The following is a 60,948-nucleotide window of genomic DNA, read 5'->3' on the forward strand; positions in this document are numbered from 1 at the left end:
GCCACCACCAAGACCTCTCCAACTTTGAGGCTAGAGAAGGACTCATGTTTTCGTTCTTTCATCCCTCTTCTAAATAACACTGAGAATTGCTGCCACCATGTATTCGACCATTGAGTAAATTTCTTCTCAGGTAGTTTCTCCGCGACCTGATGAATGTCAGATTCTTGCAATTGCTCCTTCATGTTCTCCATTAGATTGGTTTTGAAAGCAGTTACCAAAGTTTTCTTGATTGAAGCTGGATCTTCTATAGGAGTATCTACTAATACTCGAGGATCATCCGATAGTATACCTAACATATTAAATCACACTAGTTTATTAGTCATCATAACGTCTCAGCACAACAAGATTGGATACTGTTAGTGGCAGAGTGGTCTTGCTGTTATGATCCATGATATTCAGCCCTTTGTCACTCTGATTCGTAAAAGAAAAGCAAGAGTCTTCATACATGAAATTACTATACATATATAGATGAAACATACCATTTGAAAGATCCAACAAGAAGTCTGAGGGATTCATGGCAACTAACGGGGAAAATCCGATGCCTGAAAAATATCCCATAGCATCTTCTCCTCTGCCAAAATACAGGGGATTTCCTTCGGATAACAACAACACTTTCTTGAACATGTAAAACAGCCTACTCGAAGGTTGATGTATCGTTAGCACAACCGTCCTTCCACCCTTTGCTAAATCCCTTAAAGACGACACAATCCTTAACGCTGTAGTAGAATCAAGCCCTGATGTTGGTTCATCCAAGAACAACAAACTCGGGTTAATAAGCATTTCTTGTCCAATACTTACTCTTTTCCTCTCCCCACCCGATATCCCTCTCAGAAACGGACCTCCAACGATGATATCCTTGCACTTTGTCAATCCAAGTTGAGTCATAATCGCTTCAGCATGTGCGGTTTTCTCCTCAACTGTAAATGTTTTAGGCAAACGAAGGAGAGCAGTGAACACAAGTGTTTCGGACACTGTAAGGTGAGGGTAAAGGACATCATCTTGAGTAACAAAGCCGGTGCTACGATTCATGGCATTGGTAAATGGCTTGTTATTATACGTTATAACGCCTTTGAGATGTCCATTAACGAGCCTGCCTCCGAGTCCTGTTAGCAGAGTTGTTTTTCCACTTCCTGAAGGCCCTAATATCGCCAGCATTTCACCTGGAGAAACGATCCCCGAGACACCCTTCAAGATTCTCTTCTCTTCATTTGATTTCGGTGAATTCTTGAAACACCCTTCTTTCGCCAGATTGATCTTGTAAACAACATTCTCAAACTGCAAGATCACTCAAGCCATTACACTTTTAGCAATATCATAAAAGAGAAACTATTCATAAGGGCTGAGCTAGTAAGGACTAAGGGATAAGGCGCGGAGCTAGTAAGCACACAGGGATAAGGGACGGAGCTAGTAAGGACATAGGGATAACGGGCGGAGCTATTAAGGATACAGGGATAAGGGGCAGAGCTAGTAAGGACTCAGAGATAAGGGCGGAGCTAGTAAGGATACATAGATAAGAGGCGGAGCTAGTAAGGACACAGGGATAAGGGGTGGAGTTAGTAAGGATTTAGGGATAAGTAGTGGAGCTAGTAAGGATTCAGGGATAAGGGGCGGAGCTAGTAAGGATTCAGGGATAAGAGTCGGAGCTAGCAAGGACACAGGAATAAGGGCGGAGCTAGTCACATCTTAAAATTCAAGTAATAAGTATTTCTTAGATCTCATCGAGCACAAGTCACATTTGTTATAAAGCACTCTACTTCCTAATGTGAAACTTTCCGAACAACACGAAGCGAAAAACAAAAACAAAAAATCACATGATATATTTGAAGAATTACCTTAAGAGTGACAGGACGATTAATGTTGTTGAAAATAACTTCAATTTTAGAATGATCAGTGTATTGATTTTGTTGTTGGGACAATATATTTTCCATCTTTAATCATCCCATGTTTAAAAACTCTTGGGGCTCTCTATTTAAAAGAATTTAAAATCAAGACTTCTTTGATGATTTCTTTTTTCTCTCCTAAATTCTTGGAAATACATATGGACTGATTAATATGTAGAGGCGATCAAAAGTAATTCAGTTGATTGATTATCTGAAATTTCACGTTTTCAAACAAACAAACAAATTTTTTTTTAATGAGGAAATGGAGAGAAAGAATTTTATTGATTAGGTTGTCAAAATTTGATCATTTGCAAAAGCATAATTATTTATAAAGATAATTTAGCTAAACAAACCCCTAATAAATATTTCATTCGTCTCATTTTATGTTATTTAAGAACAAAGAACTCGTCACAAAATAATTATTACTTTAGAATTTCAAGAATAAAGTTCATGACAATTGTTTTCAACTACTCAAGTTAAACATTAAAGAAGTGTGCACAACATTTTAAAGGGTTATTAGTAGAATAATAACCACTTTTTATCTATTTTTTACTCATATAAACAAGAGTTAAAAACCTTGCTCCATCCAAGTGAGTTAGTTTTTATTTTATGTTCTCCTTCGTCCTAATTTACGTGACATTATTTTATTTTTAGTTAAATTTAGAAAAAAAATGGCATCTTTTTTATATTAACTATACGGAAAAGGGTCTTATATACCCCTCAACTTTGTCATTTAGAGCTGATATACCCCTCGTTATAAAAGTGGCACATATATGCCTTTACCGTTATACAAACGGCTCACATATACCCTTGCCGTTACAAAATGGCTCACATATACTCTTCATTTAACGAAAATTAAAAAATTAGTTTTAAATTTATATTTGTTACTTCTAATTTTTTTTTAAAAATTATTTAGGGGTATATATGATTCTTTTATCAAAGTTCAAGGTATATTTTAATTTTTTTCATACATAAATTATTTTTTGACTTCTTTTATTATAATTATTTGAGTTTCTTATTCTTATTTTGTTTTTTCTTTCATTCCTTAGTTTAAAGAAAAAAATTTAAACTACTTTTTTTTTGTGTGTATTGTAATTTAATTTCGTATTCGAAGAAAAAATTTGGTCATCTATAATAAGTTTTACAAGAATATTAGTGAAACATAAATAAATTTGATTATCAAAATAATAATTATAAATTAGTTATTAAAACAAAAAAAAGTCAAAAAAATATGTTTAACAAGGATTAAATTTACTCATATGGGATTATATTTTTTAGAAAAAAATAATAAAAATTTAGATTAAAATTATAATTTTTTTCATTTCCATTAGAGGAAAAGGGTATATGTGAGCTATTTGTTTACAAGTAGGATATATTCGAGCCACTTTTATAACGAGGGGTATATCAACTCTAAATGACAAAGTTGAGGGGTATATCAGACCCTTTTCCTTTAACTATATATACTAACCTTGACCTCCAGGGTTTTCACCCTTATCTCAATTGTCAAAATTTTACCATTTCATTGATTATTAGGCCACAATTGGAATGTCTGCATTTACTTTGGATAATTAAAACAAAAGAGACTAACAATGTAGCTCGTTTCACGCCTAGTGCGGGTGACTTTTCCTATGTTTGCGAGCTATTGCATAGAAACAAAGATTTTATTATGTGCATGCCCAAAGGATAGCGATTGCAGAATACCCTTGTTATAAAACCGAAGTCTAGAAACCAAATAGAGTTAACACACTAAAACAAATTAAGGATTTTGCCACAATTATATAATTGTCGATATATTTTATTTAGCGGTAATAATAAATATGAGTAATTATACCCAGTACTTTGTATAAATGTTACGAAAGACTTTAACAAGTATTAGTACAATGACATTAACTCAATTGCCGCTAAATATTTTTGCGGCAATAAAGTCACACCACTAAAGTTACAAATGGAAATACTTCCTACAAAATCTATTTCTTTGTCACACCAATCCTCTTAAGGGCAATATAAGCCAAGAACCTATAACCCAAAAGCATAATAGCCAATGCAACTATTGAGATGACTTTACCTCCAAGCCCTATAGTTTTTATGGAAGGAAAATCTTCAACCAGACACGTCGCGTTTATGCCACATGAATACGTTTCCCCCGGACTATATTGAGACCCCAACAAGAGCTTGTACGCGTACTGAGTTATTGATACGTGCTTTATCCAGGCAATGAACTTCGGGACATGATGAACATAGAACCCTCCAGCTAAGGTAAACGATATCAAGATGACTAAAGCGAATACAGTAGCTGACTGTTCGTCCATGACCATTGCACCAATAGCAAGTCCAAGGCTTTGGGAGACTAATACATTGTAGAGGAGGCTGAATAAAGTAGAAAAGAACCTCCACGCGGATGGTTTTAGACCAGCCATCCAGTATGTTATAAGAGTGGAAATAGTCGGAAGGACTAGCTCCATCGGAAGATCACCTACTGTCATAGCCACAAAGTACGCGGAGAGCCTATACATGCCAGATGATCTTTCTTTCTCCAACATCATCCTTTCTTGTGGGAACGTAAAAATACCTTGGAACACAGAATAGAACTCCCAGAAACTAGTGTAGAAGAACAGAAGGCCTGTCTGCAACAGTTAACAAATGACATTAATATAACTTCGATGAAATGTACCAATTACATCGTAAAAAGGAGTTTTTTACACTACCAGATCACCTAATTATAAGATACGTGTAGCCGTTAATAACAACCTGGTTAACAAGGTAAATTACACTGTTTAGCTTAGTTCTTTATAGTACCAATTTTATTATAACAACAACAAACACTGGTGAGTGTAAGTAGACCTTACCAGTATCTCGTGAAGGTAGAGTATACAATATACATACCAATTTTATATCAGTTCAACGGCTTATTTCATGTAAAATTAATAATTACCTGATCTTGAATGTTGTTAGATTTCCACCATAACAATCCAGCGAAGAAAGACATCACCAAGACTTCTGTAACCTTGAGGGTAGAGAAGGACTCGTGTTTTCGTTCTTTCATCCCTCTTCTCAATAACACTGTGAATTGCTGCCACCATGTATTCGCCCATTGACTGAATTTCTTGTCAGGTAATTTTTCAGTAGCCTGTTGATCAATAGATTCTTGCAACTGTTCGTTCAAGTTCTCCGCTAGATTGGTTTTGAAAGCAAGTACCAAAGTTTTCTTGATTGATGCTGGATCTTCTTTAGGAGCATCAGATAATACGCGAGGATCATCGGATAGTATACCTAAGAAATTAAAATCACACAAGTTTACTAGCTAGTCATTCATACCATTTACCTAAATGAGAACGTATATTATGAGTTAGAACTTAGAAATATACAATCGTGAACATAATTAACCACACATGACGATGGATATTGTTAATAGTAGAGTGGCTTTGCTGACATGATCCACGGAGATTCAGCCCCTTGTCTAACTACATGAAATTACTATCTATAACAAAGAAGGATAGATTAACATACCGCTTGATAGATCCAATAAGAAGTCCGATGGATTCATAGCAACTAACGGGGGAAATCCGATGCCTGAAAAATATCCCATTGCATCTTCTCCTCTGCCAAAATACAGAGGATTTCCTTCGGATAACAGCAACACTTTGTCGAACATGTAATATAACCTACTAGAAGGCTGATGTATCGTCATTGCAACTGTCCTGACACCGTTTGCTAAACCTTTTAACGTAGACACAATCCTTAAAGCTGTAGTAGAATCAAGCCCCGATGTTGGTTCATCCAAGAGCAATAAACTCGGATTGATAAGCATTTCTTGCCCAATGCTTACTCTTTTCCTCTCCCCACCGGATATCCCTCTCAAAAGCGAATCTCCAATGATGCTATCCTTGCACTTTGTTAATCCAAGTTGAGGTATAATTGCATCAGCATGCACGATTTTTTCCTCAATGGAATAAGTTTTAGGCAAACGGAGGAGGGCAGTGAACACAAGCGTTTCGTAGACTGTAAGGTGAGGATAAAGAACATCATCTTGAGTAACAAAACCAATGCTACGCTTCATGGAACTAGAAAAGGGGTTATTATTGTACGTTATAGCGCCATCTAGGTGGCCGTTAACGAGCCTGCCCCCGAGTCCTGTTAGCAGAGTTGTTTTTCCACATCCTGAAGGGCCTAATATCGCCAGCATTTCACCCGGTGACACGATCCCCGAGACACCCTTCAAGATTATTTTATCTTCCTCTGATTTTGATGAATTCTTCAAACACCCTTCTTTTACAAGCTTAATCTTGTAAGCAACATTCTCAAACTGCAAAAACACCCAATGTATGATAAATAACTTGAAGAGCTTAACTTGTATACATTCAATAAATTTTACACTATCATCTAAACTTTGTACAAATCATAAAAAATGGAATGATTCTGATACCATTTGTAACGGCCTAGCCTGCTAATGATATTGTTCGCTTTGAACCTATATCTGCATGATTTTAAAATTGTGTTACTAGTATGTCAGATCTGCTTACTTATATATATAGAGCTGTCATAAAGGGCCGGCCTAGCCCCACCCGGACCAAGCTTCGCGGGCCAAGGAATTTGAAGCCCAACATCTATTTTGTGTTTTGCCAATATGGGGTAACACACTCCTTCTAGTAGCTAATTTATTATACAAATTCATTGTATATTTGTAGTCATGATTACCGACCAGATATACAAATCAATTGTATATCTCTCCTAGATCTCGCTGGTCTCTCTCCCTTCTAACGTATAGCTACGAATCCTTATTATACAAACATTAGCTAAGAATCCTTATAACGAATTCTGATAAATAAAAGCCTTATTTGGATCGTCCCACTTTTGTCCATACTGAACATATGCAAGACCTTTTTAGGTCCTATTTTAAATACACAAGAGAATCAAATCATCAGCGATACAGAGAGAGAAAAGTGAGTGAGTGAACATTTCCACACATAATTTTCAGCCCTAAAAGTCAACTTCAAATTGTGATTCCCGCTTTGTTCCCCAAACGTTACTAGTTACTAGTAAAAGCCATGCATCTTAATTTACAATATATCATCTTGTCTAAAAAAAAAATAAAAAAAATAATGTGGAACTTCTAGAGTAACACCAAGAAAAACACAAAACAAAACAAAGCAAAAAAAAAAAACATATGAAATATTTAAAGAATTCATTACCTTAAGAGTGATGGGACGATTAGTGTTGTCAAAAATAACTTCACTTTTAGAATGATCAATGTGTATATGATTCTCTATATTCTCCATGATCTCTTGTTCCATATTAATACTGATATATTTCAAAATCAAGAAGCAATTGAAGATGAATGTGATGAGTTTCACATTTCTATAATAAATTCTTGGGAATATATATATATAGACTAATGTACAAAGGCTACAAACGTTACAAAAAAATAAAAAATTAGAGAGTCATGGTCAAAGATTCATTGTATTCCTTCACTTTCTTTTTTAGTTGTTTTTCCAAGAGTTAGTTTGACTAAGTTTTAAAAAATATATTAAATTATATTAGTTTCTTATTTTGAAAAAAAAAATATTTAAAAACTATATAAAAGGTAATACTATAAGTTGTAATTTTGTATTACAATTTTATAGAAGTATGAATAATAATATTGGTTGACCAAAATATTCTTTGAATGATTTATATGCCTTTTTAGTCTAATTCTATCATATTTTGGTTGGTAATTTGGAAAACTAAAAAATATCACATAATGAAAATAGAGTAACAAATATTACTTCCAAATGACACATAAGATTAAAAAAAAGAAGAAGAGAATGATGGACACATAAATTTATTTTAACAATTTCTAATGTGTTTGAATGTTAGAAATCAAGGAGGACTCAAATTTACCATTTTTTTAATAATGGCAAAGACTAAAAGTAGTATTATGTGTCGGCGAAATGGTATAATGAACCCTTCTATTTGTATGTATTTGTATTCTAAACTTTTCTACTTGATTATTTGTCAATTGAACCCTTAAATTCAATGTAACTCTATGTTTCAAGCCCTTCTGAGTATTGACCAAGCTTATGTGACAACTTAATTATTTAACACAAATGTGTGATGTCACGCATAGAAGAAGCGTAAAAGATCAAATTTTTAAACTAAAAATAATTAATTTCTTTTTAAAAATAGAATAAAAGATCAAAATAAGAAAATTAACTGTTTTTTTGCCAGTTCTTTTGTCTTATCACCACACCCATCCCCATTTCTTTTTTTCTTTCTACTCTCGAAACCCCATTTCTCTGCTTTATCCCCTTTCCGGCCCTTTTCAATTTCTTTTTTCTCTTCACATTTTCTTCCTCCGGGGAATAGAAACGAAATTGTATTGTTATTGTAGATTTATATTAATTTTCTTTTATTTTGGGGGTAATTTATAACTCATCTTGTGATAAAGATTCAACAATCATAAAATATGAAAAGTGATTGTTGAATGTCTTTGTAAAATTAGATGAAACATATTACATAAAATTGTGTAGAAATATTAGAGTATATTGTGTACTTTAATGGCTATTCGTTAATATCAATTGGGAAAAGAGACTTATGATGGTTCAAGTGGTAGATATAAATGTTGATAAAAGAAATACAATTAAAAGTTAGAAATGAAAGAAATTTGAAAAAAAAAGTGAATGATAATTATTAGTTATTTGGGAATGTAATGATACTAGTGCGAATGGAAGGTTGTGATGGTATCTCTAATGTAAAAAAATGGAGAGAGATGAAGAGATGGAGTAATGAACTGAAAAAGAAAGAAAAAATAGATTATTTTAAGAAAAATAATAATAAGGGATGTGTCATTTTTTTAATAAACAAATTTACCACTAGTCAGAGCGTCTAGCGATTTTTTTTTTTTTGAAAATAAAAAGATATCAATAGAGATAAGTACAAGCAAGGGGGACTAGACCTTATCTTACTATTCGTAATGAGATAACAAGTCTCTACAAATTAACAAGCATGGAGAAAATAAGAACTAGAAAAACTAGGTATTCTATGATCATCATCGAGTTTATAATCCTCACTGATGATATTACAAATTGTTAGAACAAATGAACAAGAATGATAAAAATTATAAGGAATACAAAATAAAACTTGCTTGGCTTAGAGGCACGTTAATACGTTTCTTGAAGATAGTTAGAGTCTCTCCCACGAGCAATCGGAAGAATAAATAACAACTCTATCTTCGGGATTCAACTAAGCCACAAAACAAGTAGCATTCAAGAATGTTGCTCTTCTATTCTTGAATTGGTGATTTCACCTTTTGATCAATGTCTCACAAGTGTTTTCAAGGGAATGTACTTTTGTTTGAATGCTTCTCTTTTTCAACCAAAGGAAACTCAATTTATAGGATAAAAAGTTTTGCAAGAAAAAGATTTTTAATTAATAGAATTTATTAGGTTCATGAATTGGAAACAAAAAATTTGTCTTTCAAAAATTCATAACGTAGAATTAAAAAAAACTTATTGCAAAAGTTTATAACAAAGAATAAAAATCAATGAATGTTACAACTCACATTCATGAATTCGTTATTTCAAAACGGAGGAATTTGTTTCAAAATTAATTGAAACACTAACTCTTACAATCCCCCACTTGTTTCAAGAAATTTTATCTTTAAAAAATCCAAAAAATATTTTGAGACATTAATCTAGCAACATGCATCAATAATGGTGTCTTTTGGACTTGAACCATTAGCTAGTGAAGGTTTTTCTAAATCATTGACTACTTAGTGAACAAATCTTGAACTTAGTGCATCATTGAATGAAGTTAGAAAAATACGCCATGCATATCACTATGTTCCGGTGAAAATCGAAATCCTTTGACACCTTATGGCCATTTGTCCTAAGTTCTTTTTAGCCAAGTGCTTTAAGATTTTTTCTGTTAAAATCTTATTGAAGCGGCCTCCACTTCGCACTTAGTGCGGTGAATTCATTAAGAGTAACTTTGCATACTCCGACCAAATAGTCTATGAACTTCATTAAGAGAAATTAATCTTATCCTCCTTTACACAAAGTATCGGTAAATCTATCAAGGGTATTCCTACACACTCCAATCGAAATCGATATATAGACTTATTAAGAGAATATAATCTCATCCTTCTCTTCAGCAGGAATATGGAGAAAAAATTTTTTATCAAGAGTTTTGTTACTAACTCCAACCGAGATCGGCCTTATAAATTTATGAAGAGAAAAGTATCTCAATCATGCACATCCACTTATTTCATTTTATTTTGAAAATGAGAATTTTATTGACACAATTGTAACTTTACTTGTTTTTCCCTTTGAACCCAAGATTACATCATTAGGTAGGGTTACCATAAAATACAATTAATTAAAACGGACTTTATTCCCATCCCATTACAAGTTTCCACCACTAAATCTTTGCCTAATCCTTTAGACAAAGGAACCGCTAAATTAAATCTGAACTTCACATACTGAAGTGATATCACGCCTTCCTCCAATAATCTCCTGACATGATTATGTTTAAGACGAACTTGTCTCGACTTGCCATTACAGCAGTCACTTGAAGCCCGAAATATAGCAGCTTGATTATCACAATAGATAGTTAAAGGTGGTATTGGCTTACTCCATAAAGGAATATCTATCATCATTGATCGCAACCAATCAACTTCTTCTCTAACAGAAGACATAGCTATAAATTTTGACTCCATGGTTGAATGAGTAATACATGTTTGCTTCTTTGATTTCCAAGAGATCGCTGCTCCAGCCAAAGTGAAAATCCAAACAGTAATAGATTTAGAGTCATTCGGATCAGAATTCCAAGTAGCATCACTATAGCCTTCAAGAACAATGGGAAATGTAGAATAATGCAGACCAACATTAATTGTACCCTTCAAGTATCTTAAAACACGAATTAAGGCATTCCAATGTTCAACTCTGGGATTACTAGTAAACTTGCTCAAAGTTCCTACTGTGTAACAAATATCCGTCCTGGTAAAATGCATGGCATACATAAGACTCCCAACAATATGAGAATATGTCAGCTGGTCGAGAACATCACTAGAGTTCCGCATTAGTTTGATGCTAGGATCAAATGGTGTAGGAGCAGGTTTGTCATCAAAGTGGCCAAACCTCTTTAGAACTTTCTCAATATAACTTGATTGAGTAAGAGTCAAGCCATTCGTTGATCTTATAATTTTAATACCCAGAATTACATTAGCTTCTCCAAGATCTTTCATTTCAAATTGAGAAGCTAGAAAATTTTTTGTTTCTTTGACTCTTTCAATATCAGTTCCAAAGATCAACATTTCATCTACATAAAGACATATTATAACACCAGATTTTTCTTGAAATTTTGCTAAATATACAAATATCACCACCATTGATTGAGTAGCCATTAGAAAGAATTACTCTTCTAAATTTCTCATTCCATTGTTTTGGAGCTTGTTTTAATCTATAAAGAGATTTAAGAAGCTTACAAACTTTGTGTTCTTGACCAGGAACGACAAATCCTTCTGGTTGTTTCATGTAAACCTCTTCATCTAGATCTCCATTCAGAAATGCAGTCTTCACACCCATTTGCTGTATTACCAGGCTATGAATTGCGGCTAAAGCAATCAAGAGTCGAATAGAAGTCATTCGAGCTACAGGTGCAAATGTATCAAAATAATCAATATCTTTTAATTGAGTAAAACCTTTTGCCACCAAACGAGCTTTGTACTTATCTAAGGTTCCATCAGATTTTAATTTCTTTCTTGTTGAATGTCTTGAATCGGACCCTCTACAAACAGAAAGGACGGGGGTCTCGCTGCCCGGTCAGCGAGTCGGGGGGTCCAGGGGGGCGACGCGCCCCCTGGCCTGGGGGTCCGCCCCCGGCCCGACGGTATACAATGTTGTTGTATTGGGCCCTTAATTTTCTGTTGATTCTGTATGTTGGGCCCAAGCCTGTTAGGGCGTAGCTTAGCACTATATATAGACGCTATGGGAAACCCTATTCTGTAATTCTGTTTTTGCCTCTCCATAATAAAACTGCTCCCTCTCTTCCCGTGGACGTAGCCAATTTATTGGTGAACCACGTAAATCTGTTGTCTTGTTTTTCGCATTTATATTTTCTCGTATTATCTCAAATTCCGCACAACATTTCTAAAGATCCATCTACAACCAATAGACTTACATCCAGGAGGGAGGTTTTATAAAATCCATGTATTGTTTGACATAATGGAGTGCATTTCATCATCAATAGCTTCACGCCAGAAAGGAGCATCATGTGAAGCCATTGCTTCAGCATAACTTTCAGGATCCCTTTCAACTAAATAGATTTGAAAATTTGGTCTAAAGTCTATTGGTTTGGCTGATCTTGCACTACGTCTTGGTTGACTTTCTTCCAAAGGTTCAACTATTTTTCTTTTAAGAGTAAATATAGAAGAACTTGTATTTTGTTCCAAAGACTCTTTTTTCTTAGAAAATATATGCTCAAAAAAGTTAGCATGCAACGATTCAATAATTGTGTGAGGGCTTGGAGTCTCAAGATTCAAAAATCTATAAGCCTTACTGGTTTGTGAATAACCAATAAATACACAATCTACTCCTCTATATCCAATCTTAGTCAATTGTTGATCTGGTAATCTAACATGAGCCAAACAACCCCATACTTTAAAATAATTTATATTTGGATTTCGATTCTTCCAAAGTTCATATGGAGATGAATCATGTTTCTTGGAATGAATTCGATTCAAAATATGACATGCAGAAAATAAGGCTTCAGTTCACAAATTTTCAGTGATACCAGATCCATAAAGCATAGAGTTAACCATTTCAATGAGAGTTCTATTTTTTCTTTCTGCTACACCATTTTGTTGTGGTGTATAAGACATAGTCAATTGTTTCTCAATGCCTTCTTTTTTCACAAAAATCAATAAAATTTGATTTTAAATATTCTCCACCTCTATCAGATCTAATTGATTTAATCTTCAAACTCAATTTATTTTCAACTTCTGCTTTATATGTTTTAAAAGTCTCAAATGCCTCATCTTTTGTTTTTAATGGAAAGACATATGTATACCTTGAGTAATCGTCAATGAAAGTGATAAAATATCTCTTTCCATGACGTGATAAACAATCCATCTCACAAATATCAGTGTGAATTAATTCCAAAAGTGTGGATATCCTTTCAACAGACTTAAAAGGTTCTTTGTTATTTTCCATTTACTACAAGTAATACACTTAGCAACGTGATCCTTTCCACAGTCTTTAATTAATCGATTTTTCATCATAAGTTGAATGGATCTAAAATTCACATGACCAAGACGTTCATGCCATAAATCTAAAGACTCCACAATATAAGCAGAAATATTTTTATTTTCAATATTGAGTTTGAACATGCCATTTGTAGCATAACCTTTTCCAATAAACATGCCTTGTTTAGACAAAATAAATTTATCTGCCTCAAAAATCATTTTAAAATCATGCTTTGAAAGAAGCGTACCTGACACCAAGTTCTTTCGAATATCAAGAACATGCAATACGTCTATCAATGTGATCATCTTTCCGGAAGTGAATTTTAGTTCAACAGTTCCCTTTCCCACAACCTTAGCAGAGGATGAGTTTCCCATATGCAAAATTTTATCGCCCCCCACTAATTCATATGTTGTGAAAGAATTTCGACTACCTAATATATGACGAGTTGCACCAGTGTCTATCCATCATTCCACTTGATCTCCCGCTACAAATGCTTCCGTGACCATTGCCACCAGTTCATTTTTTATATTGTTATTTGCCTTTTCTTTCTTCTTTTCAGCTTTAAGAATTTTATAATCTTGTGCATAATGACCAATTTTATGACAATGATAACATTCAATCGACTTAGAATTAGAATTAATACGCTTGAAATTTTTACTCTTCTTTGCCTTCAAAAATTTATTATTGCCAGGTTCCTTCTTGATCTTTTCTTCAACAACATGAGCTTTCATGATGAGCTCCCTCAAGATGTTATTGTCGCGGTATCGTGTCTCTTGTTCAATTTGCTAGTGTTGCAATAATTGTTCAAGAGTCAAATCTTCCTTCTTGTGTAAGAGTTTGCTTCTGTACTCTTTCCAAGATGGAGGAAGTTTTGAGACAATCCCACCAACATGAAAGTTTTCATCAAGAGCAATTCCATTTATAACAATTTTATTAGCTATAAGTTGAAATTCTTGTACTTGTTCAGTGATTGACTTGTCATCAACCATTTTAAACTCCATATAATTTGAAACAAGAAATTTCTTTGAACTCGCCTCTTCTGCTAAATGAATAGCTTTAAGAGTATCCCAAATCTCCTTAGAAAATTTACACTTAATATAATATTGATCATAATATTGGACATTCCTCCAAGAATATAATTCTTGCATAAGTAATCATCATCTTGCCATTTGGCAATTTGTTCTTTAATTAAAGTAGCATCGTCCGTTGCTACCTCAGAACTAGGAGCCTCAGGACAAGGCATCTCAAGAGCATACGCTAACTTTAATCATCTTAAAAAGAATTTCATCTTTCCACGCCATCTAGAAAAGTCTTTTCCATCAAATATTTCAAAATTAGAATTAGGCAAAGAAGGAACATTGTTCGTTATTGATGTGAATGCCATAGAGACAACTATCTTCAAATTGTTAGAACAAATGAACAAGAATGATAAAAATTATAAGGAATACAAAATAAAACTTGCTTGGCTTAGAGGCACGTTAATACGTTTCTTGAAGATAGTTGGAGTCTCTCTCACGAGCAATCGGAAGAATAAATAACAACTCTATCTTCGGGATTCAACTAAGCCACAAAACAAGTGGCATTCAAAAATGTTGCTCTTCTATTCTTGAATTGGTGATTTCACTTTTTGATCAATGTCTCACAAGTGTTTTTAAGGGAATGTACTTTTGTTTGAATGCTTCTCTTTTTCAACCAAAGGAAACTCAATTTATAGGATAAAAAGTTTTGCAAGAAAAAGATTTTTAATTAATAGAATTTATTAGGTTCATGAATTGGAAACAAAAAATTTGTCTTTCAAAAACCCATAACGTAGAATTAAAAAAAAACTTATTGCAAAAGTTTATAACAAAGAATAAAAATGAGGATTCTTAAGGAATGCAAGAATATAAAAGCCAGGGAGAAAGATGTGTTGTCCAACTAAAACTTCATCTGATATATGTATTGAACTAAAAAAGTATATTCTTCTTATCTTCTTCTCCAAATTTGTCTAAAAATGATTGATAGTTCATCTTTTCTTGTTGGATTTGTTGGATCTTGATAAAGTTATTGTCACTGTCATATGATTTTTCTTTGTCAGTCGTATCGGAGGTGCCTTGGAACAAATTCCTTACTCAACTTACCATCGCAACAATGTTGTCTTCCATATGTCTTATTTTTGCATTTGGTGCTTCTACTTCTTTGTTGTCTAGGTGAAAGATCCTCATCCTTAGCCACCTTATCAAAGCATATATCCAACATATCATGTTCATCATCCCCATCAGATGTGCCACAGCCTAAGTCAGGAAGGAAATCCCTATTATCCAACTTAACTTTTGTAGCACTTAGATTAGATGAAGTATCTAAGAATGCTGTTATGCTGAATTCGAGATAATACGAGAAAATATAAATGCGAAATCAAAACAACAGATTTACGTGGTTCACCAATAAATTAGCTACGTCCACGGGAAGAGGGGGAGCAGTTTTATTATGGAGAGGCAAAAACAGAATTACAGAATAAGGTTTGCTATAGCGCTAAGCTACGCCATATAGAATTACAGAATAGGATTTACAGAATTACGTCCTTTTCGGTTGTAACGGATTCGATTCAAGGCATTCAACAACTGCCATAGATGCATTTGTCTTACTTGTAGGCATAAATTCGAGTGATTGAGGGCTTAACTTACTCCTACTAGAGTATGATTCTCTACCTCAACTAAATCTTCCCATCTTGAAGCACTCGTTTTCCCTTAGTTTCATTTAAATCGGTTGTAGCCATCTCTTAATTCAAAATAAACACGATAGATGCATTTGGATTGATTTCTTTGCCACTTATCTTCTCCTTTTCATGTGTCACAAGAGTTTGTTGATCATCATGGCAGCGTTCTTTCAAACTTCTCCATTCGCTCAATCGACTTTTCTGAGTCTAAACTACTCATAGATTCAATAGATAATTTAGTCGTACCATGTAGCCCTTCATATTCTTCAAAATTCTTATCAAGCTCAATGTATATATAATTAATGCATTAATTATTATTTTTGTAATATGACTCAATTTTAAATACACTCTCTATATTTCAAATTTAAACATTTACACTTGTGTACTACAAGAAATATACAGTTACACCTCCAACTAATAAGTTTATCTATAACTAATTATATTAAAATATAATTATTAAATAATAAACTAAAAATATATATATAAAAAAATGTTTTTTGTGACATTATTCTTACAAAAGTAATTAGGGTCGATACTTATAAGTAATAAAAATTTTATGATTTCTGTTATGTTTTGATGTTTACCAAATATAAAGTGTTTTGAGTTCTGCTTGACTTTATTGAAATATTTTCATATTATACTTATAAAATTATTGAAATATGTATTTTAAATTTATTTGAACGCAACTTCATAAACTTATTTAGTTAGAACTCATATTAATAATAATAAATAAGTAATAGTTCACATATTATCAACATAATATCACGGTGCAAAACTATCACATTTTTAATATGATTGTTGTTAAATAGGATCGACACTGATGAAATATATGATTTTTATAATATTGTGATATTTATCATCTCTAAAGTGTTTCGAGTTTTGATTGTCATTATTAGTAGAGTTATGTTAAAATATTCAAATAAATAGCCTAATTTATTTAAACATAATAATTTATAAAATTATATACTTTTCATATTAATAACAAATATGAGTAATGATTTATAAATTATCAAATTGACGTAATATAGGGCAGATACAAGATTATAATTAACATTAACACGTTACTCTCAAGGATTCTCAGTAATATGCAATATTAGTAAAATAAATATGGATTCTGAAATTTACAATTGAATGATAATGATTAATACGATTCTTCACTAATTAATTAAATGTTTATACATCGTGCGTGCTTTTCTTTTAGAAAAATAATAATATAATTTTGGGACTTAGATATTTTAAATAACTATTAATAATGCAATTTCGTAGTGATGTCTTGAATTAAGAAAGTTTTTCTTTTATTATATAATTGTCTTAATATCAAGGTTGACTACTCTCTTTTTAATATAATACAAACATTAATATATATATATATATATATATATATATATATATATATATATAAAGAGAGAGAGAGAGACAAAGAATAATCAAATAAGATATAGAATATTTTTTACATTGATCTTCATAATAATAATTGTGTAGATTATGTTGAATTATTATTAGGAGAAAAAGATTTGATACACTCCTTAATTTTGTGATATAGAGATAATATATATTCCGTAAAGAAAAGGTTACATATACATTTATTGTTACATGAGCAAATTAAATAACTCATATATCCTCTTTTGACTAACGAAAGTTAAATTTTAGATTTTTAATTTATTTATTTTAGTTATTTAACCAAATAATATTTTTGAGCTTTTTAATTCAACGGTTAATTTGGGTCTTAATTATCTCCCTTATGAATATATTTTTTTAATCATTATTTGAATATGTTGTTCATGTTTAATTTTTCGTATTGTAGAAAACATGAAAACTAAAAAGAAATTTTTAAAAAATGGTGAACAAAATTAAAAAAAAACAAACTAACTAAAATTAATCATTTTTTGCGGTTATATTGAATTTTATTTTGTAGTTGTAAAAATGTTGATGCATCTATAATAGACTTTGCAAGAAGATCAGTGAAAAATTAAATTTGATCATCAATATAGTATATCAAAATTAGTCATGGAATTAAAGAAGATAAAAAATAAAAATAAAAAGACAAAAATTCTTGTGTGAAGAAGATCAAACATAACTCAAAATATTTCGAAAAGTGTCAAATATACCTTATATATTTTTATTTTGTTAAAATAAATTAATAAGTTTTTCACTTCTATTAGCGAAAAATGATCTTTGCTCTTCAAACATACCTTCTATAATTTTTATTTTATCAAAAACTAATTTTGAATCAATTTTTTGACTTCCTTCAGATAAAAAATATTTAACAATATCAAAGTTATATATGTACCAATTGAAATAGATGTGAGCCACTTTCTTTTAACAAAAAATATATTATCTCTAAATCACAAAGTTGAGAAATATAATTTATTATTTTTATTATTATTATGATTTATTATTATTATTATTATTAGTATTATATAAATGACCAATGTATATGACACTTTTGATTAATAATTTTACTTGTTAAGTTATTTTATGAATTTTTAATTTGAATTGTGTGCGAGATAAATTTATTTTAGATTTAATATTATTAGTATTTATCTTGTCATTTAAATTTTTTAAATTTTATTTCTTAATTGTAAATTTTAAATTTGTGTTCTTTAAAATTTATATTGGAAAGTAGAGGGAAGAAAAAAAATTATTACGGCTATCATTTTGTAGTATTTTTAAAAGAAATTGAAAGTAACACGTAATTAAGAAATTATGAGAGAACAAGTTTAATTCCCATGCATTGGGAGACTTTTTATGTATTAAAAAATAATTAATAAATTTATATTGAAATAAGAGTAAAAATGTCAAAAAGTAAAGATTTTTTCTAAAATTAAATGCAAATATTTTGTTAGTTTCAAGGTGTAAAATTTTGGTATTGCCTCTATTGTGATGACCTATAGAAATACATACTAAAAACTAACCATACACTCTTTTTGACTCAAACACAATATGATAACATTATATTTTGGATTCCTTTGATGCAAACTTAAATATTTTCTTTTCCAATAAACATATCCTGACCTCTAACTTTAACAACATATTTTTACAAAACTTTTATCCGAGCACAAGCAATGAAATTGCAGATAGTCAAGTAAATTCAATCCATAAAAGCTCGAATATAATAATAGTATCAAAATTATGACAAATTGAATTATTATATAAAAAATAATTTAAAAGTGAAAGTTTTTATCGCAATATAAAAGAAAATTTGATCTTAAAATCATGGCACGATCAAATTATTATATCAAAATCGAAATTTTTTGATATTACAAAATAGAAAATTGGAAAAGGTGAATGGTGGACCAAAAATGCATTATTTTTATTCTATGAATCTTATTCTATTCTTTTCCTATCGTTATCTTCATAATAACAACGACACCAACCGTTAGACAAAAATAACTACGTGTTGGGTTTAACTTATAGTATAAGGAATTAATTTGATTTCTTTTTCCTTTTTCTATCAATAAAAGCATTCTTTATTTTAATTTGTTTATTTGACATTGATTTGGTATACAGTTTAAGAATTTCAATTTTGTTGTCTTAAATAAAAGATACGTAAAATGTATCAAATGTCTTCTAATATTGTGATTTTAAATATGTTAAGTAAGAAATCAGAATCAAAGAATTATAAAAAAAATATTTTTCTTTGAAACTAACTGGAAAAGAAAAGTAAGATCAATAAATTGAAATCGAAGAATTATTTAGTGTTTAGAATTTAAAGTCGTTAGGTTTCATATCAACAGCTGAATTTAACCCCCACCAAATCCCTTTTTTTTTTTTGCTTTGTTAGGCCATTTTCCTTTGGAATTTTAGTTACCATATTCCTTTGCTTTTTTTGTTCTTAAGAATATTTTATTATTAAGAGCATTTATTAATAATTTGAGTACTTCAAGCAATCTAGGATTTTTAAAAAAAAGCCTTTCAATGCACTAAAACTTTTTGTTATGTGCTGAGTTCAAAGAAAAGTTGAATCATATAGATCTATTATACGCAGAGTTCTCCCATATTTCTGCAAGAAGTTGTTTCCGCAAATTAAAGCTTCAAAATATAATTTGAAGCTAAATGGTTAGATTCAACTAATTCCTAATTAAGGTCCTTAATTATGTTCACTTATGTAATTAGATTAGTGCTAATAAATTCATAGTGAACACTTGGGGATAGTTTCATTAGCTAGATTTTGGATAATTAAGGGTAGTATATATCCTTTAATGATTGTTTAAGCTAAATTTATGCAAAATACTCCAATTCATTTAGATTTTGTTCCTATTTTTTAAAAGCAAATATTACCTTTGTAAAAGTACTCTTCAAGACAACATTAAACTTACTCTAATATTTGCTCATATATTATCCTACCTTACAAGAAAATAATTAAATATTATCAGTTAACGTTTGCGATTAGTATTTATAATATTTCAGATGATGATTTCACATTTTTTTTCATAAGATTTTTCAATTAACTTAAAAGAAAATATTTATACTATGATCTAAATTGTTCATAAGTTGCACGAGAAATAAAAAAGGGCAAATCTAAATATGAAATATCTATCAATATTTGGTACTGAACATCTATGTTTTTCAGACTCTTTAAAATTATTTTGACACCCTTATCGGATCCTTAAAAATACACTACTTTTAAATTATTTGACACGCATTTAATAACATTTTAATAAGAATCTGAGCAACATAGATTACGAGAAAATGGAAGGTTAGAGTTGTAACGTCAACTTTAGGTATATATATTGTGTGGTGAAAGTTGAAATGTCGTTACATTTTGTTGGTGTGTCCTTTCACTTTTAATTTTTTTCGAATAAATAATATACTTCTTCTTTATTGTTACTTACTCTTCTTCTTCATTACTCAAAAAAGACTTTTATTATTACATTTTATATAGACACACATTGAAATTTGAAACAACATAGAAAAAATAAAAAAAAAATTGTGTGTGAAAAAAAAGTGTTTCAATTTCATTATCAATGGCTTCAAAGTTGTTGATGATAATTGTCTTTGTTTTCGATTTAATTGCTTTTGCTTTGGCTATTGCTGCTGAACAGAGACGGAGCACTGTATGTATCTATTATTTTTTTGCTTCATTTTTATATTATTCGTATTTTTGTCTGTTTTAGATGAGAGGCGGATTCAGAATTTGAAATTTATGAGTTCGATAAAACTCCTCTCCTTGTTTTGATGCATTAAGATCACATAACATAAAAATTACTTGTGGTTTTGGTCTTTAATTTGTTCGATTCTCGAAAAGAATGATCTTGTTAGAGAGCTTTGTTTTGTCGTGAGGTAAAATTATAATTTGAAATTTATGAGTTTGGAACTAATGATTGAATTCGTAGCTTATTTTAGTTATTACTGAATTCACAATTACATATTTGATGAATTTTTTAATAGAAAAAAAAGAAAAATATATCCGAATTATCGTAAATGATATACAGATATCCACCGTCATACTTTTGGGACATTGGTACTCCTACCGTCCAAAAACTATTTCATATATACTCTTTATACTAATAGACATACACATGCCATAATCTTATTCACCGACTCGATATGTATAAAATATCAAATCGACACATAAGATTGCACCACATGTCCCTATTTAGTCTTCCGTTAGAGTGAATGACATGTATGCTCTAGTTTTTGAATGTCAGGGCACCAATGTTCCAAAAGTATAATGAATGGTATCTGCATACCATCTATGATAGTTCAGGGTATATTTATCCTTTTTTCCTCTTTAATATATGTTCCAAGCAAAATTTCATTGACTTCGCTCTGTTTATTACTACAAAAATATCTATTATTATGCCTACTCTTAGCATTTATTTGAATAGCAACCTCTATGATCAATATATGTTATTTCGAAAGTGATATTTCTTTAATTGTGATCGTTTCACACACTTTGTTTTATATTCAAAGTTTACTAGTACATGTACTACATTTTGATCTAACAACTCGTCGTTTCATTGATCAATAGGCCACAATTCAAACGGATAATGAACAAGTGTATAGTTATTGTGTCTATGACTCCGATATTTCAACTGGATTTGGCGTTGGCGCCTTCTTATTTCTCATGGCCGGACAAATCCTTATAATGGTGGCGAGTCGTTGCTTCTGTTTTGGAAAACCTTTGAGCCCCGGTGGTTCAAGGGGCTGTGCTGTTCTGTTATTCGTCATGTGTTGGTATTTGACTTACCACAATATAATTTTTTTCAGACTCAATATAATGTGATAATAATTAAGTTGTTAACCTATGTTTTAGGGTTACATTTTTCATCGCGGAGGTGTGTTTGTTGGCTGGTTCAGTTAGGAACGCGTATCATACCAAGTATAGATCATCGCTCTTGTTTAATGATCGACCTGTATCTTGTGAGACTGTGAGAAAAGGCGTTTTTGCTGCTGGAGCCGCGTTTATTTTCTTCACTAGCATAATCAATAAGTTTTACTTTATCAGTTACTCCAACGCTAAGAGTGGAGCTGGACCATATGGTGGAGAAGCTGGTGTGGGAATGGCAGCCTACAAATGAATATGATCAATCATGAAGTTCTATATGTATAATAATTTTTCAGTTTTTAGTTGTACTTGACTTCATAATTTGGTACTTTTTTTTTTTTGGAGAATGTTTTTGTTACTATAGGTGTTTGATTCTTTTATGTTTGTGCCAAAATGATTTTAGTCCTTTGCAAAATCCTTTTTTAATTTTTGGAATTGTCGTTTATAAGATGTATTTTTGAAAAGAGAGTCCTTCGCAAATTGTTTTGAATAGGTAAATCAATCATTTGTTCGTGGCAAGCAGGAAGAGAGTAGTAACATTTATGAAGTAGTAGAAGGCCACCTCCTCTACCTCTATGAAAAACCCTAGGAAATCTCTTTTTTAGAGAGTCGATGCTTTAAGACGGACTCTGATAGCAGTTATCACTACTCACGTTAAATATGGGAAAGAGTACCTTTATAAAATAAAGAATCGCTACCATAGGATTTATGACAAGATTTGACGGATAAAATCATACTAAAAATGCGAGACTCCATCCAAATCTTTCAATTCAGGATGAGTCATTCTGTTGTATGAACACCCCCACTAAAATTTTACGTCATGTACGGGGTATAGAGAAGAGTCAAACCAGAAGGATCTATTATAGTAGAGTTCTCCTATATTTTTTCAAGAGGTTGTTTCAGCAGATTAAGCTTCAAAATGTAGTTGAAGCTAAATGGTTAGATTCAACTAATTACTAATTAAGGTCCTTAATTATGTTGACTTATATAATTAGATTATTAGTGCTAATAATAAATACATACTGAACACTTAGGGATAGTTTCATTAGCTAGCTTTTGGATAATTAAGGGTAGTATATTTTTATTCAATGAGTGTTTAAGCTAATTTATGCAAAATTATCTATTTATTTAGATTTTGTTCCTATTTTTAATTTTTTTTTTGCAAATATAACCTTTGTAAAATTACTCTTCCAGACAACATTAAACTTATGTCTAATATTTTGCTCATATATTATCCTACCTTACAAAGAAAATAATTAAATATTATCAGTTAACGTTCGTAACTAGTATTTATAATATTTAAAATCATGATTTCACTTTTTTTTTTCATAAGATTTTCAATTAACTTTAAAAAAGAACATTTATACTATGATATAAATTGTTCATAAGTTGCACGAGAAATAAAAAGAGGGTCATCTAAATATGAAATATCTATCAATATTTTATTTTAAGTTGCTCAAACTCTTTAAAATTATTTCTGCACTTATATCGAATTCTCTAAAAATACATTATTTTAAAAATATCTGACACGCGTCTAACACGCAGAAAGATTTATAACAAATTTTGACGGATCAAATCATTCTTAAAGACGTTCTGTTCTATGAACACCCCCAACAACAGAATAATTCACTTTCAAGATGTTGAAACCAGCAATGTAAACTGGAAGGTACCTCATTCCTCCATTAATGGAGGTTGAGTCCTTCAACAGTGAAACGAAATGAAGGAGAAGAAGGAATCTGATTTTGAATTAGAGTGCACAATCTCAAACAATGTATTACATGTGTATATATACACAATAATGATGAGCTAGCAGATTAACAAATCATCAATACAAAACATGTGACTATAACTAACTATAACTAACTACTTGAACCAACTATAACTAATTTCTTGAAAGATGAATAGTGCCAACTAACTAACTCCAACTAACTAACTAACTAATTGATAAGCTAGTTTTATTACCCCCCCCCCCTCAAGTTGGAAGTAATTTGCTTACAGACAACTTGGTTAACAAACCAGTATGCTTAACACCAGTCAATGCCTTAGTGAAAATATCAGCCAGCTGATCATCTGTCGAAACATATTGGAGTGTAATCAGTCCTTCTTGCAGCTTTGTCCTGACAAAATGACAATCGACCTCTATGTGCTTAGTTCGTTCATGAAATACTGGATTCTTAGCAATGTGTACTGCTGCTTGACTGTCACAAAATACATGTATAGGCAAAGGGATAGTCACTGAGAGTTCACCAAGTAGTCTTTCTAGCCACACCACTTCTCCTACTACTTGTCGTATGGCTCTGTATTCAGCTTCTGCTGATGATAATGACACTGTAGGTTGTTTCTTAGACTTCCAACTAATGGGGCTATCTCCCATAAGAACCAAATAACCACTCACTGATTTCCTTGAATCAGGACAAGAGGCCCAATCTGAGTCACAATAGGCACTAACAGTAAGATCAGGTCTATTGTTGATAAAAACTCCCAAGGTAGGATCATGCTGTAGATATCTAAGTACATGATAAGCTGCTTTTAGATGAGGTTCTCTAGGAGATTGCATGAATTGACTGAGATGCTGGACACTATATGCTATGTCCATTCTTGTGTTAGCAAGAAAGTTAAGCTTGCCTACTAATTTTCTGTAGTAGGTGGGATCTGGCAATAGTTTGCCTTCTGCAAGCCTCAGTTTTTCAGTGGAATCCAATGGTGAAATTGTAGACTTGTAGTTCATAGAATCAAATTCTTTCAAAAGATCAAGAGCAAACTTTCTTTGTGAAATAAGGACACCATCTGGCCTGTACAATATCTCTAGCCCAAGGAAATAATGCAATCTTCCTAAATCTTTTATTCTGAATTTCTCATGCAAGAAGAGCTTCAAAGATTCAATCTCCTTCATATCAGTACCAGTTAGGATAATGTCATCAACATATACAGCCACAAACACCAAGGAGTTACCATTTTTCTTGTAAAACAGTGAGTAATCACTTTCTGAATGAACATAACCTTTTGAGCAAAGACTATTAGCTAGTTTCTCATACCACTGTCTACTAGCTTGCTTCAAACCATACAAGGACTTCTTCAATTTGCAGACCATATCACTGCTGTCCACTACCAGTCCTGGGGGTAATGCCATATACACTTCTTCATTTAAATCACCATGTAGGAAAGCATTATTGACATCCAATTGATACAAGTTCCAGCCCTTCTTTACTGCTAAGGAGATTAGAGTTCTAACTGTAGTCATCTTTACCACAGGTGAAAAAGTTTCATTGTAGTCTATCCCAGCTTGTTGAGTGTATCCTTTTACCACCAATCTGGCTTTGAACCTTTCTATGCTCCCATCTGCCTTATGTTTAATCTTATACACCCATTTACATCCAACAACATTCTTGTCTTTTGGCAACTTAACCAGTTCCCAAGTATCATTAACATGCAATGCATCAAATTCTTGTTTCATTGCTGCTAGCCAGGCTGGATTTAAGCTTGCCTCTTCATAAGATGTGGGTTCAATATCATGTGAGACATTATGAATTAACTGCTGACTCTCACAACATAGTGTAGAGAAGCACATATGATTAGAATGAGTTGTGAGAGATGTGAGTGATTGTTGAGAATCAGCAATATTGTTTATAGGTGAAGTAGAATGTAACTTGGGTAATGAGTAGTTGTAATCTTTCAAGTAGCTTGGAGGATGACAGGATCTATTTGTCCTTCTTGGTGTAGGAACAAATATGTTTGGTCTAGTAGGTGCTGTGGTAAGTATATTTAGTCCAGTGGGAGGTGTTGTGGATTCAGTTGTAGGTGTATTTTCAGGCATGGATACTTGGTCACAAGTGACTTCATCCAGTGTGTGATCATCCAACATTTCATCATCAATAAAAGTGTTTGTTTTACTAGACATGCAAGGCAACTTATTTGAGTAAGGAACAAGACATTGTAGTACAGAATTAAAGTTAGAGCCAGCAGGAGCAATGACAAAAGGAAGAATAGTTTCATAGAAAAAGACATCTCTAGATACATGAATTCTCTTGGTAGCCAAATTTAAGACCTTGTATCCTTTTGTATTGAAAGGGTATCCAATGAAAATGTGAGGTACAGTTCTTGGTTCAAACTTTTCTTTATGAGTTTTCAAAGTGGTTGGAAAACAAAGGCATCCAAAATTTTTGAGATGAGAGTAAAAAGGTTTCTTCTGGTATAACAGCTCATATGGAGACTTCCCTTGAAGAAGTTTAGTAGGTAATCTATTAATCAAATAAGTGGCAGTTAGTACACATTCTCCCCAGTATCTCATAGGTAATTTTGATTGAAACAACAGTGCCCTTGCTGTCTCAAGAAGATACTTGTGTTTCCTTTCCACTACCCCATTTTGTTGTGGTGTGTAGGGACAAGATTTCTGGTGTATTATGCCCTTTTCTTGAAAAAAAGATGTTGCTTCATTATTAGAAAATTCTAAGCCATTATCAGACCTGATGGTCTTCAATCTGGTGTGGAATTGATTTTCTATTAAGGATACGAAGGCTTTTATAGTATGAAGAGCATTGCTCTTACACCTAATGAGCTGTGTCCAAGTAGCTCTACTGTAATCATCTACCATAGTCAAGAAGTAGTGATATCCATCATGTGTTGGTACATTATAAGGTCCCCACAAATCAACATGTAACAGCTCAAATATTGAACTAGTTCTAGTAGTACTTTCTGGAAATGGCATTCTAGTTTGTCTAGCCATTGGACAAATTGTGCAAGTGAAAGGTTGTTTGTTGGAAAACTTTAAAGGAATGGTAGATATGCTTTTCATTTTCACAAAAGGTACATGTCCTAATCTAGCATGCCATAAGAATTCATTGTCTTGACTGAAGGAAAAATGAGTAGCTGAGTTAGGAGTATGATCAGTAGAACAGGTTTCTTTATTGATTATATGAGGATGTTTTGTACTAGATGGTGATGGTGTTTTACAGTAGTTAAGAAGAGAAACAGATTGACATTTTTGATGAGAAACAATATCATCATTTACAGATGGAATGTGACACTTTGAACAAAAGAAATACAAACCATTCCTTGCCTTACCAAGTGCCAGAGGGCTCTTCAGAGAAGGGCCCTGCAGTAAACAAGAATCACTGTTAAAACTAACCATCCCTCTGAGTTGATTAGCCAAACAACAAACTGATATTAAGTTGAACTTGAAGCTAGGTATATACAACACTTTATACAGAATTAATGTTGGATTCAAACACACATCACCAAATTCAGTCACCTTGACTTTGTATCCATTTGGCAATGTGATTAAGAAGGGATAAGGTAGAGACTTAAGGTTTGTGAGATTGTGTTTTGTGTAGGTCATGTGGTGAGATGCCCCTGAATCAATGATCCAAGAGCCAGCAGTCAATTTTTCACATCTACATGACATATCACCTATCCTACTGATAGAGGAATGACAAGCAAATATACCTGCCAAGCTCGCAGCTACACTTGACACACAGTTTAAGTAATCAGATTCAGCTCCACCATGCATATTTCCAAGTAAGTTGAGTAACTGTTCATATTGACCTTTTGACAGGTTCACTGGCATTTGTTTTTCCTGCTCAAAGTTTTCTTCACATTTGTTGCCATCACCTTCAGAAGTATGTACATTTGCTGCTGATCCTTTGCCTCTTCCTCTTGGATTTCTTGTGTTGGATGGATAACCATGAAGTTTGAAACACCTATCTTTGACATGTTCAGTTCGTTTGCAATATTCACAAAACATATTTGATCTATTGCCAATGTTGGAGTTTCCTCTATAGGTATTGGTGTTGTTGAAATTGCCAGTGTTGTTATAGTTTCCATTTCCCCTACCTGTGTTTCCTCTATAAGAACCAGAGTTGGTTGCATTACTTTGAGGCAACATAGAAGCATTAAGTGAAGTAGATTCCAAAGCCATATGGTTTGGAGGCTTCATTTCTCTTTGCCTCTCTTCCTGTGACAAGATAGCAAATGCCTGTGCCATTGTGGGCAAAGTAGACATCATGAGAATGTTCCCTCGCACAGCAGTGTACATCTCATTCAGACCCATTAAGAAGTGTATAAGTCTTCTGTCCTGCTCAGTCTTATACAATTTTACCTTTCCTCCACAAGTACACACACAACTACACTGAGAATGGACATCAATTGCACTCATTTCCTCCCATAACTTCTTCATTTTTGTATAGTAACCAGTAATGTCTAAAGTGCCTTGTACCAAGTCATTTATTTCCTTCTGCAATTGGTACAGTTTGCATCCATTAGTCTGATCATATCTATCTTCCAATTCCTCCCATAATTCCTTAGCATTGTTAACATATTGAAGGCTATCTCGCAGGTCTGAGGAGAGGGAATTCAGAATCCAAGATGTCACCATGTCATCACATCTCTCCCACTGCATGAATGATGGATCTGTAAGGCTTGGTTTCACAATCTTACCATTGAAGAATCCAGTTTTGTTCTTAACGGATAATGCCCTAAGAACTGCTCGTCTCCACGATCTATAACTAGTTCCATCAAACACCACAGGAAGCAATGTAGACGCAGCATTTTCAGATGGATGTAGATAGAATGGGCTATTGAAATCTGGTCGTTTTAGGGAGTTATTGGCATTCACATCAGCTGAAGCATCACCCATGGAGAATGGATTGATATCAGCAAATGAAAAAAAAAACTCTATGAATCAGCAACAAGTGATCAGCCAAACCAAAGAGAAACAGAGAGAAAAAAAAACCAGATCAAGGATCTACTTGAATAGAGGAGATTACTAAATCGATCAACAATCAGATCAAGAGATCTAGTGTGAGGAACCTCGCTCTGATACCATGTTGAAACCAGCAATGTAAACTGGAAGGTACCTCATTCCTCCATTAATGGAGGTTGAGTCCTTCAACAGTGAAACGAAATGAAGGAGAAGAAGGAATCTGATTTTGAATTAGAGTGCACAATCTCAAACAATGTATTACATGTGTATATATACACAATAATGATGAGCTAGCAGATTAACAAATCATCAATACAAAACATGTGACTATAACTAACTATAACTAACTACTTGAACCAACTATAACTAATTTCTTGAAAGATGAATAGTGCCAACTAACTAACTCCAACTAACTAACTAACTAATTGATAAGCTAGTTTTATTACAAGAAATTAGATATTCTTTTTTAAAAATATAAATAAATAATAAAAGACAAACAAATTAAATAGAAAAAGTGTCATTAATTCCTGACCAATCGTGTTCTTGTAGTAATGTAGACGTTAGTTGAATGGATTTTGTCAATATGTAAATTCACATAAATCTATATAATAATTTATAATGTCAATTGACAATTGACATAGTACTCTGGCGTCATTTGGAAAGAAAAACTGTATTACTATTCTAAGCATGCTTCGATACATCGTTTAGCTACAAAATTTATCTATCGTTAATTATATATATATAATCTTAAAAAGTACTATAGATAGGTGGGATGGGATCAGGAGCAGGGGTGGAGCGTGGAGGGTATTAGGGGTTCGATCATACAGAAGATACAATGAGTTTAAAATGTCACTTGTAAAGTTTATTTTATTTTTCTTTTTCTTAAAGAAATTTGATTTCTTGATTACAAAAAAATATATTCTATAAAATTTTCATCAACTAACCATGATTTATTTAGGGAAAAAAGTTATATATACCTTCGAACTCTTATAAATGATATGCAGATATCTTCGTCATACTTTTGGGACATTTAGTGCCCCTGCCGTAAAAAACTAGAGCATATATACCCTTTATATTAACGGATATATGCGTGTCGTAATCTTATTCACTAATCGAACATTTATTAAATATCAGATCAACGGATAAGATTGCACCATGTATCCCAATTTAGGTTTCTCTTAGAGTGAAAGACATATATGCTCTAACACGATAACACATATATCCCAAAAATATGACGGAGGATATATCTATATCATTTTTTCATTTTTTTTAAAAAAAATAGAAAACATGTTTCTTCCCTACCAAACAAAGCTGAAAAGCACGCTTGCTCTTGTCTGACTTCACCATTTTAGTGTTTTTGACTTTTGACTTCTTACTAATTTATATAATATACTTTGTATAAAATATATATTATCTAAAGCATTTTTTTTGGGTATATATTTTGTAAATTAGTAAGGCAAAGTGTTTGAGCCGTAAATTTCCTTCTTTTTTTTAAAAAAAAAAATCATTCTTGAATTAAAACTTCTAGATTAATGTATTTGACCTTTGAAATTAAAAAATAATAATTCATTACTAATCATAAAAGCAAGTAGTGAGGTAAAACAAATCTAACTCTTAACCTACAAGCAATATTAAGTTGGCTTCTACTAAATTGCAAGAGCCATGCCTTTCTAAGTTAATGAAAACATGCACACACAAATGACTTTTTCGTTGTTAGTTATATTTGTTAATTTAATACTCGCATTCAATTTATTTGTTTTACTTTTTTTTAAGTCTGTTTAAAAAAGAATGCGATCTTCTGAATTTGACGACTCTTTAATTTTAATATCTCACATGATATGTTTAAAGGACACAATCACACGATTAAAAAATATTTATATTATACGCATCTTTACTTTAATATTATAAGATTCGTTTTTTTTAACTTTCTTAAACTTCACGTTAAGTTAACAAATAAGCCGAGGAAGTAGTTGATAAAGAAGGCTTCAATAAAATGTCAACATCTTGTCTTCTTTACCAAATATAACCTAAGCTCACTCGTCATCATATTTCTATCATTTATTTGCTTCAATGCCCTTTTCTTCCCTCCTCATATTGATTTTTTTTCAAATTTTCGATCACAAATACTTCAAAAAAAAAAAATCACCTCGTACTAGCACCGCTCTTAGTCAGCTAACCAAGAATCACAAAATTTTTCCCTTTCATCCGTCCCTTTTGAGATTGGTTTTTCATCCGCTTTAAACGTACGAAAAAATGAAAAATATCGAATCAATTGATAATCTTCAATCCATAATGTCAATGTATAGACCTTTGAAAAAGCTCAAAATTAGCTCATCATCACAACATAATAGCCTTCGATCAAGTGGAGACGGGGTGGAGCCTGTAGCTCAGAGGATTAGAGCACGTGGCTACGAACCACAGTTTCGTTTTCCTTTTGCTCTAGATGATCCTCCATTAAGCAGTTGTCACATTAATTGGCAATCACTTACTCAAAATCAAACTATGATTTCTTTTGCACCTCAAAGTTGGTTTAATCAGTGTCGAATCATTGATAATGGAACGAGGACGACTTCAATGATGAATGTTTATGGCACTGTCTCCTCCCCTGCATCTAAACGATACAGGGGAGTTAGACAACGCCATTGGGGAAAATGGGTAGCAGAGATTCGCCTTCCTCGTAAAAGAACTAGACTTTGGTTAGGCACGTTTGAAAGTGCTGAAGAAGCTGCTTTTGCTTATGACGTCGAGGCCTTTAGACTCAGAGGAACAGATGCACGTCTTAATTTCCCACATCTGTTCCTCGGAGACCTGGCTCCGTTTGATAATAACATAAACGTGACTAATTCAGCATCGCCAAGTACTACTTCATTCGCGAAAAATCCTTTTCAAATCCAACACAATAAACGGTTCATCAGGCAATGTCGGAACAAAAAAATAGTACCTTCAGCTGTGGAACAGAGTACCTCTGTTTTTGACAAAGAAATAATGATGCAGGATAAGGCCGCATACAATAAACCCTTGTGGTATGACCCTTCCCAGGACTCTGTGCATAACGAGAGTTTAGTGCACGAGACTTCTCAAACAATGATGTTTGATGGGAGCGATTTTTATGAACCGACACCAAAATATACTAATAATATACAACAAGAAAATAGTGATATGTGGAAGAATGTACTTCAACCTACTCCATTTGGGAATTACAGTATTTGTACTGATGATAATTTGCAGCAACAAAAGCAGCAGTGTGATTTCACTATTACTGATCCTGGCTTCGGGGACAATGTTTTCGACTTTTCCTCCAAACTCCTCGGGTAGGTGGTTATTTCTAGGGATCATGGGCGGAGCTACGTGGTTTCTGGTGGTCAGCTGAACACTCTTCGTTGGAAAATTATACTGTATAGGTCAAATCTAACTTTATATTGATTTATAAGAGCATTTTGGGACGATCTTTTCAATTTTTCTTCCATAGCCGTGGAATAGGTGGTTACTTCCAGAGGCGGATTCAGGGCGAGTTCTAAGTTGAAGTGAACCTATTGTTTTCAACTTATAACTCTATATACATAATACTTTGAATCGAATTTAGAATTTAAGGATATAGAATCTCTATTTTTTTTTGTTATTTTGACTTCTACACATGTTATATGACAAAAAAATTGAGTTTGATTGAACTCATAGTTAAACTATTGCACCCGTCTCCATGTATAATAAGATTATACTTAATTTAAATTCGCATATTCTAAATTTAAATTCGACTTCATCCAAAACGATACTTGGGACATAGAGTCCTCATCAAAAATACGATAGTTGCCGCTCTCATATGGACTATCAAAGATCCCAAACATAACACTACAACACAAGTAAAAAATTCACTAATTCACGCCAGAAAATAAATAAAAAATCTACTTATTCATATGAACTAATGTGCTCAGATTCTTATCAAGTAGTATATAACCTGAGTTTTTGTAAATTGTAGGCCATTGCAATTTTATTTTATTTCAATTTTATAATTTTATACTAGGTTCTTAATTTTTAGATATAAGAAATTTAAAATGTCATTTTTTTTAGGGAAAATTGTATAAAATAGCAAACTAATAACCTAAATTAAATGAAATAGCTAGGGTTTGATTTAATTGTGCTCCATAGCAAACGTTGGCAAAAATTTGCCAGGCGTCTCTCTCCCAGAAGTCTCGCTCGCCACTCTCCCATTCTCGCCTCTCTCGCTTTATACACAGAAGTGTATAATTTCTGTTTCTGTTTTGTATAAAGCGAGAGAAAATTGTATATACACATGCAAAAATGTATATCTTCGTGTTATACACTTAATTATATAATTTACAAACATTTTACTTCAAATATTGCAGAGAAAAAGGCCAAAGAATTATACAATTGCAGTGAAATACAATTTTTTCTAGCTTTATACAACAGAAGTGTATATATTGTGTTTCTGTTTTTGTATAAAGCGAAAAAAACATATATCTTCTTGCTATACACTTATAATTATGCAATATACATACATTTTAATTCGATTCAACTGTATGCAAAACTAATTATACAATTGCAGCGAAATAGGCCAGCGAATTATACAATTTAGGCCAGCGAATTATACACTTTTATATGTATAGCGAATTATACAGTTTTTATGTTTGCTATGGAGCGCAATTATGCAAAGTTTGCTATATTATACAAATATGATTTTTTTGTTTGCTATATGTGAAAGTTGCCCTTTTTTTTATATTCATTTTATAAGTGGTCAAAAGATCTTAATTCGAATATTTTTGTTATTATTTTGGCTCAATTTCTTGCAATAAAATAAGATTAAACTACACACGTAACACATCCATATAGAAATTAAAATTTATGCAAGATTTCTTCATGTATTTGCATTAAATATTCTATGAGTACACGTTTCAATATTATTTCATCATCAAATCTAGTACAGAACAAGCCTTGAAAAAACTAACCAATTAATGTTTCCATATTTTTCTTCTTTTTTCCCATACAATTTTTTCAACAGAACTCTGTTTCTATCTTAATCAAATAACTGCCTTAAAAGTATAGTTTTTCCATCATATCTCAATGTCCAATTATATCCACTAGGAATTTTTTTTTTTTTCAGTTTTTGCAAGTTTTGCTATTTTTAGTAAATTTCCTTATCTTCAACACACTATAAAGGTGACATCTAACATATCACACATATCACATCTATTATTCATTATACAAAATGTCTTATACACATAGAAGAAGTTGTATTTCTGGGCTCTTTCTCTTGTTGTTAGCTCTTACTTGTGAAGCAAATTCGGGGTTTATTAGGGTTGGGTTCAAGAAATGGCGAGATTTGTGAAGTCATTATACAACAAACACTTGTTGGAAGTTGGAATGGAAGGATTTTATGGTGATTCAATTCCTAAAAGAAAATTAGTTAATCCTGGTTATCAAGTTGGAACAGATTTCATTAGTAACCATTTTATCAATGAAATTGATTTTGCTACAATCCATGCATACACTGATCAATGGTATGTAGTATTTTATATGATCTTTCAGATCTGTACGTACATTTTTATAAGTTTAAATATTTATTTATATCGATGGTTATAGATTATCTGGACAAAGTGATGAAGCACAATTGGTGTGGATGGAAAAGTGGATAAGAAGTCATTGGGAAGATGCAAGAAATATATTGAAGAAACCTTTAGTGCTTGCTGAATTTGGAAAGTCTAGTAGATCAGGTGAAGGATCAAGAGATATATTTATGAGTAGTGTGTACAGAAATGTGTATAATTTGGCAAAAGAAGGTGGAACAATGGGAGGAAGTTTAGTATGGCAACTAATGGCACATGGAATGGAGAATTATGATGATGGTTATTCTATTGTTTTGGGACTAAATCCTTCAACTACACAAATTATCTCAAACCAAGCTCATATCATGACTGCTTTGGCTCATTCTCTCAATTCATGAGTGAAGACATCATAATAATCAATTTATAATCTATCATTTTTAGTATTATTAATTTGAGATGATATTACCAAACATGTTCAAGTTGATTAAACACAAGAATGTAATTGAATAAATTGTTTTAGTAAAAAGGAAAGTTATGTTTTTTTTTTGAGTTTAATTTTTTAGTTTGAAAGCAAAGATCAAGAACACTTATTTTAATTCAGTGGAAATTCACAATATAACACATGCAATTAATTGTTATCAAGCATATATACAAACAACAAAAATATAACTAAAAAAACAGAAAAGTTCACTCTTACATTCTTCCATTAAGTCCGTCGTCTCCGAGCTCTCTTCATTGACCTTCTCATTTTCTTGGGATAAATGCCTTCAAAAAATTCGACAAACCATTCTGGCTTACGGTATTTAAACACGAGGCTCCACACAACAGTTCCAACAACTAGTCCAAAGCTGTAGCCTATGACTACTGATTCCCACGTAAATCCACTAAAAAAATATGACTCGTCTTCAGACTCCAATGGTTGAGGAACATGGGATGAATCACTCGTTCCACATTGCTTTGACAAAGGAGGACCACATAGATCAAGGTTACCGCCATACGAGTCATTTTCAAATGTGTTGAATTGTAGACCTTGAGGAATCGATCCAATAAGAAGATTCTGAGAGAGGTTTAAGACTGCTAGAAACTTCATTGTTATCAATTCCCTTGGAATCTTTCCTGTGAGCCGATTCCAGGAGAGATATAACGCTTCAAGCTTATTCAATTGCCCCAATTCCATTGGAATATGACCGATGAGATTGTTATGGGATAAATTGAGTAGCCAAAGTGAGCTGAGATCCTTTAGTGTTTTTGGAATGACACCTTCAAAATGGTTGCTCGAGAGGTCTATGGTTGTCATAATTGTGCTGATTCTTTCTAGCTCAATGTCCTGGCCTTTGATCACCAAACTCACAGAATCCTCATACGATCTGTACAATGACAGCTTTGATGGTCCCATGTACTTGATCTCTCCTGTGTCTAATTTAATCATTGCCTTGAAGTTTCCAAAAACTTTTGCAGGAAGTGAGCCACTGAATTGGTTATACGAAAGATCAAAAATTCGCAACTTGGGAAAGCAAAATGTAGTCTGACAATTACTAATTGGTCCATGGAACATATTGGACTTTAATATTTAGACATGCAGTTGTTGAAGTGTTCCGAGCCAAGCAGGAAATGTGTCATTTATAGCGTTATTCCGTATATCAACAACTTCTAAATTACTACAGTTGAGCAACGAGAAAGGGAGAGTTCCTTCAAATTGATTACCATTCAAGACAATGGTTCTCAATGAAGTGTTCTGCGCACATAATGGGGGAAGACTTCCTGTGAAATTGTTCCTTCTTAAGTCCAACACTTTTAGACTAGACATGCTTCCCAAGCAACTTGGAATCGAGTTACTGAAGTTGTTGTGTGATAAATGTAGAGATTGAAGATAGTTCATGTTACAAACTGATGAAGGTAGTGGACCCTGAAGGAAGTTAAATTTAAGATCAAGATACCCTATATTATGGAAATGAAATTTTGGTAGGTGGCCTGTTAAAGAATTATGCGAAAGATTTAGGTAGTACAAGTTGTCCCACCTTATGCCGCTAAACCAGTTTGGGATTTGGCCACCAATCTTATTGTTAGAAATATCCAAGGCCTGAAGTTTCTTTACATTTGTCAAGAAGTGTGGAAAATCCTTCAGTTCACAAGATGATAACATCAAAACTTTTAGGTTAGGGAAAGTGATTTGATTTCCCTCATCGACAGTGATGCTATTCGATGAAAGGTCAAGGATAGAAAGGTTTGTGAGATTCGAAAGTGATTGAGGAAAAGAACAACTGAGTTGATTATGGCTTAAAAACAGGCGTACCAATGTTGGGTTTGTTTTGAGCTCATCGGGTAGTCCACTAAATCGATTATTATTGAGCCACAACAGACCTAACAAAGGGAGGCTAAACACCGAAGATGGTATGGTCCCATTCATTAAGTTGTAGGACAAGTCTAAGCATTCAAGATGTGTCAAGCTTACAATTTTAGAAGGAAACGAACCGATGAAGCTGTTGTTAGAAAGATATAAATAACGTAACTCTTGGAGGTTAGAAAAAATATCGGGAAGTTCACCTGAAAAGGAGTTGGATGAAAGACTTAGATATGTGAGGTGCTTCAATTGAGAGATTGTGGAAGGAATATGGCCGGTGAAATGATTATAACTGAAATCCAAATACCTAATTTGTGTAAGATTGCCAATGGAATCAGGAATGGAACCAGAGAATCGACATCCTTTGAGGTTCAAGATATTCAAGGAACTGAAGGTGCCAATTGAATCAGTCAGCTCACCAGAGATTCCTGTGTTAGAAATATCCAACTCCAATAGAGTAGTGTTGCTCGGGTGGATCTTTGGTAAAACTCCTTTGAGAAGATCATTGGCACCCAATTTGAGATTTTCCAATTTTGGTACAAGGAAAAAGCTCTGTGTGAAAGTACCTCGCAGATTAGTAAATTCAAGATTCAGGTACCTTAAGGAGGAAGAAGAAATATTCACAGGTATCGGAGATGAGATGTTGATAGCATAGAGAGATAGTACCTCCAGATTTGTCAAGTTCTGAAGTATTGTTTCAAATGTTGTCTGATCAAGTTGTAATCTATACACCAATAAAGAAGAAAGATCAAGTGAAACCAAATTGGAAAGGTATGAGATTTCTGTTGGGATTTTTCCACTAAAGTAAGACCGAGAAAGGTTGAGATGCCTCAAATTCGTCAATCGGCCAATGCTATGGGGGATTGAAGAAATATTAAAGTCATTGTAAGCAAGATTTAGTGTGTGGAGATGATGGAGTTGGAAGAGGCTGCTATTGGGATGAATAGTTCCATTAAGAAGACTACAACCAAGGTCCAATCCGATAACGTGACCGGTTAACAAGTCACAAGTGATCCCGTCCCAACTGCAACAATCAGTACTCTCATTCCAAGACTTTGTTTTTGGGATATCAACATACTGCAGATTAGTCACATCCAAACATCTAGGGAAGTCAGAGATTTGAAAAGATTGTTTGAAGTCAAGCAAAGCAAAAGCTTCAGTGGGAGAGCAAAGATGATGCATCATCACAGAGGAAGAAGTAAAACTTTCACTAACTATCAACAAAATACAGACAAGTGAATTAAACAAAAACAGAATTCCCATCTTTTTTGTATTCAGCAAATAACAAATTAAAATGTTTTGTTCTTACAAATTAATCGTCATTATCCACATATATATACTAGTTTATGAATTACACTTGTGTAGTTTTTGTGAAAATAATGAAGAATAAAATGCAAGTAAATCTTTAACAGTACTATGACAAGAAACTTCGAATGAGGGTCGTATTTTAATGTTAAAATTAATTGATTAATCTTTTTAAAATAAATAAAAAGATAATAATAGGGATAAGTACAGGCAAGGGGGGCTATTCGATATAACAAGTCTCTACTACTTAACAAGCATGGAGAAAATAAGAACTAAAGAAAACTAGGTATTCTTTGATCATCACCGAGTTTATAATCCCTCAATATGATAATATTACAAATGAGGATGCTTAAGTAATGTAAGAATATACAAGCCAGTAATAAAGATGAGTTATCCAACTCAAACTTCATTACTATGTATGAACTAAAAAAGATTATTTGCCCGTTTAAAATAATCTGAAGTATTTTCCACAATCTACAACAAACAAACTAGTGTTAAAAGTCTTTACTTCTTGGTGGCTAGTACCAATTATTCCATATTTGTTTTCTCTAAATATTGTTTTCATTCGAGGTCATCGACTATCTCTACCGTGTGTATCACCTAAGTCAATGTGAATTGGTCCCAACTCCCATTATGTAAGACAAACGGTAGAAAATTTTGCTGCAGAATTTGTAACGAATTTCCAATGAAAGATATTGTTGCTTGACTAAGTCAAGTGAGAAAAATAAAAAATAACAATACTCCTGCTTTTAGTTGGAGTAGGTTATGTAACATCAAAGATAATTTTCAAACTTGTGAGTCAGATTCTATAATTTTCCACAAGCTTTTCACATTAAGGTTAATGAGAGAAACTCCATGTAGTTGTAGCAGAAATAGATGTTTAAAAAACTTCTGCCAATTTCCACAAAGACTACAGTCCAAACCCGATGACATAGAAAATAACTCAACCAGTAGTCGAAGCAAATGCAAAAAATAACAAGGTTCTTATATAGACCACAAAAAATATTCATGACATTATTCCAATGTTACTTGTTAATATTATACATGGTATATATTACTTGTCCTGTTAGTGAATTATGTGAGAGATTTATGTACGACAATGAATCCCATCTCATGATCTAATTTGTCGCCAAACGACGTGATGTCTTTAGTTATTCAATATACATCGTAGTAACTGTTGTCTTGTATGAATCCACCAGGAGTCTAAGGGACTAAGAACAAACAATACAGCAGAAACAAAAGCACACACAATATCTCTATATTACTAATTGTGGATCTGTTTCTCTATACAGGCAAATTCAAAAGCAAATATTGTTAAATAATGACAAAAGTCCCACATCGGTGATTAATGAGATGGGTGGACTCCTTATAAGGCTTAGGCAATCCTCCTCCCTTTGAGCTAGCTTTTGGGGTGTGAGTTAAGCCTAAGACCTAATTTCACATGGTATCAGAGCAGGGCCCGTCTCACCCGATGTTGAAGTCTCCAAAATTAAAAATTGTCCACGCACCAGATGCTAAGCACTGGGCGTGAGGTAGGGTGTTAAATAATGACAAAAGTCCCACATCGGTGATTAATGAGATGGGTGGACTCCTTATAAGGCTTAGGCAATCCTCCTCCCTTTGAGCTAGCTTTTGGGGTGTGAGTTAGGCCTAAGACCTAATTTCACAAATATCGCTACCCTTTGGGTGCGCACAATGTAAAATATACGCTCCTATGCAATAGCTCACAAACTAAACCCAGAACGCATATCCCTTGCTTTCACCCGCGAGAGGTTTCGAACTTGAACCTCCAATGTGGAAGTGTCAAGCCCAAATCACTGGGTCACCCCGAAGGGTCAATCGTCTCTATATCTTTAAGTCACTCATCATCATATCATATATAATTATATATATATATGTGGCCAAACTCATAAGCAAATTCCTAAACTTGTTGAGTTTTTCCCCTCAGATACCTCAACTACGTCATTTTCCTATTGAATCAGTGAACCACTCATAATTTGTTCCTTTTAAATATTGTTGGTTGATTTTGATCGACTTTTCTATTGTAAATGTATTCATTTGTGTTCATATTGTAATGATTTTGATTGAAGAAATGAAGACAAACTGTGTGAATCTCATTTTTTTTCTAATGTGTTCAAATGACTTGAAGTAAAACACAATTATTCTCGAACATTTTCATTATCAATTGGACTAATGGGTTCTGGAACAACATATGTATTCTCTATTAATACCCCTCATAAAATCTGACTCCATATCAGCCAAAAGTGTTTGTTAAAAATAACAAAATATGGGTGGTTCAATAGGAGAATAACATAGTTGAGGTACTTGAGAGAAAAAACTCAACATGTTTAGAAATCTATTTATGAATTTGACACACACACACACGCTCGCACGCATATATCATCATATATTATTATAAGTGAGAACAAAAAAGTTGAAAGTTGAAATACCAAAATAACCCTATATAGTTGAGTTACTACAATAATATCATTATATTATTATTATTGATTATTATTAATAATAACAATATTAAATAGTAATTTAAGTTCCATAACAGAAAACTTTTTACATACCACTAAAATGTTACCATAATAATTTGAAGTGCATTTATGAGTATTCCTTTTGTCATTATCATTGAGTTGCATTAACAATTTTTTTTCTTAATCGCTGAATCTTGAGCACTTAAAACAATAATCGTTTTAGATTAAAAAAACTTAAATATTAGAGCATATAGGTTAGAGCATATGGAGAGATTCATACAATATCAATATTTAATTGAAGAGAATACATGGTTAGATGTCACAATTTACTATTTTTCACTTCTTAATGATTTTAATTGCTAAACTTTTTAGCTTCTTCAATTAAATACATTCATTCACAACCTTTCATATACACAATTTCTCTCTTTATAAATTGAATAGAAAATATTAGTCCGTTACACTTTATTTTTTTACATCTTATAGTTCTTATGTAATCTTTTATTCATTGGTCTTTTTTTTTCTTATTGATATATTGCATTGTTTAATTAACTTCTTTCATTTTGTATGGAAATATAGTGTTAACCTTTTGTCTCCCTCATGTTTATGCTCACTAACTTCTGGAAATTAACTTAAATAATTCTTCATCTTTTCATATCTTATAAATTTTTAACTATATATATGTATCATGGAAAAGTAATTTTCTTTTACCAATTGCCTCATATTGATGTGAATCATTAGACAATTTTCAGGTATTTTTTTTTGTTTTGAGAGATTAATTAATATTTGTTTTGATCCTAATTAGAATGATGTTTTGTATCATGATTTTATCTTTACAGTTTTAGATGGCTTTTTTTTTTCTAGTGTTTATAAATATCTCAAATTTTGTGGAACAATTATTATAGACTTATTTTGTCATGTTATTCTTACAATAACTTGTATTTATGAAGTTAATGAACAGAAACAGAAACAAGATGAAGCAGAAAAAATTTAAAATAGAAGAATTAATCCGAGTCCACAGAAACTACTGTGTGTCCTTAAGAAATTTAATCCCCTCACTGTATCCAAGGTTATGGATTAATTTCTCCCAAGATAAAACGGATTAAACCTGTTAAAGAAATAGCGGTACCTCAAACTTCTTTAACTTCAACGAACTGAAGAACAGCAACAAGTCACACAGACTCAGTCGATCGACTTTTTGATTTATTTTTTTTTTAGAGAAAAATAAATGCAGAGAAAGAAAAAATTTTCCGTGATTAAAAAATCAAAAATTTGACTTCATTTTATAGCCATTTTCAGCAAGGAACATGTCTGTTCAGTGAAATCTGTTTAGACCCATTTTATCCAGAAAGTTGTGTCTTTTGGAAAAAATAACAACTTTTCGAAAAATTGTGTCTGTTAGGAAAATAACTACTTTTTGAAAAGTAACGACTTTTCGGAAAGAGTAACAACTTTTCGGAATGTTACCGTTACCTTCAAATTTATAAGAAATGACTTTTCATTTGCACTTTGCAAATGACTTTTCATTTTCTCTCCAAAGTAGTTCCCTCACTTTTGATATTTTCTCTTTTCTTTTCCCATTCACACTTGCTAAAACCCAACAATCCCCCACATGAATGGGGAAGACTATTGTTAAAACATATGCATGAAAAAACTTGTATGTCTTGTAGGTAAAGGTTAATCGCATCTGGATAAGTAGGTTTCCCTTTAAACTTTCCGTAGTGAACATATATCGGATATACTCGGTCAATCGGTAGATTTTATATCTTTGAACCGTCGAGCTTTGGTGTATACCTAGACAACATATGTCACACAATCAACCCTTGAACTGTTCTTAGTTCTCATTGTTTTGTTCGTTTCAGCCATGAACACATCTTGGATAGTAAGTGCTTAAAGAACTGGCCTTACCGGATTCTCCTTGAAGTGGCTTACACTTCACACTTAAATAGGTGATTTCTAAATGTGTTATCCCATAGATACACCATTTGATATTCCTTGTATCAAACTTAGAAACCATTAAAAAGTCTTTATGTCTTTATCCTAGTTACTAAACATTGTCTCATCATGAGAATGGACCATAAAATAATAATAATATTTTATTTTATTTTTCCTTTGACAATGTTGAACCGTCATCAATGACTTTGTTTTATCTCCTTGAACCTAGATCTTGGGATCTCCAGTCTTCTAGGTAGAGTTACCGCCACGATGACTTGTTCTCGGCCATAGTCTCATTCCCGTCGATGATTTCTCAACTCCCTCTCTATTTAGGCCTTTTGTAAGTGGATCCGACACATTATCTTTTGACTTCACATAGTCAATTGTGATAATTCCACTAGAGAGTAGTTGTCTCACAGAGTTATGTCTTCGTCTTATGTGACGAGACTTGCCGTTATACATAATGCTTCCAGCCCTTCCTATTGCAGCTTGACTATCACAACGTATGCATATAGGGGCCATTGGATTGGGCCAAAATGGAATATCTTCTAAGAAATTCCGGAGCCATTCAGCTTCTTCACCTGCCTTGTCTAAAGCAATGAATTCAGACTCCATTGTAGAGCGAGCTATACATGTTTGTTTGGATGATTTCCAAGATATTGCTCCTCCGCCAATAGTAAAAACGTATCCACTTGTGGATTTTGTTTCAGTTGACCCAGTAATCCAATTTGCATCACTATATCCTTCAAGAACGGCTGGATATCTGTTGTAATGTAAAGCATAGTTTTTGAGTGTCATCTAAGTATCAAAACTCTCTTCATTGCTAACCAATGATTATGATTAGGATTACTTGTGTATCGACTCAGTTTACTGATAGCGCAAGCTATGTCTGGTCGTGTACAATTCATGACATACATTAAGCTTCCCAATACGCTAGCATAGTCCAATTGAGACTGACTTTCGCCTTTATTCTTTGCAAGATGAAGATTTACATCAATTGGAGTCTTTGCCCTTTTAAAATTCAAAAATTTGAATTTTTCAAGTATCTTTTGAATATAATGAGTTTGAGACAATGCTAGACCATTAGGAGTTTTAAGAATTTTAATTCCTAATATCACATCAGCAACTCCTAAATCTTTCATATCAAACTTACTAGCAAGCATACGCTTTGTAGCTTTTATATTAGCAATGTCTTTGCTCATTATAAGCATATCATCTACATATAGGCATAAAATAACTTCCTGATTTGGAGTATCTTTAATGTAAACACATTTATCACATTCATTAATCTTAAATCCATTTGCCAACATGGTTTGATCAAACTTTGCATGCCATTGTTTTGGTGCTTGTTTTAGCCCATAAAGTGACTTAATAAGTTTGCACACTTTCTTTCTTTACCAGGAACTACAAAACCCTCAGGTTGTTCTATGTAAATTTCCTCTTCAAGCTCTCCATTTAAGAAGGTTGTTTTCACATCCATTTGATGAATTTCAAGACCGTATACTGAAGCTAGTGCAATTAACATCCGAATTGATGTAATCCTAGTCACTGGCGAATATGTGTCAAAATAATCAAGACCTTCTTTTTGTCTAAAACCTTTGACAACAAGTCTTGCTTTATATTTGTCAATAGTTCCATCGTCTTTCATCTTCCTTTTAAAGATCCATTTTGAACCCAACGGTTTGTTCCCTGGAGGAAGATCAACCAACTCCCAAGTATGATTGCTTAAGATTGATTCAATTTCACTATTAACAGCCTCCTTCCAAGAGGTTGAGTCGCTAGACAACATTGCTTCCTTGAATGTTTGAGGCTCACTTTCAAGAAGAAATGTTACAAAATCTGATCCAAATGAAGTAGATGTCTTTTGACGTTTACTGCGTCTTGGACTTTCTTCATTTTGTTCATTCTCTTTTGGTTCTTCTCTGGGTTGTTTAGATCCCCCACTAGATGACTCAAGTCTAGTTTTATACGGATAGATATGTTCAAAAAATTCAGCACTATCTGATTCCATTACCGTATTATCATGAATATCCGGATGTTCTGACTTATGAACCAAAAAACGACATGCCTTACTGTTTGTGGCATATCCAATGAATACACAATCCACAGTCTTAGGTCCTATTTTTACCCTCTTAGGTATAGGAACTTGGACTTTGGCTAGACACCCCCACACTTTGAAATATTTCAAATTGGGTTTTCTACCTTTCCATTTCTCATATGGAATTACATTTGTCTTTGAGTGAGGCACTCTATTAAGTATCTGATTTGCTGTAAGGATAGCTTCCCCCCACAAGTTCTGTGGTAAACCTGAACTTATAAGTAATGCATTCATCATTTCTTTTAAAGTTCGATTTTTTCTTTCTGCAATTCCATTAGACTGAGGAGTGTAGGGAGCAGTAGTTTGATGGATTATTCCATTTTCTAAACATATTTCTGCAAATGGAGATTCATATTCTCCACCTCTATCATTTCTGATCATTTTGATCTTTTTATCTAACTGATTTTCAACTTCAGTTTTATATTGCCTAAATGCATCTATTGTTTCATCCTTACTATTTAGCAAATAGACATAACAATATCTAGTGCAATCGTCAATAAAAGTTATGAAATACTTTTTCCCACCACGTGATGGTGTTGACTTCATGTCACAAATATCAGTGTGAATCAATTCTAAAGGATTTGAATTCCTTTCAACAGATTTATAAGAATGCTTAGCATACTTAGATTCAACACAAATTTGACATTTTGATTTATTGCACTCAAATTTTGGCAAAATATTTAAGTTAATCAGTTTTCGCAAGGTTTTGTTATTAACGTGTCCCAAATGTTCATGCCATAAACATTTAGACTCAAGCTAGTAAGAAGAAGCAAAATCTTTATTCATATCAACTGCTATTACATTGAGTTTGAAAAGGTCATCACTAAAGTAGCCTTTTCCTACATACATATCATTTTTGCTTACTACTACTTTATCAGAAACAAATACACATTTAAATCCATTCTTGGTCAGAACTGGAATTGAAACTAAATTTTTTCTACATTCTGGAACATATGAGACCCTATTCAAAGTCACCACCTTGCCTGATGTCATCTTTAATAGGACTTTGCCAGTTCCTTCCACCTTTGCAACAGCGGAGTTTGCCATAAACAATTTTTCATCTGTAAGTGCTAGAGTATATGATGAAAATAATTCTTTGTTGGCACAAACATGGCATGAGGCACCAGAATCTATCCACCATTCTCTTGGATTTCCAACCAAGTTACATTCTGAAAGCATTGCACAGAGATCGTCCATTTCTCCTTTGGATTCAGCCAAGTTTGTTTGATCCTTCTTTTTCTTGTTCTTCTTAGGACCCCGGCATTTATTAGCCCTATGACCATGTTTACCACAATTAAAGCAGTTTCCATTGAATTTCTTCTTAGGAGGATTGCTTTTTGGACCAGATGCTTTCTTTCTTTTCTTTAATTTTGTGGAATCTTCTTCAACAAAATTTACTCCAGATATTGCTGAATTACCACGTGACCTCTTTTCTGCAGCCTTATTATCCTCTTCGATTCTCAACCTTACTATGAGATCTTCAACAGTCATCTCCTTGCGTTTGTGTTTCAAGTAGTTTTTAAAGTCCTTCCACAATGGAGGTAACTTTTCAATAATTGCAGCCACTTGAAAAGCATCATTCACAATTAATCCTACATTAAAGGTTATGTGAGTATTAAGGGAAAACTTAATATTTCTAACATAGGCATTAAATAAATTTATACCTTCAGCAAGGAGATCATGAATTATGACCTTCAATTCTTGAACTTGGGTGACGACAGTCTTACTGTCTATCATCTTAAAGTCCAGAAATTTTGCCACAATGAATTTCTTCATTCCGGCATCTTCTGTTTTGTACTTCTTTTCTAAAGCATCCCAGAGTTCTTTTGAGGTTTTTGCATTGTTGTACACATTGTACAAATCATCTTGCAGACCACTCAAAATATAATTTTTACACAAAAAATGTGAATGTGTCCATGCTTCTGTTACCAAGAATCGTTCATCAGCCGGAGTTTCATCTGACATAACAGGAACATTCTCATTGATGAACTTCTGCAGACTCAACGTAGTGAGATAGAAGAACATCTTTTGCTGCCATCTCTTAAAGTCGACTCCAGAAAACTTTGCAGGTTTCTCAGCCGGTGCTAAGGCAGCATTTGAACGATTATGTGCAACCGTTGTTGTTGCAGCACTTACTGTTCCAGCATTTGTTTGACTTGAATTAGTCATTTTTTTTCTGTCACAAATGGCAGATAAATTAAGTATTTAAAATACTAACAGTAAAGAACAAATCTTTACACAAACTGTTTCTGATTTAACGATAAAGTTTTTATGTTCTTTTAATCGTTAATCGAATGAATTTTAAAAATTCAAGCAGAGTAGAAAACCATAAAGGTTTTAATCTCCAGAAACCTTAAATACAGAAACTATTAAATTTCTTAAGATTGTTATTCTTACAATAACTTGTATTTATGAAGTTAATGAACAGAAACAGAAACAAGATGAAGCAGAAAAAATTTAAAATAGAAGAATTAATCCGAGTCCACAGAAACTACTGTGTGTCCTTAAGAAATTTAATCCCCTCACTGTACCCAAGGTTATGGATTAATTTCTCCCAAGATAAAACGGATTAAACCTATTAAAGAAATAGCGGTACCTCAAACTTCTTTAACTTCAACGAACTGAAGAACAGCAACAAGTCACACAGACTCAGTCGATCGACACTTTGATTTTTTTTTTGAGAGAAAAATAAATGCAGAGAAAGAAAAAATTTTCAGTGATTAAAAAATCAAAAATTTGACTTCATTTTATAGCCATTTTCAGCAAGGAACGTGTCTGTTCAGTGAAATCTGTTCAGACCCATTTTATCCAGAAAGTTGTGTCTTTTGGAAAAAATAACAACTTTTCGAAAAATTGTGTCTGTTAGGAAAATAACTACTTTTTGAAAAGTAACGACTTTTCGAAAAGTAACGACTTTTCGGAAAGAGTAACAACTTTTCGGAATGTTACCGTTACCTGCACTTTACAAATGACTTTTCATTTTCTCTCCAAAGTAGTTCCCTCACTTTTGATATTTTCTCTTTTCTTTTGCCATTCACACTTGCTAAAACCCAACATGTCATACTTTCCTCATTCTTGTGTTTACTTCTCTTTTTGTATGTAATTTTAATTTTTAATTGATAAGCTAAATTTCTTTTCAGGTTATTATCACATTAACCGTTTGGAAATATAAATTATATATTATACACACACTAAAATTGGGGCATATGTATGTGGTCAAGAAAATCATTTAACTTTTTCTTGCTCTTTTTGGATTTTCAAATATTTTAAAATTTATATGCTATGTACCATTCATAAGGAGTGAAGCACTTGGATCGTTATTAAGGCTATAGAATTTTGATTGGTTAGGGGAGAAGGTATCATCAAAAACTCTTCTCCTTATGTATTTATATTTACTATATATATTGTTATAATTACATCTTAAGAATATGAATGTTGTATTTGTTCTTATTTGTTTAATTTTTTTATATTCTTTACCGATTTATACTTTTCTAATTTAATCTTCTATAAAATTATGAATGTTATAAGTTTATTTTTATTAGTGCTGAAATTTTTAATTTATGACTTTTATATTCATTTTTAAATATACTTTACAATATTTTCTTTCTTTTATCCTTTTCTTGTTGATATGGTTTCTCTAAGTAGCTACATAGTTGAGTACTTACTGAAATAAGAGTGTAACGAGAGATTATTAAGGATAAGTCATATAGATATATTCATATATTAGGGGCTATAGTATCTTAATCAGTTTTTCATATTTCTTGCTTGATAGTCAATGCACTTTTCGATTATTATGAATTTTATTTAATGAATTGTAATGACCCGGAAGGTCATTTTTGGAAATTTTAAATATTAGTGTAACTTGAATTAATTAATCAATAGTTTATGGGCTAAAGTGATAATTTATTTAAGACCCTATACCCTTTAAGCCTATATTTAATAAAATATGTGGGTAAAACCTATCACTTTTAGTACTTAAATAATTCAGAAAAAAAAGAATTAGGGAAAACGAAGAACTGACGACGGCCGGCAAACACAAAGGAAGAGGCATAACGTGTCCAGGTAATGTCAGTTATCATTCTCATTGGAAATTGAAGTTATCATTTTGATATATATCATTAATTGTGATAAAATATTTTGGTGGACGTGAATGCTATCATCTCGTCGAAATTAAGAACTAAGAAATTAGTTGTTTGATAGTATAGATGTCGGCAACTGGCATTAATTATCTGTATTGAAGGCATAGGCCATTGTCAGTAGTTGCAGTTGTTGTTGGAAAGGATTTGTGAAGCCAAATTGAAGCACTTTGAGTTTATTTTTAAAAAAATGGTGATGGCAAATCATGAGCCAATCAGGAGTCAACCATTTGGCAATCATGCCAATGATTGTCATATGTTATGTAATTCTTTTGGATTTGACAATTTTTACAAACTTGTCACGTTGCAGTGCTTTCTACTTATTCATAGTTTAGGTGTTACATTGTGCTGCTTCAGTTTAATATCGAATAAAAAAATTTAAGTTAAATATATTAAGGTACTTAATTAAATATTACGTGTATAGTGTTATATATTTACCATTAGTCTTATGATTTTTGAAGAAGTTAAGTGTTAATCATAGGCTTAAAATTTAAGAAAATATTTAATGTGACATATTAGTTGAAACAACATTAGGAGCTTGAATTATAAATTTGGGGTGAATTTTTAGGTCAAGGTTAACACATAAAAGTGTGAGCGTTGTTAATTCCGAAACCTTATTGTAAATATATACTTGAATAGATTCCATTGGTTCGGAAGCTCAACGGAAAAGGAAGGCTCAAGTCCAAGAATAATTATTCGATTGACTAAGGCAAGTGGATTTCTAAACTCTTGTTAAGCGTATGAAATTTGTGTATCTTCTTGTGTGATGCTGAGAACTTATTTGTTGGTGTATATTCCTTGTTGTAAATTGTGCTTTGTTATCAAAATGGTTATCTCCTTATTTTCATTTGAGCATGTCATTTGCACTTTATCTAAGACATGGTTGTGGTAAGAGGATGTGCCATTTCGAGGGTCATCGCACGCCGCGATAGATACTATATTTCGATGGACGTATCGCGCGCCGCGATGGTTACTATTATCGAGGGTCGTGTCGTGCGCCGCGACAGATGCATGGACAGATATGTCCCCCATGGGTACCGGACTGAGAGACAACGGGTGTGTATCGTTAAGAAAGACATGCATCACGATATTTGACATTGCTTCTCATGGCATTGCACATTTTATTATTGATGAACTTGAACATGTGTTTTGCTGATCTTGTGATTGTTTGTCTGTGAAGCTTGTGACTGTTGAATATTGAGTTGTTATTGAGAATGTGTAAACTGGTATAGTGTGGTTATTGAGTGGTGTGTTTGGTAAAACGTTAGGCTGTAGCGTGGAGGATTAAATAGGGCGTAAGGAGTACCCGTATTTTGTTCACTTAACTTGTGTTTAGAGGTTTGCTTGTTGGGTACCGTGTGGTTTGGTACTCACCCCTTGCTTCTACAAATTTTTGTAGGTTACGAGCCCGGATCTTCGTGATACTTGTCATTCTTTTCGTTTCCGAGGCATCTTGTGGAGGGTTGTGAGGTAGCTGTTTGTCATCTCAGCGAACTTTCCTACTCCAGTTTATGACTTTGTTTTTACTTGAAAAACAACTTCATGTTAGACTTCTATTTTATTTCAATTCTAATATTTACATTAGAGGCTTGTGCACATGACAACCTGGTTTTGGGGATTGAATTAATATGACTTGATTTCATAATAGAAATTGTTGTTGGATTGTCACTTACTTCCGCACTTTATTAGATATTGGGTTTTAGGCTGACTTGTCTTGGTGGGATAAGACGAGTGCCATCACACTCATTTTTGGGTCGTGAAAAAATGGTATCAGAGCCCCAGGTTCATAGGTCTCACGTGTATACAAGACGAGTCTACGTAAAGTCTCAAGGATCAGTACGGAGACGTCTGTACTCATCTCTGAGAGGCTATAAAGATTACTAGGAAACTTCCTTTTGTTCATTCTTTCTCATCGTGCGTAGTTACCTTCGTTAGTACTGAGTTGTTGTATACTCTTTTGACAGATGACGAGGACTAGAACTAATGTTACTGGTGGTAGAGGGGAGGTACTTCCTGAGGCAGTTGTTGAGGCCCCAGCTAGGGGTAGGGGTAGATCTCGAGCTAGAGGTCGTGCTAGTAGTACGACAGTAGCCAGAGGTCGTGGACGTGGAGCAGCACCAGTGAGAGGTCGTGCTAGAGAGGTCTCTACAGAACCTCAGATTGATGGTAGGGAGGACCAGGTTCCTTCAGATCCTGTAGTCACACCTTTGCTTCAAGATACACTATTGAGGGTGTTAAGTGTGCTAGAGGGATTTTCTCAGGGTGGTGGTGCGACTACCACACCACATGACTCTCGTACTAGAGAGGGGGCTCAGACCCTAGAGCAGCAACAAGCTCCAGTTGTTCAGGATGCGGTAGGGCAACTACCAGTAGATCCCGCGGTTCAGAATGATGTTGCACCAGCAGTTGGGGGTCAAGTTGCATCGATGGTTGTTCTGACAGAGGATGAGCAGCGTAGGTATGAGAGATTTCGAAAGATGGACCCACCTCAGTTTCAGGGTGGGAAGAGCGAGGACGCTCATGAGTTTCTAACTACCTGCCGAGAGTTACTAGAGGTGGTTGGATTAGCTGAGTCACATGGGGTTCGATATGCTACACTCCAGCTTCGTGGACCAGCGAGAGACTGGTGGAGGACTTATTCGGGATGTTTGCAAGTTGGATCTCCTCCAGTGACTTGGGAGCAGTTTGCTAGAGCATTCCAACATCGTTTTATCCCATGGAGCGTGAGAGAGGAGAGTCGCTTGAGGTTTGAGAGTCTGAGACAGGATGGTTTATCGGTTACAGAGTATGAGGCGCGTTTTTTCCAGTTATCTAGGCATGCGTTGGCCATTATTACAAATGAGACAGAGAGGATCCGCATATTTGTGAGGGGATTGACTTTATCTATCAGGTCAGCTGTGTTTCGGACATCTAGGGAGGGGACTTCTTTCCAGTCCATTGTGAGCGCCGCCAAATAGGCGGAATTGATGGAGAGAGAGGAGTTTGGGGACCCTAAAAGAGCTCGTATATCAGGTCAGTTTCAGGGTGCCTCATCTGGAGGTAGGGGATCACAGAGAGTGAGTGGTTCTTTTCAGCAGCGAGGACCTATTCATGCATCTATGCCGACATTTGAGGCTGGCCAGACATCTAGGGGTTCTTATGAACCAGTTCAAGGCTCGTATGGTTCACAGCAGCGACCTACAGGGCGAGGCAATTATAGTGGGTTTTCAGGGTCCACACAGCAGTTCCCAGGTCAGAGATTTTGTTTTACTTGTGGAGATCCCGATCATCTAATGAGGCAGTGTACTTCTCAAAGGGGTCGTGGTGGTCCTCGACCTAATTCTTCATTCCAGACTAGACCACCAGCTCCACAGGGTAGAGGTCGTGGCAGAGTTCAGTCAGGTAGAGGTGACAGAGTTTCTAGTAGTGGTGTTGCAGCTCAGCAAAGTGGGGGTAGAGGTACCACCCAGGCTGGAGGTGGACGAGGAGCCCACTGCTATGCTTTCCCTGGGAGACCTGAGGCGGAGACCTCCGATGCTGTTATTACAGGTATCATCCCAGTATGCCATCGACCTGCGTCTGTGTTGTTTGATCCAGGTTCTACATTCTCTTATGTGTCTACGTATTTTGCTGCTAAATTTGATATGATATGTGATAGCATGACTGTACATATTCGTGTTTCTACACCCATGGGTAAGCCCTTAGTGGTGGATCGAGTGTATCGATCCTGTCTTGTTTCTTTGGCTGGGTATGACACTTGGGTAGACTTAATCATTCTGGGGATGGTGGACTTTGATGTTATCTTGGGTATGGATTGACTTTCTCCTTATCACGCTGTCCTTGATTGTAATGCTAAGACTATGACTTTAGCAATGCTTGGTGTTCTAAGGGTTGAGTGGAAGAGTGCTAGTGGTTCTTATCCTAGCAAGGTTATCTCTTTCATTCGTGCTCAGAGAATGGTGGAGAGGGGGTGTTTGTCTTACTTAGCGTTTATTCGGGATACTAATATTGAATCACCTCCCATGGACTCTGTTCCCGTGGTTCAGGAGTTTCTCGATGTATTTCCTTCTGATCTTCCAGGTGTTCCTCCCGATAGGGATATCGATTTTGCTATTGATTTGGAGCCGGGCACTAAGCCTATTTCTATCCCTCCATACCGTATGGCTCCAGCAGAGTTGAAAGAATTGAAGGATCAGTTGCAGGATTTATTGAGTAAGGGTTTTAGTCGCCCTAGTGTGTCACCTTGGGGTGCCCCTGTATTGTTTATGAAGAAGAAGGATGGGACTATGAGAATGTGTATTGATTACAGACAGTTGAACAAGGTAACAGTGAAGAATAAGTATCCTCTTCCGCGTATTGATGACTTATTTGATCAGTTACAGGGAGCATCATTGTTCTCTAAGATTGATTTGAGGTCTGGGTATCATCAGTTGAAGATTAGGGCATCAGATATCCCTAATACAGCTTTTCGAACTCGGTATGGGCATTATGAGTTCCTAGTGATGTCCTTCAGATTGACTAATGCCCCTGTAGCATTCATGGAGTTGATGAATGGGGTGTTTTGACCATACCTTGATTCTTTTGTGATTGTTTTCATCGATGACATCTTGGTTTACTCTAAGACTGAGGAGGACCATGTCCGACACTTGAGGATTGTACTTCAGAGGTTGAGAGAAGAGAAGTTGTATGCCAAGTTCTCAAAGTGTGAGTTCTGGCTTACTTCTGTGGCATTATTAGGACATGTGGTGTCTAAGGAGGGTATTAGAGTAGATCCGGCCAAGATTAAGGCAGTTAGAGGCTGGACGCGACCTACTTCACCTACTGAGATTAGGAGTTTTGTGGGATTGACAGGCTATTATCGACGATTTGTTCAGAGTTTCTCTACTATTGCAGCTCCATTGACTAGATTGACTCGACATGATGTGAGTTTTCAGTGGTCTGATGAGTGTGAGGAGAGCTTTCAAAAGCTTAAGACTTTGTTGACTTCTGCTCCTGTGTTGACTCTACCTGAGGAGGGTGTAGACTTTACTGTGTATTGTGATGCTTCAGGAGTTGGTTTGGGTGGTGTGTTGATGCACAAGGGGAAAGTGATTGCTTATGCTTCTAGGCAGTTGAAATCCCATGAGAAGAACTACCCTACTCATGATTTGGAGTTGGCGGCTGTGGTATTTGTACTTAAGTTATGGCGTCATTATTTGTATGGAGTGCATTGTGAGATCTTCACTAATCATCGGAGTCTTCAGTATATATTTAGCCAGAGGGATTTGAACTTGAGGCAACGAAGATGGCTTGAGTTGCTGAAGGACTATGATGCGACCATTCTGTATCATCCGGGGAAGGCCAATGTTGTGGCCGATGCTTTGAGTAGGAAGACTCATAGCATGGGGAGTCTTGCATCTCTTAGTGTTGAGGAGATACCATTGGCTAGAGATGTTCAATTGTTAGCTAACAGTCTTGTCCGATTACAGATCTTAGAAGAGAGTGATAGGATGATTGCTTTTATTGAGGCTCGATCTTCTTTAGTCGAGCAGATTCGTGCACCAGTTTGATGATGAAAAATTATGTCTCATTCGAGACAAAGTATTGAGAGGGGAAGCTAAAGAGGTTGTCCTTGATTCTGATGGTGTCTTGAGGATCGGAGGCAGGATTTGTGTGCCCAAGACAGGCAATTTGATTAGATTGATCCTTGAGGAGGCCCATTGTTCTCGATATTCTATCCATCCGGGTGCGGCGAAGATGTATCATGATCTGAGTCAGCATTACTGGTGGTGTGGGATGAAGAGAGATATTTCAGACTTTGTTTCGAGGTGTTTGACTTGCCAGCAGGTCAAGTGTGAGCACCAGCGGCCCAGGGGTGTATCTCAGAGGATGCCTATTCCTACTTGGAAGTGGGAGCGGATTACTATGGACTTTGTTGTGGGTTTGCCTACCATAGTGGGTGGTTATGACTCTATTTGGGTTATTGTTGATAGGCTGACCAAGTCTGCCCACTTCATCCCGGTTCGGGTAAAGTATACAGCAGAAAAGTTAGCCGAACTATATATCAGTCAGATTGTGCGACTACATGGAGTTCCTGTTTCTATCATATCAGATCGAGGTTCACTATTTACTTCTCACTTCTGGAAGGCATTACAACATGGTCTGGGTACTCAGTTAGATATGAGTACGGCATTTCACCCTTAGACAGATGGTCAATCTGAGCGGACCATTCAGGTATTGGAAGATATGCTTCGAGCGTGTGTGATCGATTTTGGTGCAAGATGGGATCGACATTTACCCTTAGCGGAGTTCGCCTATAATAATAGTTATCACTCTAGTATCCAAATGGCCCCATTTGAGGCATTGTATGGTAGACGGTGTAGATTTTCCTATTGGTTGGTTTGATTCGGCGGAGATGGACTCTTTGGATACAGACTTGCTTGGAGATGCTATGGAGCAAGTTCTATGATTCAGTATAGATTATTGACAGCTCAGAGTTGACAAAAGAGTTATGCAGACCGAAGATTTAGAGCCTTGGTGTTTATGGAGGGTGATCATGTTTGGCTTCGAGTATCACCCATGAAGGGTGTGATGAGGTTTGGAAAGAAGGGCAAGCTTAACCCTAGGTTCATTGGACCTTTTGAGATTTTGAGCCGAGTGGGAGAGGTGGCCTATAAGTTGGCCTAGCCACCTAGTTTGTCGTCAATTCATCCTGTTTTCCATGTCTCTATGCTTCGGAAGTATATTCCGGATGAATCTCATGTGATTTCACTCGATTCTGTGGAGCTGGGTCCAGACTTGACATTTGAGGAGGAGCCTATAGCTATTTTGGATAGGCAAATTCGAAAGCTTAGGACCAAAGAGATTGCTTCAGTGAAGGTGCAATGGAAGCACCGATCAGTGGGAGAGGCAACTTGGGAGACAAGAGTCTCACATGCGTGCCAGATATCCTCAACTTTTTGAAGCATCAGGTACTTTCTTTTACTTTATGTTCGAGGACGAACATGATTTTTAGTGGTGGATAATGTAATGACCCGGAAGGTCATTTTTTGGAAATTTTAAATATTAGTGTAACTTGAGTTAATTAATCAATAGTTTATGGGCTAAAGTGATAATTTATTTAAGACCCTATACCCTTTTAGCCTATATTTAATAAAATATGTGGGTAAAACCTATCACTTTTAGTACTTAAATAATTCAGAAAAAAAAGAATTAGGGAAAACGAAGAACTGACGACGGCCGGCAAACACAAAGGAAGAGGCATAACGTGTCCAGGTAATGTCAGTTATCATTCTCATTGGAAATTGAAGTTATCGTTTTGATATATATCATTAATTGTGATAAAATATTTTGGTGGACGTGAATGTTATCATCTCGTCGAAATTAAGAACTAAGAAATTAGTTGTTTGGTAGTATAGATGTCGGCAACTGGCATTAATTATCTTTGTTATTATTGAAGGCATAGGCCATTGTCAGTAGTTGCAGTTGTTGTTGGAAAGGATTTGTGAAGCCAAATTGAAGCACTTTGAGTTTATTTTTTAAAAAAATGGTGATGGCAAATCATGAGCCAATCAGGAGTCAACCATTTGGCAATCATGCCAATGATTGTCATATGTTATGTAATTCTTTTGGATTTGACAATTTTTACAAACTTGTCACGTTGCAGTGCTTTCTACTTATTCATAGTTTAGGTGTTACATTGTGCTGCTTCAATTTAATATCGAATAAAAAAATTTAAGTTAAATATATTAAGGTACTTAATTAAATATTACGTGTATAGTGTTATATATTTACCATTAGTCTAATGATTTTCGAAGAAGTTAAGCGTTAATCATAGGCTTAAAATTTAAGAAAATATTTAATGTGACATATTAGTTGAAACAACATTAGGAGCTTGAATTATAAATTTGGGGTGAATTTTTAGGTCAAGGTTAACACATAAAAGTGTGAGTGTTGTTAATTCCGAAACCTTATTGTAAATATATACTTGAATAGATTCCATTGGTTCGGAAGCTCAACGGAAAAGGAAGGCTCAAGTCCAAGAATAATTATTCGATTGACTAAGGCAAGTGGATTTCTAAACTCTTGTTAAGCGTATGAAATTCGTGTATCTTCTTGTGTGATGTTGAGAACTTATTTGTTGGTGTATATTCCTTGTTGTAAATTGTGCTTTGTTATCAAAATGGTTATCTCCTTATTTTCATTTGAGCATGTCATTTGCACTTTATCTAAGACATGGTTGTGGTAAGAGGATGTGCCATTTCGAGGGTTGTATCGCACGCCGCGATAGATACTATATTTCGAGGGACGTATCGCGCGCCGCGATGGTTACTATTATCGAGGGTCGTGTCGTGCGCCGCGACAGATGCATGGACAGATATGTCCCCCATGGGTCCCGGACTGAGAGACAGCGGGTGTGTATCGTTAAGAAAGACATGCATCACGATATTTGACATTGCATCTCATGGTATTGCACATTTTATTATTGATGAACTTGAACATGTGTTTTGCTGATCTTGTGATTGTTTGTCTGTGAAGCTTGTGACTGTTGAATATTGAATTGTTATTGAGAATGTGTAAACTGGTATAGTGTGGTTATTGAGTGGTGTGTTTGGTAAAACGTTAGGCTGTAGCGTGGAGGATTAAATAGGGCGTAAGGAGTACCTGTATTTTGTTCACTTAACTTGTGTTTAGAGGTTTGCTTGTTGGGTACCGTGTGGTTTGGTACTCACCCCTTGCTTCTACAAATTTTTGTAGGTTACGAGCCCGGATCTTCGTGATACTTGTTATTCTTTTCGTTTCCGAGGCATCTTGTGGAGGGTTGTGAGGTAGCTGTTTGTCATCTCAGCGAACTTTCCTACTCCAATTTATGACTTTGTTTTTACTTGAAAAACAACTTCATGTTAGACTTCTATTTTATTTCAATTCTAATATTTACATTAGAGGCTTGTGCATATGACAACCTGGTTTTGGGGATTGAATTAATATGACTTGGTTTCATAATAGAAATTGTTGTTGGATTGTCACTTACTTCCACACTTTGTTAGATATTGGGTTTTAGGCTGACTTGTCTTGGTGAGATAAGACGAGTGTCATCACACTAATTTTTGGTCGTGACATGAATATAATATAAATTGGTAAAACTAACAAATTTTATTTCAACATTTTCTATATGATAGTTCAACTTTATAATAATTGAATGGAAAAAAACGTGCAACGCACATTTCCAGGAACTATATATATATATATATATATATATATATATATATATATATATATATATAAGTGGGCACAAAAAAATTGAATTACGGTTGTACCCCTACTATAAAACTAAATTGCTATTGTATTAAATTGTATCGTTTAAATAAAAATGTTAATGACTTTTGCACTTTCTTAGATTAATTCCTAACTAAAATATCTAATTTAATATAATATTTATTATCTACAATATCTATCTTTCTATATATATATATATATATATACACACACACACACACTCTATATTATTATTTTTTTTAATAAAAACTAATTAATTAAATATTACTTCCTTCGTTTCACAAAGAATAATCTAGCTTGACTTGACGTGGAGTTTAAGAAAATAAAGAAAACTTTTGAATCTTGCCGTCCTAAATTAAAGTTATGTCAAATATACAAAATTGTCCTTTAATTTTATGTCTTAAACATGCCATGTGAAAAACTGAAATTAAAATGTTAACGAAAAAAGAAAGAAGCCATTTTTTTTAATAGATTAAAAAAGAAAGCAGGTCATTTTTTTTTAAACATAAGGAGTAAATGTTTTTTAAAAACTTAAATGACCATTTCTAATAACTTATGCTTTAAAAATAAATTATTATGCAATCATTATGTTTCAATGCACACAAAAAAATAACATGTCCTTTTTAGGAAATTCAAAGGTTATTTTGAAATTTACAAACGATTTAATATGGTTCATGTATTAGCTTTGTCACATTATCCAAGAAAAATTGTTGATATTCTCATGCATTTATATCATGATTTGTACTTGATTATCTAATTCTTGAGTATAAAATTCTCTTATAATTTTTGGATTCATATTAAAATATAATAAAAATACTATCATATCACTAATATGATATAATAAATTTATTTCAAGTGACTATTCATGATAAACATATTTATTTATTAGCTAAAAATCTTATAAACCTAACTAAACTGAATAGAAAAAGGAAACAAATATTCAATTACTTCTTGAAGACAAGAAATTATAGTAGATATATGTATCTTACAAAATTAATGTTCGTGGATTATATATATTTGACCTTTCAAAATTTTATGTGACTTTTCGCATACTACAATATTTGCCCTATTAATTTAACTCTTTCAGAAAAGTTTCTTATGTGCTACTCCTGCAATCCTTATGTGTAGGAGCTCGAAATTGGTGAAATAATGTCATAATTTGACGGGAAAGTTGTGAGATCTGATTTGTTCATAACTTACTTTTAGTTTAGAATTTTTTTTGTGTTAAAAAACAGATTGATTGTTACATTAGATTTTGTTATATTTTTCAGAGTTTTTGATTAAAAATATCCTTCAACTATACCTCAAACTTAATTACATCCTTAAAGTATCATTTTTAGCATAAAACATCCTTTAATTATACCCCAAACTTAAACAACATCACTAAAGTATCATTTTTAGCAGAAAACATCCTTCAAGTATTTTATAGTAAACAATTTTCATCATTCTACTTGAATTTATCAGAAAACTAATCGATATATCCTACAAAAATTAAGTCGTCCCTTCCTAATTATTATTCTTAAATATGCCAAGAATAATATCATGATCTTTTTCGTAATTGAGTTAAAATTATGCAAAATCTTTTAATTTGACCGTTTTTCCTTTCATTTTTCATGTAATTTTAATATAAAATATTATTAGTTTAAATATGTTTCATCTCATTTGAATATGCTAGCAGCGACATTTCTTGGAGACTTTCGTTTTTAATAATGTATAATGAAACTCAAATACGAGACATAATCAATATTTTGGTCATTTTGATATTAGATTGACCCAAAAATCTATTCATATAATTGGTTAAGAAAAAGGTAAAAATAATTAATCTCCAACTTCTTTTCTTTACGAAAAAGACAAATCATGTGCATTCACAGTTTCCAATCATTTTTAGTTTTCATGAACAATAGTGTCTACGATTTATTTTAAAGAACTTCTTGTAGAAAGTAATGAAATTTTCCAGAATAACTTTTTTTGATAGTCACGTTAACTACTCAATTTTTCGTAAGATCCCTTAATTTTTTGACAATATCTAACAAAAGGATGAAAGTTGTTCACTTACAAATACTTGAAGGATGTTTTCTGCTAAAAATGGTATTTTAAGGATGTAGTTTAAGTTTGGAGTATAGTTAACGAATTTTTTCTGCTAAAAATGATACTTTAAGGATGCAGTTTATGTTTGGGGTATAGTTGAAGGTTGTTTTTCGCCAAAAACTCTAATTTTCATTATTAAGACAAGATCAAAAAAGAATAATTAATTCCTTTTCTTATTATATGTTTCTTTTTTGTTCTTCGTATTTGTATCTCATCTTTAAGAATGGATTTGATAGAATGATTACTCTTTCTTTTTATTATTTAAAGTTGAAATATATAAAATTAGATTAATATATCATCTTTGGATTTCAGTGAGATGATTGCATCCTAATAACGATCTTGAGCTTGTCCAGCAATTATCATTCCCATCATTTCTCCTCCGTTGTTCAATTTTTTCTATGATGATGATGAAAAATAACTAACTGAAGAATTTGTCGAGGGATGTTGTTCTTTCATCTTTATAAAACTATCTTGATCCCCATCCTGTAAGTTAAAACTTGCTAACTACTAACTAAAATTAAAATATATAATTTACATACAAATTATGATTCCACTATGGTATGTGTTGACGAGAGGGAGTTGTTAGGATGGTAAGTACTCCTCATTTTCAACCCGAAGGTTGTGAGTTTGAGTCACCAAGAGAAAATAAAGAGTAGAAGCTCCTAGGGAGGGTTCAAATAAAATGGTATGTGTTGAAGTCTATATTATACTAAATAATACATATTATATCATCATTAATCACAAACTATGGACGAAAATTACCTGAGTCATGGGTGTGTAACTTACTATTCTCAAATCTACTAGACTAATTAATTATAATTGGAATCTACTAAACTAATCAATATCTATCTATCTATCTATCTATCTATCTATCTATCTATCTCTCTCTCTCTATATATATATATATATATGTTCAAAATCGCAGATGTGGCACATTTATATGGCCTCCATTTGTTTCTTCTTCTTTTTTGTCATTTTTTTAATTCTTTTCATATAAAATTTTTTATTAATTAT

At 33.5% G+C, this 60,948-nt stretch overlaps 6 protein-coding genes and 1 long non-coding RNA gene across 7 annotated transcripts in view; 4 read left to right on the plus strand and 3 right to left on the minus strand.

The window, feature by feature from the left end:
* Positions 1-2,122, minus strand: part of ABCG29 (ABC transporter G family member 29) — a 3,194-nt gene extending 1,072 nt beyond the window's left edge. The window contains exons 1-3 of the mRNA XM_004252057.5: positions 1,833-2,122; positions 480-1,275; positions 1-289 (exon numbers count right to left, since the gene is read on the minus strand). The exon at positions 1-289 is cut by the window's left edge and continues 49 nt beyond it. Of these exons, the coding sequence (XP_004252105.2) occupies positions 1-289; positions 480-1,275; positions 1,833-1,928 (1,181 nt within the window). The 5' untranslated portion in view covers positions 1,929-2,122. The remainder of the gene's footprint in view (positions 290-479; positions 1,276-1,832) is intronic.
* A 1,532-nt stretch (positions 2,123-3,654) lies between these two features.
* On the minus strand, positions 3,655-7,278 carry LOC101258628 (ABC transporter G family member 9-like). The gene is made up of 4 exons (XM_026028765.2): positions 7,070-7,278; positions 5,388-6,183; positions 4,813-5,150; positions 3,655-4,504 (listed from the first exon to the last, which is right to left on the minus strand). Exons 1-4 carry the CDS (start codon positions 7,169-7,171, stop codon positions 3,848-3,850), a joined length of 1,893 nt encoding a protein of 630 aa, XP_025884550.2. The 5' UTR covers positions 7,172-7,278; the 3' UTR covers positions 3,655-3,847.
* Positions 7,279-20,551: 13,273 nt separating this feature from the next.
* On the plus strand, positions 20,552-22,529 carry LOC101247189 (uncharacterized). The gene is made up of 3 exons (XM_004251801.5): positions 20,552-20,851; positions 21,769-21,974; positions 22,054-22,529. Exons 1-3 carry the CDS (start codon positions 20,762-20,764, stop codon positions 22,316-22,318), a joined length of 561 nt encoding a protein of 186 aa, XP_004251849.1. The 5' UTR covers positions 20,552-20,761; the 3' UTR covers positions 22,319-22,529.
* An 8,486-nt stretch (positions 22,530-31,015) lies between these two features.
* Positions 31,016-32,077, plus strand: ERF-H13 (ethylene response factor H.13). The gene has a single exon (NM_001368248.1). It carries the CDS (start codon positions 31,016-31,018, stop codon positions 32,075-32,077), a length of 1,062 nt encoding a protein of 353 aa, NP_001355177.1.
* Positions 32,078-33,943: 1,866 nt separating this feature from the next.
* LOC112940464 (uncharacterized) lies at positions 33,944-37,968 on the plus strand. The gene is made up of 2 exons (XR_011213103.1): positions 33,944-34,275; positions 34,358-37,968. It is a non-coding gene; the product is annotated as an uncharacterized lncRNA (long non-coding RNA).
* On the minus strand, positions 34,898-37,962 carry LOC101259815 (receptor-like protein 6). The gene is made up of 2 exons (XM_069292338.1): positions 37,328-37,962; positions 34,898-37,213 (listed from the first exon to the last, which is right to left on the minus strand). The coding sequence occupies exons 1-2, from the start codon at positions 37,922-37,924 to the stop codon at positions 35,891-35,893; spliced, it is 1,920 nt and encodes a 639-aa protein (XP_069148439.1). The 5' UTR covers positions 37,925-37,962; the 3' UTR covers positions 34,898-35,890.
* A 9,604-nt stretch (positions 37,969-47,572) lies between the features above and the next one.
* LOC138340547 (uncharacterized) lies at positions 47,573-55,782 on the plus strand. The gene has a single exon (XM_069292339.1). It carries the CDS (start codon positions 50,577-50,579, stop codon positions 51,567-51,569), a length of 993 nt encoding a protein of 330 aa, XP_069148440.1. The 5' UTR covers positions 47,573-50,576; the 3' UTR covers positions 51,570-55,782.
* Positions 55,783-60,948: the final 5,166 nt, after the last annotated feature.

Source organism: Solanum lycopersicum, chromosome 12, assembly GCF_036512215.1.
Source record: "Solanum lycopersicum chromosome 12, SLM_r2.1".
Lineage (NCBI taxonomy): Eukaryota > Viridiplantae > Streptophyta > Magnoliopsida > Solanales > Solanaceae > Solanum > Solanum lycopersicum.

Excerpts from the sequence above, each read along its gene's own strand:
- ERF-H13 (NM_001368248.1), top strand. The coding sequence starts at position 31,016 with ATGAAAAATATCGAATCAATTGATAATCTTCAATCCATAATGTCAATG.
- LOC138340547 (XM_069292339.1), top strand. The coding sequence starts at position 50,577 with ATGACGAGGACTAGAACTAATGTTACTGGTGGTAGAGGGGAGGTACTT.
- LOC101259815 (XM_069292338.1), bottom strand. The coding sequence starts at position 37,924 with ATGGGAATTCTGTTTTTGTTTAATTCACTTGTCTGTATTTTGTTGATA. Across the intron at positions 37,214-37,327 it reads AGAACTTGACAAATCTGGAG|AGCTTTTTCCTTGTACCAAA; the intron begins GTACTATCTCTC and ends ACTTTCACACAG.
- LOC101247189 (XM_004251801.5), top strand. The coding sequence starts at position 20,762 with ATGGCTTCAAAGTTGTTGATGATAATTGTCTTTGTTTTCGATTTAATT. Across the intron at positions 20,852-21,768 it reads CTGAACAGAGACGGAGCACT|GCCACAATTCAAACGGATAA; the intron begins GTATGTATCTAT and ends ATTGATCAATAG. Across the intron at positions 21,975-22,053 it reads CTGTTATTCGTCATGTGTTG|GGTTACATTTTTCATCGCGG; the intron begins GTATTTGACTTA and ends CCTATGTTTTAG.
- LOC101258628 (XM_026028765.2), bottom strand. The coding sequence starts at position 7,171 with ATGGAACAAGAGATCATGGAGAATATAGAGAATCATATACACATTGAT. Across the intron at positions 6,184-7,069 it reads ATCGTCCCATCACTCTTAAG|TTTGAGAATGTTGCTTACAA; the intron begins GTAATGAATTCT and ends GTGTTTTTGCAG. Across the intron at positions 5,151-5,387 it reads CTTATTGGATCTATCAAGCG|GTATACTATCCGATGATCCT; the intron begins GTATGTTAATCT and ends TTAATTTCTTAG.